Source organism: Accipiter gentilis, chromosome 1 (assembly GCF_929443795.1).
Source record: "Accipiter gentilis chromosome 1, bAccGen1.1, whole genome shotgun sequence".
Lineage (NCBI taxonomy): Eukaryota > Metazoa > Chordata > Aves > Accipitriformes > Accipitridae > Astur > Astur gentilis.
This window is the reverse complement of record NC_064880.1, coordinates 37661111-37730722: the sequence shown is the minus strand read 5'-3', so window position 1 is coordinate 37730722 and position 69612 is coordinate 37661111. Positions and strand designations below refer to the sequence as shown.

The 69612-nt window shown below is 59.0% G+C and overlaps 1 protein-coding gene across 6 annotated transcripts; it reads right to left on the bottom strand.

The window, feature by feature from the left end:
- Positions 1-14954: 14954 nt before the first annotated feature.
- Positions 14955-67312, bottom strand: TNS1 (tensin 1). Of its 6 annotated transcripts, none has more exons than XM_049801056.1 (30): positions 67193-67312; positions 59248-59286; positions 54167-54216; positions 53660-53831; positions 53242-53292; positions 52584-52706; positions 52209-52273; positions 52004-52087; positions 51781-51893; positions 51077-51137; positions 49796-49871; positions 49530-49659; positions 49097-49162; positions 48429-48590; positions 38232-39929; positions 31617-31795; positions 31208-31346; positions 28768-28860; positions 27812-27847; positions 24214-24388; positions 22659-23527; positions 21190-21276; positions 20395-20526; positions 19874-19966; positions 19239-19316; positions 19065-19136; positions 18819-18987; positions 18503-18571; positions 18119-18151; positions 14955-17070 (listed from the first exon to the last, which is right to left on the bottom strand). In XM_049801056.1, the coding sequence occupies exons 1-30, from the start codon at positions 67217-67219 to the stop codon at positions 16926-16928; spliced, it is 5286 nt and encodes a 1761-aa protein (XP_049657013.1). In that variant the 5' UTR covers positions 67220-67312; the 3' UTR covers positions 14955-16925. The 6 variants fall into 6 exon arrangements, with proteins under 6 accessions (XP_049657013.1, XP_049657032.1, XP_049657021.1 ...); XM_049801075.1 differs by having other exon boundaries at positions 31271-31346; XM_049801064.1 differs by lacking the exon at positions 27812-27847.
- Between the last annotated feature and the right edge of the window lie 2300 nt (positions 67313-69612).

The window sequence follows — 69612 nt, the reverse complement described above, 5'->3', positions numbered from 1 at the left end:
TGTCACTTCCACCAAGAGACACATCTTCTGACATGAACAGGGATCTTGTTAGCAGAACAGACCCTGAAAGCCATCCAAAGCTGACAAACCTTTTCCAAACCACTAGCCTCGGCTCAAGATGCAGCATCATGGGATTTCCCTATACCTATATTATGGTGTTGCTCAATTATATGCATTACAGTATTTTTATCTCTCTCTCAGAAGTCCCGCGTGTTGATCACAAGTGATGACAGGAGAGTGGGCAAGGATAACCGTCAACTTGGATCTTGAGTCTACAAGCTTTGGGAAGCAGGCTAGGCAGCCTGGCCTCACAGAGCAAAATACCACCATTTCCAAGGACGTACAAAGTGAAAGATGAAATGAGGCGCTGGGATGAGCTGAGGAATGAAGAAGCCTTGCAACACTGCATTTTGCTTCACTGCTCTGTCTGGGACTAAGGTGGCATGCAGAAACTTGGCCATGTCAGGGACAGGAGCTACAACTAGAAAAGGAGCTGGAGGGTGAAAGCCATGAAGCCTCTCAACACGCAGGACTTAGGCAGCTTCCCTGAGCTCTCTGTTGGACTGCCCACTGCAACTGTAGCTGTCTCATCAAACCAAAGTCTGGTGTATCAGCTGTGATTTGAGATGGATGAGCAGGGCAGAGGAATCTGACAGCTGCCTCAAAGAGTCCTGACAAGTAACATTGGGAAGTACTGTTTCATCCTGCAGCTAACGATGAGATCCATGCTAGAAGAAACTTCTTGCTCCTACCACAGTTCAGGACTACCAGTCCTCTTCCTGAGCATGGATCCTGCACTGGAAATGAAAGAGAGAGAAATTCCAGATTAACCCAGAGAGACTTCCAAGGAATTATGCCATGACATGGAACCAGTCCCCCATATCCCACTCTCAAGATGCTCTTCTACATTCCTGCCTACACATCTGGGAAGGTCAGAAAAATAACAGGAGAAACTAGAGAAAGTTGCAGAGAAAGCACAGTTGTTTTCAGATTCAACCCAAATGTGTAGGGAACTCTGTCCCATGTTTCAAGATGACCAGTGATTTCAAGACATCACTACCGTCTCAATGCCTGGGGTGAACGCTTTCTTCCCCATTACTGCTCTGCAGGTAACAGCAGAGACATATATTCCAAGAAAGCATGGATGTGGGAATTTTACTTCCATTGGTCCAAATCTTTCTCCAGTCAGTCCTGAAATACCCACATCCTTCTGGATCACAGCTGACAGCAACAAATGTCGTCTGCAGGGAAGGAGGCAAAAGAGAAGGAATAATTTGATTTGTCAACTTTGCTGAACTAATCTAAGGCTAATTGCCCCTGTATCTGCCAAGGTCAGAGCTAAACCTCATCACCAGTTTGAAATCTCACTTGCTGGCCATCCCTGGGCAGCTGGAGCCAGCTACAGAACAGGGGCAAGCAGACAGTTGGAAAGACCTCCAAACAGGGCTCGAGGAAAGATCTAGAGTTTTACTGTTGGTTGAACAAAATTAACTGATTTTGCCAGTTGTCAGGCAGCAATCACAGCCCTGATGAATGACAGAATGAACCAAGTTCCTTCTGCAGCCAAATTCCATTGACACCTCCACAGAGCTGGCTTTCACCATCCATCACGACATCTGCTGAGGTCCACAGAAGGGGAGAGGGTGTAGCTCTCTGTCCCACCCTGGGTTATTTTTACAGCTGGGAAAGGAGGTGGTGAACCTGGATGACAAGGTTGGAGGCTTTTCCAAGGCAGCTCACAAAAGCTGTGAAACCAAAGCCAGAGCTTACAAGGTCCCAGATCCCCAGATCAGCAGCTCCAAATGTGTCACTGCCACTGAACCTAGAAGGGCCATGTGCCCCAGAAAAGAATTTCCCTGATTCTGCCCAAGCAGAATTTTTCTGCACACAAATAAAGTCTCCCAGCCAAGTACCGGTCTCCCCCACTGCTGTAGAAATCTGAAACAAATGCTCAGAACTCATAAGCATCTCCAACCCTCCTGGAGGACACAGCATCAGTGGGCACAAGCAGGACATTGGGACAGAAAGACCATCTATAACATGCAAACCTTTTGCCTGCCCAGATACAAGACTTTTTGAAAATACCCAACCAAGCAAAGACCATGGAGCTGTGCTGACTTACATCACATGAAGATGGGTCCCTTGAAAATCAATTCCAGGTGAGCTGTGTGGAGCTGCCCAGAAGTTGCTTGCTAGTTTCTCTCTCTCCCCCCGAGTCGTTGTTGCCAAAACACGTTGAAGCTGAGGATTCACAGGCTATGCAGAATGGTTCCCTCAGGAGGAGCCATTCCACACATGCCTTCCCAATAAGCTATCCCAGCAGAGTTGCAATGTTTAGAAACCAAATTGGTCATCACTGACAATTGTAGAAATGGACAAAAATAGCAGAAAAAAATTTCACAATTTCCTGCACATTTTTTCTGATCGTTCCACAAAAAAATGTTGGGTTATCCAAAAGTGAAGCATGGTTTAAGCAAGCAAAACAACAGTAATCACCTGCTTTGCTAAGTGTTTGCAAATACCATAAACTGCTTTTCTTAGCCAAATGTCATTCCTTTCCACAACCATCACCCCCTTCTCCCAGTTACTCACTATGACTAATGGGAGGGGAAAGAGATTGTTGCCTTTTTTTTCCAATGGATTTTAAGTCAAAAACTTTCATTTTAGTTGGAAAGTGCTCTCCTCGTCTCCTCTTTGCTCCCCAGGATGGCTGACACCATCGTATCTGTGGCATGAAATCCTTTGGCTTTGATCATTTAAACATTCAGCAGTAGAAGACAGCATCTAGCTAAGTCCTCTCTGGCAAACTGGGTGTGGTGGGATAAGACCTCTAAGTTTATAACACTTCTCCAAGGCAGCCAAGGTTCCTCGGCACATCCTTCATCAAATTCTCAATTCTACTAATTGAGCTATCAAAGCCATGTTGGAGGGGAGAATTGTTTATATTTATTTCTTTCTGGGTTGTAGACATTGCCAGTAGAGTCTTCAAAATAAGAAAAGAAAAACCCTCTGACTCGCTGCCCAGAAACTCAATCCCAAAAGCCTCCTCCCAACCTCTGTTTACAAAATTATAAGCTTGCTTTGTCCTAACCATTTTCCTGTTACAATAATATTCTTCATCTTCTATCTGACTTTTTTTTGGTGCATGGAAAATATGATTTCATTGCAAAAGGATTTCTTATGAATCAATACAGCGAAGGGAACACAGAGATGTTTGCAGTAAATCACCCTCGAAGCAGAGACATGTAGAAAATGAGTTACAAGAAAAAGTAGATAATTCCAAGCCATTTCCAGATGGAAGACGGTTATATTTTCCATACACTGTATCTGGTTTTTGTGTCACAAAACACGCCGGTATTTATTTAAAGTATTTTTTCTTGTACCGTAGAGTTATGATTACATGAAATGAGTTTCCAAAAATTACAAAAATTGGCCTGCTTTAGGTAACAAATGGAAGAACTGAGATACTGAGTTCAAACCAGCTAAGGCTCAGCCCCTTTTGAAGTTAAGAGCTGAGTCCAGCAGCAGAAGGCTGACTTCCATCCAGTGAGGTTCCCTCCGCTGCTAGGACGGTCATGACCAGTGCAGAGATCTGATTTTCCAGCACTTTGCAGTTTCTTTCACCCACTTCCCCATAGCTGGCAGGGACAACGCTTGGAGGTAGGCTTGCTTCTCCCCTTCCATAAAGTGAACTCTGTCATCACCATCTCCTCGGAGAAGGTTTGGCAGGACTGAATGCCTGGCGACTTGAGGAAGCTGCTGGATCACTGAGTTCTTCGAAGCACTGGCTGGGGAGCAGCCTGTCTGAGCCACGCATCAAACTGGGTGTTAGGTACCAAGCCATCCTCCTAAAGGAGAGACATCTGAAAGCCATTTAGAGAGCATCTGGATGGAATCAGTTCTGGCTGCTACCCAGGGGACTGAGGCACATCCTCCGAGTGGTTCACTCCTTCAGTGACCTAAAACTTAGACAGGTAAATGAGGGAACTACATCCCCCTTCCAACAATTCCCTGAGACCTGAAAATCTGGTGAAAAATCATCCCATGGGCTCTACATGGAACCGTGGTTCATCAACACTGCGGGTGTGTAGCATTCTGCAAGGCAACTGAAAAACCGATGACTGTAAGAGATACAACCTCAGACATGCAAGCAAACACGCAACCTGTGAGGAAATAAAAGTAAAACCAGACTTCTCTTAAGCTGAGTCTAGCTGTGGGCAGACAGTACAGGAAAGCCTCTGTGCAGACATTTGGGGGTAAAATATTCTAGAAAGGGGAGAGAGTCCCTGAATTTTAAAAACTGGTGAGAAAGATTGTAAGCAAAGCAGCGTGGGTCTGGGCCACCTATCGCATCTCCAAACAGCTTGGAAGGTGGCTGGGTCCTGGCTCAAGAAGCCATTAGCAGTATTGCTGGTGTTTTCTGCCTCAGCGTACTTTAATCTCTGGCTCTCACGGAGCAATGCAGCTGTGTTGGGCCTGTCTCATGTTATTTGGGTAAAGCACCAACAAGAAGAGCTGGGGCCACACGAGCCAGCCAGCCAGGAGGACTGCACGAAAGGTGGTTTCAGGGGCAACAGGTGATGTACCAAAGCTCCTGTCCTTCATTATCCAGTGAATGCAACATTCACAACAAACCTGTCACCTGCTGTTGACAGCTTTGCTGAACTAAAGAAGGACTCCAAATAATACATGCTGTTTAACTGCAACCTGCCTTTTCCAGGTACACCAGGCCAGCCTCTTCCTTTGCTCTATAGATGGACAGAACTGAGCAAAGGAGGAGCTAGATCCACATTAAAGCCCCTGGCTGTTCCCCTGCTATAAATGCCTAATCCTAATTGCATTGATAGACAATGGGACCCAGACCTGGTGGTTATAAGGGTTTCACTTTCAATGAAAGGTCCTCAGGGCATGACCAAGTCCTGAGTTTCTGCAGGTCCCTGAGCAATGGGGGAGTGCAACCAGTGCTGAGACCTCTCTCCATGAGGCTGAGGGTGACTCTCTTCACCTTTCTGAAGGCTGGGGCTGCCTCGAGGCTGCCAGAACTCTGTGTGCACCAGCTGCCTTGAATCCTTGAATCTTTTTTTTTTTTTTTTTTTTTTTTCCAGGAAAAGCTGGCACTCCAGCTATTCCAGCACTCCCCTGCCCTTAAAGACCTGAGTTTTTTCTAGTGTGTCAAGTACACCGATCTATAAGAGGAGCAGCACCAAGCCTGGAAAGCTGGCCCGGGGCCGGGAGAAATATCAATACCAGAGGAAGTGTCTGTCACATACACACACACACACACAAGGCTCCATCAGCCAAGCTGTTTGAAGTCATCTTTGGCCTGCTGCTCCCTTCTCTTGCTTCCAGCGGTCCCATCGGTAGGGACCGGCCGACCTCTAGTGGTGTGAGCCCACAGTGCTAGCATCTTACGTGTGCATGGCTTTCTCCCCTGGGTAATAAAAGGTCCCACATGACTGGAGAAACCAAAAAGGGAGGGAAAGGGTGGGAGAGCATCTGGCGGGGCGGGGGGGGGGGCGCAGAGGGAAGCAGTCACAGGAGCTCATACTACCAGCATTACCTTGGGACTTGCGTTACCAAACCTTTCAGCATCTCCACCAGCGATGTTCCCCAAGGGCTGGTGGCTCCGAGAGGATGTTTGGTCAAAATGAGGTTGAGGGAGAGAGCAGAGATGGGACAGCAGGGCGCTGAATTCGGAGGGGGCTTGTGAGGCCAGGTGGACTGTGGTTAGGGTCTCCGGGTTCATGCCCCATGCTCTGCATGGTCATTTTACTTTCCCTTATGCAGCAGTTTCTGGAGTATCTAAAGAGCGGGTGTCTCCCTATTTCCCAGCAGTATGAAGAGGAGAAAAGCCAGGAATGGGCACCAGAGACCTGACAAAGCTCACAGCCAAGAGTTTTCTGCTTGCTGGAAGGTATTTAGGATCTCCCTCTGAGTGGGGCTGAGGCTGGAGCTGGAGGCCCTTGGGAATGAAGGACAGCCATCACTTGCAACCCAGCAAGCTGAGGCAGAGAGCAGTCTGCCCGAGCAAGGCTGAGGTTTCTCTCACGTGGAAGTGTGAGCTATAAAGATGTGCGAAACCCTATCTCCAGTGCTATCCATATCAAAGAGTTCAAAGGGGGGGGGCTGCTTTAAATAGGACCTTGGCGAAGGTTCCTGCTTCTCCTCACGTCTTACTGAGCAGTACTCTGCCAAAATGTCAGCTTGGCTGCTCCACATGTCCCAGGCATCCCAGGCATGTCCTACAAACCTTTCCGGTGCTCCCAGGGAGATCGCTGCCTCCACAAACAGCCCCTCCTCTCAGCTGAGGAAGGTCCTGGTGGCCCCTGAGCACCACCTCCCCAGCTGAGGAGCAAGAGGAGTCTTTCCTGAAGTGCCAGAAACAAGGGATGGGGACATGCATGAAAAGGTCTCTGAAGACAGTGTTGGACAAATTGTGCTCAGGGGCACCCTTTTTCATTCCCACCCTAAATGAGCGCAAGAGATCCATGGGGAACCAAGGAGCACAAGGCAAGGCTGGTGAGAATGAACTTGACTTTCTAGTATAAGTGGAAGAAGAGATTTCAGCTGAGGTGATCATGGCCATAGGTGTCCAAGGCCCCTGAATGCTCATGAGGAGCCAAAGGCTAGAAAAGCTGTGGTATTCTGGAAACAATTCCATGCACATAAATCATGGAGTCATCTCCCAGAGGTCATCCAAATAGCACAAAAAAACTCTAGAGGTACCAGACAGAGTCCCCTCATGCTGTCCCGGGGTACTGGCTCAATCCAAGCTCTCTGAAAGGGAGAAGACTATATCCTGAGTCACCATAAATGTATTGTCCCACCCCACCCAGGCTTTCCTCCTTGGTTTTGCCCTTCTCAGCCTAGTGCACTTGCAAAATCCCAGCCCAGAGAGGGAGCCCACATGAACAGAAGCCTTTTGAGATTACCCTGAGGCTGGTAGGTGAGTGTTTTCCCCCTGCTCTCCCAGCTGGAGGAACAGGCAAGGGTGGCTCAGCAAAGATACCCAGCAGCACTGGAAAAACTGAGATCTCAGTAAAGCCAAAGGTGTTTGCTAAGCATCTCCTATTAAGACAGTTTGCTCTCACACAAGCCGCCCCACAGACAGCAAAGACAATGAGGTGCTTTAGCAATAATCCGGTCTTCTCCTCGCCTCCCCAGCCCTCTTGAGTGACTGCAGTGCATCCCAGCGGAGCTCAGCTACACCAGAGCCGAGGTCACTGCTGCACTCTGCTTTGATTGAACGCAACCTCCCCTCCCACATGCTGTTTTCATTAGAGCCCAGTTCTTCTGGCAAGGGCGCTGTGCGCAGTCACGAGAAGCTGTTCACTGGTGGCTTGTTTTATCCAGTTGTTGGAGGCTTAAAACAATGAGCTTGCAAATATTTCATTCCTCCCCTGCGCTTTTCCTTTCTTTCTTTCATTCTTTTTCCTTTTTTTTTGAGGAGAGAGGGGGGAGGTACATAGCGTCTAGCACTGGAGCTTGGGGTTAGGAGGGATGAAAGAAAAGAGATCAGAAGGGTATTTCTGTCCTGTTGTGAATACACACGCATGTGAGCATACTTGTACGTGTCTCACACCTGCCCTCTCAGAGGACTCTCCCAGCTGTCTGGCACCATTACAAACTGCACATGTATGTTGTCCTGACTTAGGCAGGAAAGCTCAGAGCAGGACCCCTATCACCACCACCAGAATGATGCCACATGCTAAGACCACACAGCTGTCGCAGTGCCACTAGGACAGAGACACATTTCTCTGTGCCTTCAGTCTGGCAGGCAGAGACGTGGAGAGGAGGAAGCCTGGAGTCCAAAAGGATAAGCCCCATTTTGGGGCCAAACACTCTCTTCCCTGCCAACGACTGGGAATTTCTGCTGGGACCAGTTGCCATCAAGACATATTGATACCCTGAGCCCGAGGTGACATGTGGGGAAGGTTTGGTTTTGACTGGAGATGAACTGCATGTTTGTTTCTGCCAGGCACTGCCTGAGCCCCATGTAGGGATGAGCGATGCAAGCAATGGGACAGTGCAAATTTGGGGTGGCAGGCAAGAGGTAGGAGAGTGTGAATCACCCTGAGACCATCAAGACATGAGGAGCCAGAGGACAGTTCCACTCAGATTATCCCACCAGAAGGACAAGTGGGTACAGCCAGCTGGAGGCCATCGGTGTTTCAGTTTCAGGCAGACACAAGGCAGAGCATGAATGAGGTGGGAAATGAAGAACCACTGAGCATGTTAGAAGAACCTCCTTGCCCTGGGCTGGGGCAAAGAGATGCTGAAAAAGGTGCTTCACATCCCTTCTCTAACTCACTTTGCTTCCTTTCACCTGGCTGTAGCATGCTGGGACAGTCTGGACCCTTACTTGTCACTACATCATGCCTGCCTAAAACTGCTGGCATAAGAGGCATCCAAGGAAGGACAGTGACATGGTGAGCACCAACTGACCAGGGAGAAGAGACCTGGTTAATGCTGCTTTTACTTGCCTGAGCTTTAGAATTAGGCTGCCTGCCTGATTTGCTTGGACTACACGGTCCGATGGGAGCCAAGGCTGCATGGTACTGCCATGAGGGTGGAAAGAGTCACTGGCACTGAAGGCCAGCACAGGGGCATCTTTGGGCTGTGCTCATCTGAAAGACAGGCAGGGTCTCGCAGAGGCTGTGCAGACCATACAAGTCTAGGACTGGGAGTGCTCTGCACCCAGCTCAGGGTGCCCCTACTGCACCCCAGTCCTGCAGCCACCCAGCTCCTTTATCTCAGGGATGTACAAACCAAACTGCATCTGAGCTTGTCCGTCCACCGCAGAGCAGCGGGAGCACAACTCAGAGGTGTGCTGCAGGAGAGCACCCACAGGAGAAGCTGGCTGCATGCAAGGAGACATCGCCTCCTGCCCAGCCTGCTTTGGGCATGCGTCACTCCAAAGCCTCCATCACTTGGAGACACATCCCTGTAGATGGAGCCAGAACCTCACAAGGCAGAAGGACGGCCCAGTCCTACCCATCACCCTTCTCTGAGGGACAGACCAGACCCCCTACAGATCACTCTGCTCTGAAGAGGGACTAGCCCAGCCCCTCTCCTCCCTGCCCTCAAACACCTCCAAGGTTTTGACTCCACTCCCTTCCCAGGTAAACTGTTCCAGAGTGTCACGTTGTCCCTCTTTGTTCAATATTTAACCCAAATCTCTTTCTGTTGCCTTTTCCTGACCACCATGGCCATGGAGAGTCGGTAACTCCTGCACCACAGGCTGCATGTTGATGCCCCTCTCCAAGCAGTAACATCCCCCTGGGATGATAATGAAGACCTTGGAGCCATTTCTGGGATGGCTTTTCTCACCGCCAGCCCTATGATGGACTTCGTCAGGGCCTGGTGGGTTGGATGGCGGCACTCACACACTGTGTCCCCTACAACTGCCTTGATCCCCTCCCACGGAAAGGCTGAGTGTCTGGCCCAGGCAACAGAGAAAGCTCCAAGTGGGCTGCTGGGATGACGGAAGCTGGCTGACCCCTCTCTTTTATCTCTAAAGCTCCTGGTTCGGTGCTGCTCAGCCCCAGTCTGTGTGTCGATAGGAGCCCCAGGCACTTGGGCAAGGGGCCCTTGCCCCTCCACTAATGGGTTGGGGTGTCACCGTTGCATGCAGTGGCCAAGCAGCTCAGGGATGCAGTAAGTCAGCAGCAGCATCCTGGACACTACAGCAGGGTTTGCAGCCTGCAGGGAGGCACTGCCATTCCCACATGCGCAGCCCCCCCAGGCGAGCTCGTGTGTGTGCCCACGTTCATCTGTATGTGGTGTGTTGCACAGGGGTGCATGCGTGTGTGGCAGGCAGCACTCTGCCCAGCACACCCACCTCCCTGGAGAGGAGCATCGCTCAAACCTTCTAGCGTGTTTGAGTGACTTCAACACCCAGAGACTGTTTTTCACTTCAGGTCCCAGTCTATCCTGCCCACAACACTGTGGAGCCTGAATTGGTCTGGGAAAGGGGACACTGGTGTTTGGCAGGCACCATTGTGGCATTCGTCAGGCCCAGCTCCACCTGGACGAGTCCCTCCCTTGTGTGGTGACAGGCTGAAGGCAGGTTCCGACCGGAAGTGAGGACAGGGCTGGGGGGGTTGACAAAGGTGGTTGCAGCAGGACAGGGGACAGGGACACTGCTGAATAGGGTGCAGACGTGACCACAGGTCACCCCAGCCCCAGGGTGGCTTTTGCCCACATCAGGTCTGCTCCACCCTTCCCACCCTGGGTAAGCTGGATGGCTCCTGGCCTTTGCCCAGACATGATGCTTGGGAAAAGCCAGGTTGTGTCACGCTTTCTGCCCTTTGGGCACATTTCTGAGGGGGGGCTAGCACTGCTGAGAAGCCTGGGAAAGAGTAAAAGCAAAGGAAGAAGAAGCTGCCCCATCCCCACCACCATGATCCCAGTTTCGCTCCAGATCTGCGGGTTGTTTCTAGCTAAGTCAACAGAAAATGAGGGGGGGGGCAACAGAACCACCTCCAGGGTTTCTTCCCAGAAGCGCTCTTCCTTGCTGGGGCTCCCCCCTGGACTCAGGCTTTCCAGCTAGCTTTTATCTGCCAACAGCACCCCACAACCCGATAAGCCCATGGGTCCCAGGGCCTGGGCTTTAAATTCTGTTAAATAAAGCTTGCTCCAAGTCTGACCACATTTGCAAGGGAGTCAGCTTAATAATTGCCCTCGGTGCAGGCTTGGTGCCCCAATCCGGGGTTTCCTGACTGTCCGACAGCATGCCCACCCTATTCTTCTGGAGCAGGAGGCAGAGAGGAGTAAGAAACTTTGCTGCCTTTCATAGCCCCACAAGACTCTGGGTGGCCCAGAGTCTCCAGAGCAGGGGCTCAAACTAGAAAAAAATCCTGGTTTGGGAACCTGAAGGTGGGGACTCGATAGGCACAGGGAGATGCAATGGGGGCAAGGTTTCCTGGCATGGTGCTGGTGGGACCTGCCTTTCCTGATGGTCACACCAGGGCCACCAGCCTGGCCCAGAGACAGCAGCAAGCTGCAAAGAGGGAGACCCTGAAAAGCCTGCGTTGTGAGAGCCAGTGAGGGGAAGTGGGTGGCAGATAAGAACATGTCGAGGAAAAACACAAACCAGAAGCTCCCGAGGAATTTTGGAAAGGAAATGGGGAATTAACTGCAGAAAAGGGGCGGGGGTACAGGGGGACGGGGGACGGGGATGGACGGCAGTTTATGGCTTGCAACAAATAGTCTGTCCGTGCCACCTCGCCAGGCACTGGCCACCTCTCCATCCTGCCCGAGGGACACCCAGCAGCGGCCATCCCAGCCGCGCAGGAGCACCAGGAATGGGCAGGCGGCTGGTGCTGGCTCCTGGGGGGTCCATTCCAGCAGGAATCAAGGAAGAAACAAAACCAAGAGAAGCTGGCAAGAAAATACCATTGCCGCTGTGTCAGATAGGGAAAGGAGACTGCAGGTCCTGTCTTGCCGGCAGGTAGACGGGGGACAGCTGAGGCCAAGGCTGACAGACGCGAGGTCCCTCCCGAGGTCCCGTGGTGCAGCCTGGCTCCGGGGCACGTCACTTGGGTGCCCACCCACAGCCCCACATCTATTTCTGGGGGGCCAGAAACCATCCCATCTCCTCCCCGTTCTTTTTTTACCCCCCCTTGCCTTTGCCTCCCAGCACAAGCCCCACAGCATGGGGTCCCCATGCAAGCAGCCCCCTCAATCCGCCCCTCACCCTGCAGCTATTTTAGAGAAAGGCAGGAGGTATTTTTAGTGCTGCCGGCTCCCAGGAGAAGCTCCGAGCCTCTGAGCTGCAGCAGCGCTGGCGCCAGAGAAACTGCCGCTGCTCTGGCTGATATTTCTTGTATAATTAAACTCAATCCATCCCGGGGGCCTGGTCTTGGCCACCAACTCAGCGAGGAGGGGAAGGAGCGGAGCCAGAGAGCCGGGGGCTGAGGGCTCTGACGGATGCTGGGAATTGCTCTGCGAACACTGGAAAAGCCAGGCCTGAGACTTTGGGGAAAGTTTTGCCAGGCACAGGGGAGCAGGATGGCTCCAAAAGTGGCAGGGAGCGGGATTTAATGGGAGCAGAGCCCAAACCACCACCTCAGCAAAGGCAAAAGACCCCATAGCAGCATCATACCATCCCACTCCCCTGCGGGAGATCGACTCAAAGGGGATGTCCGAGGATGGACAGACAGCACCTAAAGGCAACCTGGGAGAAAGCAGCGGGACTTGAAGAGCACCCAGTGCCTGCGGAGCAAGCCGGAGAGATCCCTCCTGGTAAACAAAAGCCCAGGCTGGAGCTGGAGCCATGTCGGAAGTTTGGGGGCTGCCTGGTTAGCGAGCATCTGGTGAACACAAGCTGCGGCTGGAGGCTGACAAGCAGCAGCACAACCCCTCCTTCCCACACCCACCGCCCAGCATCTGTCTGGGGGCCCCAATCTGCCATCGAGGAACAGGGGGAACGACAGCCCGGAGAAAACACAGCACCCGCCGGCTTTTAGGTTTGGGGTTTTTTTCCCTGTGCAAAAAGAACAGAGCATTTATTCCTGCGCTCCCTTAAATTTCAAGATACATTTCCAGCGATCCAGACACCAAGCTGGCATTCCAAGCAACAGTATATTTTATATAACTGATTTTTTTTGTTTTTACCACTTTATAAAGCCATACAATGAACTGCAAAGAATCCGACATCTGTACAATGGGAAGACAACAGCGGAGTCACATTCACACACGGACATGGTGCGACCAAAGTCATCCTTACACACGCGACAACATTATGGGCACAAAGATACAAAATATAACGTATTTTTTTTTCCATCTATATAAATACACAGAAATGGGCGAGTCTAAAAGTTTGAAACTGTTCATTAACACTGATTAGTAAATAAATCTGTAACGTTCCCAAAGTAACAAAGACAACAACAACAACAAAAAAAAAACAACCACACATAACACAGCGGCACAAGATCCGCCAACAGAAACGTCAGGTTGCTTCCTTTTTTTTTTTCCCCCTTTTTAAGGAAAAGAAAAAAAAATTAGTAACCCCAAACCAACCTCGTAATTTGCAAAACAAACGAACAAAATGAAACAAGCCCCTGCGGGCTCCTTTGCTGTCTGATTCTCCTGCCTGCTCCAACGGGAAGGGTTGCCTTTTGTTGATGCTGCTGTCTGGGGTTTTTGGGGCAACTGGTTTCTTTACCTGCCCGACCTGCTGGGTGGGGATTTACTCTGCACTTCGGTTCAGGCGGTTGAGCTCTCTGGAAAATCAATGCCCAGAGGCTGGGTTGGGTTTTTCTCCCTACCTGGTTTGTTTTCCATGTGTGGTTTGACCAGGGGGCAGCCAGCAAATGCTGCATCCAGAGCAACCCCAAACTTTGCTCAATTTATCTGCTTAAACCCATGAGCCCCCCATCTCCACTGACAATGAGGGGCTGGCAAAGACCATGAGATGGGTGCATCCCATCAGCAGATGATGACATGGATCATCCCCCAGAACAGCTCCCGGAGCAGGGCAGAGCCAGAGCCAGCCCCGCTGAACAGGAACCCCACATTTCACACATTGCAGGAGCTACCGTTTGGGACAGGCAGCAATCGACCCCCCTGGGTAGCATTTTCCAACAGACAGCAACTTTGACAGCAAAGGGAGGACAAGTGGGAAAGGGCTTCTCTGAAAAACAAACTGACACAAATAGGGCACATACAATAAATTTACACACGCAAAAAAAAAAAAATATATATATATATGTGGGCAAAAGTGCGTTTTTAAGGATATCTTTGGCAAGAATATATGCAGTTCTTTGTGCAGGAAGGAGGGATGTGTTTGTGTGTGTGTGCGTGAGCGAGAGAGAGATACCATCCGGCTGCTGACAACGGCAGTGTGATTACAACGAAACATATGCTGGGCTTAACTCGCACAAGCTTGAATCTCAAATACCATGACTGCATTTAAAAACCAAAGAAAAAAATACAGTCTTTTTCTGTCCCTTTTGTAAGGAAAAAATATCAACACTAGGTCCCCGCCAGCCCTGGGACCTGGGCGATCCTCAACACTGGCTGACTGTCTCTCCTGGGGACAGATAGGGTAGTTCCACCTAAAAAATGTAACTTAAAAAAGGAGATAAAAGGAAAAAAAAAAAAAAGTGCCTTTAAAGGGAGCCGACAAACACCCGGCTACATCATTCGAAGGTGATTAGCTATGTGTTAAAAAATAACATAATCATCAGACGATTTTGTTAGTGTTAGAGATTTGGATATGGTCTACATCTTCAGCTAGTGGGTTAGTGGGGAAGCCATGAGCAGCTCAGGGCCCGAAGCAGGTGTGATGCTATCGGCAGGTATCTGCTAGGGTTGGCTTCTACTCTACATCTCTGGGGTGCTTAGATCTGCTTTGTTTGTATGGGAAGAAAAAAAGGAATAGGAGTTTCAAGCACCGGTTTCTGAGGCAGCAGATTAAAATAAAATTACATTATTATCATCTCTTTTCTTAGCAGTGAGAAAACCAAGTCTGAAAAATAGAGGCTTTCAAAAATATATCTTTATCTATCTATAAACACAGTGTTTTCTCTAACCGGTGAACGGCAGGGTGAGGAGATTACGTGTGAGATCATCTCTCATCTCGCTTGAATTTCGCAGAAGGAGGGAATCGCTTTTTGGAAACATCAAAAATGAAAAGGTCTCCGCATCCGTGGCCAGGGAGCCGGGGAGGGGGAAATCCCCCCCGGAGCCCCCAGTCTTGCCACCATCTCGCAACCAGCTCCTCGCTACGCATCCTTTCACACTCGCTTCAGTACATCAGTACAGCCTCCGGCCGTGCCAGCCCCCTCCGGGCACCCACGTCGCTCGCTCCCCCACGCACACGCACACACGCACACGCACACCGGTCACACGCACACCGCCCTGACACGGGGGGGGGGCCCCCGCGCCTCTTCCCCCATCCATATTTTTCCTTGCTCTGGATTTTCTTTTAACGTGCAGGTGTTTCCCTGGGGCAGGGGAAGGGGGGGGGGGAGGGGGCAGATATAATGGGGGAGATACGGTGCACAGAAAGCAATATGGCAAAAATAAATATTTTCCGAGTGTAAATTTAACCTTTTTTTCCTCCTTAAAATTTCGTTAGCTTACAGTATTTCGTCAGTGTAGCTCATATATATATTATAGCTATCAAGGCAAGGGCAGTCCAAGGGAGACAAGCTCTCCAGGGGGGCTGCAGTGCTATGTTTCTAATTTTCACCCCCAACAGGCTAACTGGGCCACTTTGCACTGAAAACTTCTCCCAAAAAGCTCTCGGGGGGGGCGGGGGGGATGTTTGCAGCAGAGGGCTCAGCAATGACCCCATGGCTCCAGCCAGACCGTTCCTCCTGCCCCAAACCTGCACATGTGACTGAAGCATCCTCTGCACCCTCCCCAGCACTGCCAGGCTGGGACCTCTGCCTGCTGCCCCCCGACCACGATCCACCCTCCACAGCAGCACAGGGGCCCTTCACGCCTCTCACCCCCTGGCTGGCCCTGCTCACCTCCCAAAGCAAAGGGAAAAGCCGACGGCACTGAAGACACTGGAAAACTACAGTGCATTTGGGGGCATGAGCCTCCAGCCAGCTGGTTTTGGGGGCAGGCACATGCTGAGCAGGGTGGCTCTCAGCGGACCTGTTACCTCCCCACTGAGCCAAAGCTGCCCAGCGACTGCAGGTCCTTTCCTTTTTTATTTTCTTTTTTCTTTAATTTTCTTCCTTCTTTTTCTTTTTTTTTAACGTGGCCTCCAAAATAAAAGGAGAAAAAAGCGCCTGAGTTACTTGTAGTCATTCGCCTTTCGTGCAACTTGAACGTCCATGCAATTCAAAAACCGCTTGCGCGTCTCCAAAGAGCGGGATAGGGGTAGCCACGGGTCCACTGCTTCGCACAGGGAACCCACCTGTGCTAGCATCCGCTATTATTATAATTATTATTATTATTACAATGTTTTTCTTTCTGTTTTGTTTTTTTGTGTTAGGAGAACATGTGACAGGCTGCAGGAGAAAACTGCCAAAGAGGACTAGTGACGGGAGGGAAAAGGAGAAGACGGGAGAGGAGGCCACTTTCTGCATCCTCTGGGGAGGCTCCTGGGGAGCATCTGCCTTCCCCAGGCATGGGGCGGCAGGAGCGCCCCCACACCTCCTTGCAGGCTGGGGAGCCCAAGCACCACCAGGGAGGTGGGGAAATGCCGTCAACCCCCTCTCCAGGTGGACTCACAGCGGCTCACCTGTGACCGGTGCTGGGCTCTAGGTCAGCAACAGAGGTCAGCCCATGACCCAGCTCCCCAGGGACGGGAAGGTTCAGGACCAAACTCCCCTGTGCCCCCAGAAAGTTGCCAGGTGGCCAGCAGGTTTCAGGAGAAGCGTGGGGGCCGGTAAGGACCCTCTGCTGCAGCCAGGCAAAGGAAGGTTTCTGAGGGCAACTCCTCCGGTGTCCCACAGACCCAGCCTACGTCGATACTTCCTACGGGTGGTTTCAAACACACAGCAGATGTTTGCCAATGGAGCTGCTGGGATGGAGCTTCTTCCATGGGTTTTGCCCGTTGTCTCTTTTTTTTCCAGATGGAAAACACCAGTCATGGTCCCGCATTCGGTCCTGAGTGGACATCACCGCTCCGGACCGTGATGTTGAAAGCTGGGAATACGCCTCTCACTGCCGCCTTCACTTTGGTCACCTTCCCTGCGATGGGACATGCATCCTGTCTGGCGTGACTTTGTAGCTCTTTTATGTAGGTGCGTGCTTTTGGTTCCTTTATGTGTGTGTTTGGCTTGTGTTGAGTTTTTAAGGGTTTTGTTGGGGTTTTTTTGTTGTTTGCTGTTTTCCTCCAAAATTCCAACCCTTTCCCCCCGCGATTCACTTCCCTCTCCCACAATGCACTTCCTCGCACTCCTTCTCGGATCAGCTCCAAGTCCTTCTCCAAAATTCAAGAATCACCCGCAAGCGCCAGCTCATCTTTTCTGGCCAGAGCCAAGCATGACCCTGGAGACAAAGTTGACGATGGCTGCAGCTGGCTGGTCCGGGTCCAGCTCGGCAAAGAGGTGGCAGATGTTGTCTGTGGTGCTCCCTTGCTTCCTGGCCACGAAGCCGAAGAGCCTGAGTGGGGAGAAGGCAAGAGGCTCAGTGAGGTTTGCCAGCATTTCTCACCCAAGGAACAGCACCACCCTCTTCCAGCATGGTCTTGTTCACCTTCCCCTCTTTAGCAGCCACCTCGCACAACACAGAGGGAGACATCCCAAACCAACCTGCATGAAGACCCATCTACTCTTCCCATTGCTGCAGTTTCTTTGAAGGCCACCACTGCATTTCCATCATCTCTTGGCCAAACCACCTTGGTTCTGACCATCCCTGCCACCCTCCCCTTGAGCGTCCCCCAGAAGGGACCTTCCAGATGATCACAGCATTGCCTTCATTTGGGTCATGACCCTTGAAACCCCAGAGGTGATGGGCTGGCTATTGGGGTAGACCCTGTATAAGAGGAAGGCCATGTGGGGACACAGGGAGCTGGGTGAGACCATGTGGTTATTTCTGTCTGTCTCTCCCCTGATGAATAAAATGTCCCTTTTTTTTTTAATTATAATGTGCAAACTCAAGTTATAAATACGGGGAACAGAATGTGAGACAGGCCCAGGCCGTGGCATTTCTAATTGGGGAGGGGAAATATCCCAGCAGCTGGGCATCCTAATAAAAACCCCTTCGCTAACATGATGGCTAAAATTAGTGGGAATTGGCCCCTGGAGCTGGGCTCAGGCAGTGTCTCTGTGCTCCCGTGGGTCAGGACAGGGAGGACAGGAGGAAAGGGAAGAGCTGGCTGGTGGCTCACGTGCCATCAGCATAACCCCCAGCTCTGCTCCATGAGCTGGCTCCCACTGACTCCACTGGGAGAGTTTCCAGTAAGGCCAGTTCAGCAAGGGCTGTGCCTGCTCTGACCAGGAATTTGGGGCTGAAAGATGCTTCCTGAGTCTCCAAGACCACAGTCTCATGCTTCAGTGAAACGTTCGCGCAGCGAGGAGCTGAGCCCATCTCACACATGGCCAAGAGGCTGCCCTGCATGGGGCATCTCCCAGCCAATGCTCAAACACAAGCACAAGCCACCCCAACAGCGGCTGGGAGGAATCGGCTGGGAAGCACAGAAAGTACTTACTTGGCTGGGCCGCTGCCATCAGTTTTAGTCCACCTGCAAGGAGAAGAGGAGGTGTGAGGAATGGTGCCTCCTGCACCCCACAGAGAAACAGGGTCATGATGGGGGCCACCACACCAATGCTGGAGGGCCAGCCTGGCTTTGCACAGGCTTGGCTCTATGGAAAAAACCTGATGCACCTTTCTCCTAGCACAAAGATGTTTGGAGACACCAAGAAGTCACCAGGAGAAACTGGTGTTGCCCCACAGTATCCAAGGTGACCTTCCCTCCCTGCCTTCCTCAGGAGCAAGGAGGACAGAGCAAGAAGACCCTGCTCCAAGCAGCCGAGGAGCCTAGGGGAGGGAAAGGGGCAGGGGACATGTGCTCCCCTCAGGTTAGGGCACTCACTTTCGTTCCTGGGGGTCCAGGTCACAGAAGGTGACAGTGTTGAGGGGGTAGTGTCGTCGGAAGAACAATCTGAAACACAAAGCAGGGAGCGTCAGGGCCAGGGAGCCCCCGCCTCTCCCCCATCACAGCCCAGCCCCACCAGCACAGGGAACACTCCCATAGGACTCCCCTAGGATGCTCCAGGAGTCAACGAGAAAGCCCAGCCCCGCCCATGGCCAGGTTCATGCCACACCAGGGACATCCTTCATCAACACCCTCCCTGGATCACAGCCCCATTGGCTGGGGGACCCAGGATTGTGGCCATGAGGGCTCTTACTTCCTCTGGTTGTCGGTTAAGGTGATGCCTTGTGCAGAGACTTTGAAGTGGACAATGGTAGCAGTGGGTGTGGGGTCAGCCACCAGCGTCTCGGCGACAGCCTTTGCGATGGCCTGGGGGCCCGTCAGTGACTCCATCTCCACCGAATTGATGAAGAGGACGTTGCACGCTAGAAAGGGAGACAGCAGGCATGGGATCAACCACTGCTCTGAGCGACATTCACCCTACAACAGCCCGTCTACTCACCCGCACCCTGTTTGAGGAGGTCCGTGGCCGAGTTGGTGGCTGACACAGTGTCTTTCTTTTCCTCCATGGGATCTAGAAGACATGGGATGGTTACTGCTGCTCCCTGCTTAGAAACCTAACCCATCCCCACAGGCTGTGGGGATGGATGCAATCCCTTCTGGTCCTGGCTCTTACCTCGGTCAGGAATGACCAGCTTGCAGGGCAGGGCCAAAGGCATGATGGAGTGCTGGTACACCAGAGCCGAGAGACAGCCTGGGGAGAGAGGGGAGATGGTCAGCGCAGGGCTGAGGACATGGGTTTCCCCAGTGTTAGGTCATTGTTGCTCTGGGAGGATGGGAACAGGCTCTTTGGTGGGTTTCTTCACTGTGGTCCTAACGACACATGTGGCAATTCCTCTCACTGAAACCACCATGCTCACGGAGGGCTCAGGGAGGGGACAGAGGTGCCAGGGCCACCCAAGGAACAACAAATGGGGCAGAGGTCCTCATGCAGCATGTCCAAGCGCATTAGCCATGGGATAAACGGAACAAGGGGAGACCCCGCCCTCCACCCTGTCCAGCAGCATCATTTGTCTTACACGTGTGCAAAAAGGTACATACCTGTGCATATAGGCATATTCATGTGCACTCATGAGTGTGCACGACCCCAGAGGCTCCAAATGCCCACAGGACTCGGTTACGTAGGGACAAGAGGCAGTAACAGAGGCAGGGGCTGTCCCAGATACCTGACAGCTCTGCTCTGATAGTCCAGCAAAGGCAAGGCTCTCCCAACCCAACCCCGCATGTGGGAAGCACACTTGGAGCACTCACCAAAATTGGGCTCGTTGGGGCATCCTTTTAGTTTCACACCCCGCGGGCTGGTCTCAATGAGGAAGTGCCTCACCAGCTCGTTGGTGATGTCTCCTGGGAAGAGATGGGATGTTCTCACACCAGTCACCCTCTTCCTCCCTCTACTCTGCAGTCCCACAGGGAAACCAGTGGTCCAGCTCGAGGGAGGGGTCCCTGCCACTCCACACACCTCCTCAAATCTGGCTCTTCACACAGGGTCAACCTGAAGCCAGGTTCCCCCATGGCATCAGTGGGCTGGGGAGGCTGTGCCCCTTTCACCATGCCAGAGCCCAAGATGCAGATACCCCTGAGCCCTCCACAGCTCAGGGCAGAGGGTGTCTGGTGCTTCCCTGTGCCCTGGGACGAGAGGGCTGGAAGGGAGGGATCCTGCCACATCAGCACATACCCAAGGGCATGACTAGTTCAGCAGACCCGGCTGCCCGCTCGCCCCGGCCAAACGATGGAAAGCATCTCAGCGTGGGATGGAGAAGGGCACACAATACCTTTCTTGTTCTGCTGCATGACCGTGGGAGGCGGAGAAGCTACTTTCATGGCAAGGCCGTAGGCTCCCCGGAAGGAGTGGCTGTCTCGGATGATGAAAGCCCCCGGCTCCCTGTCCTTCAGCAGTGCAATGGCTGCAGGAGAGAACGGCAGACCTCAGAGCCAGCATGGCAAGAGCCAATGTGCCATCCAAAACCAGCAGGTGTGGGTCGGGATGGGGCTCCACGGCCTCGCAGCCAGGCACCACAATGTTACCATCCCCCCGGCACATTTGGATGGGGGTCTCAAGTGGGTCTGCGGCCAGGCAGGGACTCATCTTCCCCCTGCCTCCACTGCCCTGGTGTGGGCATCTCAGACCATTCCCACCCAGACCAGCTCTAGAGCAACCAAGCACTGGAGAGCAGGTAGGGACCAGGGACCAAATGCTGGGACCTTGCCGCTGAAGACACCTTGCCCCTTCCTTGTTCTCCCCTCTTAGTTTAGCTGTGTCTCCAAGACTCCTCTGAGCTCTCTCAACTCAAGACCTGAGTGCTTTGCACCCCAAACTGCATAGATCCACTGCATGCTGTGGGGACTGGTGCTCTTCTACCAAGGGGAAGACCACATCATACAAGCCTGCAGCTGAGCTGAGCTGGGCTTCAACCCTGCTCTGCAACGGTCTGAGTATCCACGATCCACCTTCACTCCTAACCCAGCCCCTAAGGGAAATCCTTGCTAATCCCTGTGATCCCAGATACACCCCAACTCCCAACCATGGCTCACTCAGCCACATCCTTTGCCCTGTGCCATCTACCCACCCTGCTCTCTGGAGATCTCTGGTTTGTACCAGTACTTGGAAGTGTCCTGCACAAATTTGACGTTGGCACGAGTCTCGGGGCTGATATCTGCAAGGAAGGAAGGGAAGAAAAGACAAGAAAAAAAGTTAAAAGATGCTGTATCTAAAACTCCACGAGTTTTTAGCAAATCCAGCTAAAGCATTCATACCTCCACCTTCTTTCAGCCCCAGCACATTGCTTTAACCTTAAGCCAAACCCCCATAACGTGGCAGGTTGATCATCACCTGGAGCTTATGGGACTGCCGGGCATCAAAGCTAAATTCAAGCACGAGGGCCCTCAAAGGGCTGTGCATGAGATGAACCTCTTTGCCACACAGCCAGAGACAAAATGGGAATTCATTGTTTAAAAGGGAGCTGGCCAGGTGAACTGAAAGCTGTCAGAGGAAAGAGATATGTCCACAGGGTGGTGGAGAGATCCTCTGACTTCAGAGGACTTTCACTGCTCTCTAATGTTCAAGATTTGGCTTGTCCATCATAAAAATAAATTCCTTCCCTTATCCTTGCTCTGTGTGGAGGAACTGGACAGGACAACCTACTCTGGGAAAAGTAGCCCCAGCCCAACCCTGCCTTTCTCAGTGCCCATCAGTGGCACAGCCCTGATGGGAGCCGGTCCTCTGGCCATGAAGCTGACACTTTGCTCAGGCAACGTTTCCAACCACCTGCTTTCCAAAAACAACCGAGCAAACAACCCGGAGGGCGGGATAGCATCTCTGCTGGAGACATCTTATCAGCCCTCTGCAATCTGGTCACCTTCAAAGAGGTGGGGGGCTCGCTCCCCTGCCCAGCCAGCTCACTAATTGTTAAAGGTTTTAATTGCTCATGCTTCCCCACTGGGAAAGGTCCCCAGCCACAGCGAGTCACAGGGCCAGGGCAGGTGCCAGTGTGCCCACAAAGGGCTGCCCACTCAGCAGCGAAACCGGCCCGGCAGCCGGAGCCACTGCTGCCCCACGGCTTTATTCCCCGGGTCCTATCGGCCTAATCTTGACGTCACTGAGGTGTCCCGTAACGGGAGCCAGCAAAGGCGCGAAGGCGTTCCAGGCACAGCGGCACCCGGGGCACAGCGCACCATTTGAAATGAGGAGGCAGCGCTGCAGCAGCGTCCCGGTTGGGTAAAGCCTGCCGGGAACAGGGCCGGGAGGTCAGCGCATCCCCACGGCAGAGAAAAGCCACCTCCGGGCACTTTGATCTCCCCGTACACAATTCTGGGCGCTGTTTACGCCAGCGATGCCGGGTCGGTGCTTTTCCTGTTTGGATTTGCCAGAAAGTGCAGGAAATGGCCCAAGCCCCAGCGGTGCCGCTGGTTTGCGGATGGACAGGAGGGGTAAATCAGGACACAGCTGCAACCCTTTGACCGCCAGCCATTGAGGAGGAGGAGGGGAAAGCCCTGGGCAGGGCAGGGGGACGTGGGGACCTCCAAGGGCATCACTTACCTGGCATGGAGAACTTGGAGAAGTCTGGCAGGGTGTGGGAGAAGGCGACGGCACTTCCACCGCTGGGACTGGACATGCCGCTGGAGAGGGGCGAGGATGCCTTGCCGTTGATGGTGGCATAGTTGGGGAGGCTGTTGGAGCGGTCCCCGGCTGACATCCGACGCTTCTCAGGCAGCGCAGGCTGCGGCGTGGGGCTGCCCTGGCGGTAGGCGGCCGAGTCCGGAGAGGAGGAGTGCGGCGTGCTTGTGCCAGGGTAGTACGCCGGTGAGACGGGGAAGGACGGCGTGGAAGGAGGCTGGTAGCCAGAGGAGCTGCTCTGCCGAGACAGCGTCGGGCGCCTCTCCTCCGGGCTGGGGTAGCCGTACAGGGGGCTGCTGGGGGGGACGGCTGCCGTGGCTTGATGCCTGGCCAGGCTGGGGCTCCCCGGCGTGGCCACCAAGTTGCCATGGGCCATCACAGCATGCCTGCCTAGCCCTGGGCTGCCGGGAGTGCCACTTATGCTGGGGTTGACAGCTCTTCGCCCAAAACCGGGGCTGGGTGGTGTGTTGGTAGCCACTGTCCGGTGCAGGGTGCGGGGGCTCCCCGGCAGGACGTGGACCCCCACCACATTGACCTGTGGCTGCGGCCGAGCTTGGGGGTCTGGCTGGAGGCTGGCTCGGCCATCGGGGTAGTCAGGGCTGGCATACGCTGAGACCGGGACCCCACCTTGGACCATTGTAAAGGAAGATGGAGACGAATTTTGGTAGCTGCTGTGAGCAGAGGGCATCTGTGAGCCAACAGGCGACCGGTAAACAGGCTCGGCCGAGGTGTGGGGAGGCGTAACCGTGCCATGGGGGCTGCCCTCCGATGGGTAGCTGTGGAGGGAGGCCCTGAGGAGAGATGAGGAAAAGGAGGATTCAGCTCCACTGCTCATTCCTGCTGCTGGCTGGCACCCTCCTGTGAGTAGTGCACTGGGAAACTGAGGCACAGTGGCAGCAAGCTGCTCAGTTGTTCAGAAGCAACAGTGGGACAGGTCCTGCTAGCTGCATGAAAGCAACTAGAGGCAGCTTTAGTTCCACCATGCATCCCAGCTTCCTCTCAAAATATGACTTTCAGGGAGACACAGCCTTTTTCAGCTCCTCTCCCAGCAAAACGCCCAATTCATTCCTTCCTGCAAGTCTTGTCAGGCTGGGCTGGTGCAGGACACCTCATGGGCAGGGTGGAGAGAGGACAGGGAGTATGGCTCCGTCACACAACAGGGGACCCATGCTCAGCCTAACCCAGGGTTAGGGTTTAACAGATCCCTCCTCCCGCCCCAGGGGCCGGGTTCCTAGCAAGATGCTGCTGAGGTCCAGTGACCACCATCACCAGTGACCGCCAGGTGACCACCAGTGACCCAGCTTTGTGTCCTCAGGGCAGTGAGCCGTGTGGTTGGTTGTGAACCCCCAAATCCTGCATGGGGAGACAGGGGTCCTTGCAAAGGCAATTTCAATGTGGGAGCAAGCCTGTGCACCAGGCAGGGTTTGGGTTTGGCCCCAGCCCCACCAGCCCCCAGGACCTGCACCCACTGCCTTACCCATCCACGCTGTGAATGGGGCTGCTGGTGGAGACGGGGCTGGGGGCAGTGAAGGAGTTGGTGAAGGTGCCATTCCTGGCAGGAACCTCCGGGCCTCCAGGCTGGGTGGTGGGTGGGCTCCCTCCCTTGCCCATCGTGGCCGTGCGGGCCACCGACTCGACGTAGCTCCTGGGCTCTGCAGTAAAAGAGAAGGGGAAATGGATGAGCCCACAGCCCGCATGAAAGGGGGCCATGCCTGTCCCAGCATTCCCATTTCAGCCACTGAAGGTGCTTGAGCTGAGCTCCTCCAGCTGCACATTTGTCCTGTCCCTCTTCCCCCAGGGTCTGTGAAAAAACACGTCTGGGTCATCTGGGTCTTTAGGTTGCTCCCAGGGATGCTGAAGACCCCAGCCAGGGCACAGAGAGGAGGGTCGTGCCCACCCCTTTCCCTGAGGGGACCAGAGCACTCGGACCACGGTCCCTTCCCATGCCACAGCCCCTCCACCCTGCTCTGAGTCAGCGTCCCTCTCTGCCCAGGATGCCACACAGCACACGTTGTGCTCCCTGCTCATCTCCAGCCCCTAAAAATAGAGCTGGTGACTCTGCCCAGCCTGCGATGACTCACGCGGGACTGATGACGATGCCCTGCAGTCCCTGCCCTGCACAGCCCACCTCTGCCAGCCATCTCCAGCAGCAGACCAGAGAGCAGCTCCAGCTATTTCCACTGCAGCATCCAACATTCTCACTCCCAACCCGCCTTGAAACCAGAGCCCACGAGCACGACCAAGAAAAGCAATTTTCCTTTGGAGCCGCCGAGCTGTCCCGTGCCAGGAGCAGCGGGCTGGGCTGGCCGTCACCAGCCACAGCAGCCACCAGACCCAGCCCTCCCTCCTCCCTTCCCCCCCCCCCCCCACCTCCTGCTCCATCCAGGCTGGTCCCCATCCTTACAATAGCCCCCGCAGCCCCCAGCCCCCCCCCAAAAGCCACAATGGAGGAAGGGGCTGCAGCTTCAGACCCACCCCCCCCCCCCCAGCCACGTCACACCTCGGCTGGCACATGCCACTGACTGCGTCCATGCTGGGGCACGACGCCCTAAGTGAGACCCACTGGCGTCAAACTCTATGGGCCGGGCATCCTTGCAGGTCCCTGGCTCCTGGCTGGCCATGCCCAAGGCACCTCCACAGTAGTAATTAGCATGACAAACATCATTATTATTATTATTATTAGTCATAACAGCCGGGCTCTGGCTAAGCCTGCCAGCAAGCTGGGTCGCTCACAGCCAGCAACCCTAATGCACAGCTCCATGTTCCGTGCCGGACCAGGGGGTTGCAAGGAAAAAGACTGTCATGGGTCACCCTGCTTCCCCCACAGCATCTCTGTGCCCCATCTGCTTGCAGACAGGGGAGGAGGAGTCCGTCCCTTGGGCTGATCTCCGTGCCCAGCCCTGCTCAACCACCCCAAGAAAGATCAGAGCCAAAACCTAGGACCTCAACACAGACTGGGTACCAGCATCTGAGGCAGGACATGTGAGACTGAGTGACAGGGATGAGGCATTGCCCAGGAGGACGCCCAGGGCAGCTGCAAGAAACTCATCGCTGCTTAGGTAATTAAATTAATTTCACAGCTACTCACTTTTCCCCCCCAGCTCCCCACCCTAGACTAAAATTATCCAGACAGTACATATGAGTCAGCCTGCAAGAGGTTAAGACCAAAGGGCTGCAAAAATGCCAGCCCCTCCTGCAAAGGTGGGGGCTGAAGCAAGGCAGGAGCCGAGGGGCCTCCGGGAGGGGGGATGGCATATGTGTGCCACAGCGAGGTGTGTGACCACGGGCACATGTTTGAGTCATTTGGTTCAATATTGGGAATAAAGAAGAAAGAAAAAAAAATCTAGGAATTTTCAGGCAGGATTTTTTTAGGCTGAAAAATCCAACCTTGCCTCTTGGTGTTTTCTTGGAAGAGGCTCCAGAGATGGGAAGACAGTGGGAGAATAGAGAGGCTGTGAGTCACCAGGGAGGCGGGCAGTCATTCGGGAATCCTGAATCCGAGCAGGGCTGCGCTCCGGCCAGAAATCTCCCAACGCCGCGACTGCGCTGGGCTGTTTTAAGGCCTCCTCGGAGGTGGCAGCCAAGCCCCGAGCTCCTGTGCTGCCAGAGCATCCCCTGGCCCCAGGCACAGCCTGGCCATGCGGGCTGGGATCTGCTGAGCAGAGCCCAGAGGGGCAGAGATCCTCGTGGGGTGTGCAGCTGGGTGCTGAGGGTGCTAAGCCAAAGTTTTGTCAAGCCAAAACACCAGTCCCTTCTCAGGACTGCAGATTCAACCCCCAAAAACCATCACACTGACTCATATGTACATATCAGAGAGGATGAAGTAGGGCAAGAGGCTGGTGCTGGCCACTCAGCCCAGCCAGTGCAGGGTCACCGGACATCCTTGCTCTGGGTCAACCATCACGCAAGCAGCTGGAGTGCCACAGGAACAGAGAAACAGCGCAGCTTGAGCTTCTGAGGGTTTGGTGGGAAGGAGAGGAGAGGAGATGTTTGGGTCTTTGGAGGCTTAAAGTTGGACAGAAATGGTAAAGCTGGAGGGGTACTTAGGAGTGAAAAGCCTGATTTTATCCCAGGTTTTCTTCTTTTAATGGACCCAAGAAGCCATTGCTGAAAAATCAGCTCTGGAAGCAGAATATTTTCTTCAAGGAAACACTTTCTCCAACATTACACAATGTTCAGGTTTGGGTTATGTGCATTTTGAGGAACTCCCAGGGAGAAACACTGATGGCTCCCGGGGCCACAGGAAGTGTCGCAAACTCACCAAGAAGACACATGCCCTCCCCAAAACCCATCTGGAACGCACAGTTCCCCATCCCAGCCCTGAGGGCCCAAAGTTTCATTAAAGAAGAGAGCAAAACCACCCAACTACCATCAGATAGCAGGCAGCACTCCGGGGCATCACAGCGGCTCCCAAAGCCCCTGTCCCCCCAGGAGACATGCCACCCCAGAGCCCGCAGTACCTCCTCCATCAGCAGAGCCAATCCTGAGCTGACGTCCCAGCTCAGCCCCATCCTCAGCATCCCCAGAGAGGCGAAGTCCAGGGATGGGTGAGGTGGGAGGAATTTGGGCAGCCTCCCTGCCAGCAGAGGATACGCACCGGTTGCCGGCACTGCGCCGCTATCCAGCCGGCTGAGCCGGCAGCATGCTGGTGGCCTCTGCGCCTGCTGACCTTTTGTGCTGCACTTTGGTTTATTTTCACTCCAAACGGCAGTGGCAAAGCCAGAAGGGGCGGGCAGGAGCCCAAAACCGGGGCTGCTGCTCCCAGCCCCCCACCAGGCTCATCTAAACACAGCGTGCCAGCATCCCTGGCATGCCACTGGCAAGGATGCCACGCACCAACAAAGAGGTCTCAACCCCCATGGACAATGACCACCCAACGTGATAGACCTCCAGGTCCAATCTGGACGTCGGGGAATCCAACCACGACACAAGGCTTGATGGTCCCCTCCTCAAAAGGGAGCAGGACAGGCAAGACTCAGGCTCCTACATCCCTGGGGGCCAGTGCAAGGGAAGGCTGCTGGCACAGTGGGTATGAGCGGGAAAGAGAGAGACAGAAAAAGAAAAGCCTTTCTTACCTTCTTCAGAGTCACCGCCCGCCTCCCCTTCTAGCTCTGAGATGGAGGGGCAGGGGAACAATGGGAGCAGAAAGAGGAGGCAGAAGGGAGATGTGAGACAGAAAGAAAGAGAAATCAGAGTTCAGCAGCTTTGTCTTGCTCAGGCAGGGGCAGAGACTGCAAAAGAGAGCCCCACACCTCCCAGACACTGTGCCCCAAACTGGAGCCCTGGCCTCAGACACCCCCAGGGTCCACCTGGGCATCCCAGAGATGATGTCCAAAACCCAGGCGGCTGGTTTTGGGCGGGGCAGAGGGAACCGCCCAGCAGGGAGCCACCATGAAGGGCTGCTCTGAGAAGCCCGGCAAGCACCAAAAAAGCATCAGCTTGTCCTTGAGGGCAGAGCGGGAAGGGCCTCACTGGGTGGCCTCAGCCAAGCTGTGCCCCCCCAGGCTCAGCTGGGTTTTGGGGAAGTTACACTCAGCCCTAAAATGGCCCAGGAAGGGGACCTAGGTACTGGGGAGCAGCGAGGTCTGGCTCGGCAGGCTGCTCTGGGACACATCCCCAGGACAGCTAGGGCTTTGCACCCGGGGATCACTCTCCAGGATAGAGAGGGCTCTGGATACTGTTCCAGCTTGGCTCCCACAGAGCAAACCCTCTCCAGCTGTGCTGGGGGAGAGAAGGGATGGAGGAGGGAAGAATATGGGGCTGTGCAGGAGGCAAGACTCCGGGGTTTTCCAGCCTTCACCACTGAAGACCCTGCTGGGCTGAGCCCCCCAGGGCAGCACCAACATCCCCCCAACCCTCACACAGTCCCATAGTTCCCACAGGAGATGACAAGGACCCCAGGGCCAACTGGCCCAAAAAGGGAGACAGAAGTGCCTTCTGCAGCCAGGGGACCCTTCCAGGGGAATCCTCACAGTTGCACACACACACCCCCCCCCAGAAAACCGCCAGCAGCTCCCATGCCTGCACTCACCTCCCACCGGATGCAACAGGATCTCAGCCGGGTTGTGGGGTTTCAGCCCCAGTGCTGAGAGCGGGGTCTTGGCCAGGCCAGGGGGAGAACGCACTGTCAGCATGGGGGACACAAGAGTGTTAGTGGAGGGGTGGGAAGTGAAGCTTCAGAAAGGCTGGAGCTACCCAGGGGTTCAGAGCCCCCATGACCCATCCCACCCACCGGCTGCAATTGGGGGCTGCCGGGAAGAGGAGATGCCCTCATATGAAGCAACGCCCTGGGGAAGAGCACCGATCCTTCTCTCCATCTGGGAGAGGGCACAGGGTGGGAGGTGCCCAGGAGCAAGCAGCCTGCCCCATCACAGGGCTAGCAGGATGGAGAAAGGTGGCAAATCCCACCAGGACAGGCCCAGACCCCATCTCCCAGCACCATCCCCATAAGGGAATGGTCCCACCATAGGCATGAAGCCTCCTTCATTGCTCCTGTGTGAGCAGCCATCCCCCCAACCCAGCTCTCCTAAACCTTAACCCCACTCTGCTGATCCCCACATTTGCCCGAGCTGGGACCAGGCTGTCCCACAGCAGCTCATCACCCCCGTGAAAAGTGCAGCGGGACTGCCAAAAAACCCCCACCCTCCAGACCAGCTCGACGGGGGTGTGAGCATGTTCCCCGAGGGGTGGCAATGCACACATGAGGTCTGTACCTCTGGGCCTATACGTACATAGCAGGAGGAACTCCGTATGTATGTATGGCTATAGCATGGATGCACTAGCAGTGTGGGGTGACAGGGTTTCATGGGGCAGGGTGGACCTCCCTGAGCTGACTGCACCTCCTCTCCCCTCCTGCCCCGACCCATCTCCCTGATGCTGCATCTCCCCAGGGTCTCATCTCCAGCAAGAGGGACTGGAGGGGCACATCCTTCCATCGGCATTTGAACATCCCCAACTGGTGGCATGAGCACAGGGCCCACGGCGAGGCTGGGAGGCAGTGGGTGGTGGGAGCTCCAGAGGAAAGCCAGACCCTCACCTGGAGGCCAGGTGCCCCCAGCAGCCTGGGGCTGGAGCAGCCGAGCCCCTGGGAAACTGAGAGGGCATCACCTTCCCTGGTGGGTGTTTGATTTCCCCAAATCTGGTCGGGTGCAAGCCACGATGTCAGCTCATGCCTCTGTTGGCTGATGAGCAGCGGGGTCCTCCGGGGCTGGGAATTCCCCCAGGACCACCATCTCCCCATGGAGGGGAATCACTCCTGCATCTCCCCGGTGGGAATTTTAGCAAAGCCTGCAAGCTGCAGCTTCAAACTTCCCAGGCCTCCCCAGCTGGCATTACATAAAAAGCACTGCCTCCAGGCCATGTCCCCGTCACCTCTGCAAGTGACTCATCCCCCAAAAGGAGCCACTGTCCCACTGCCAAGGAGCTGCTGCCCTGGGACCAAGCTCTCCAGGTCCCCTGGAACAACAGGGCTATTTCCGAGCTGCCAAATGCCCCAGGGATGCTCCCACACTCCGGTCACTGCTTCCCATGAGATGGGGCTCAAACGCCAGTGTGTTGCAGGGGAAGAACAGCAAGAGAGCAGAAGGGAACAGCCTTGAGCCCCATGGGCTGAGCTATGGGGGGCAGGCAGCCCCAATGGGACTAGGATGTGGCATCAGAGGTGGCTGTGCCCAGCCTGAGCATGCCCAGCCCTAGGGCATCCCTCAGCATCCAGGCTACAAGTGTTTTGGGGGAGGGCAGGGGGGGCTGCTGTCTTTTTTGATGGGTTTCCCAGTTGACAGGCTGCTCCGTTGCACTGGTCCAGCCTGACTCATGTTGTGCCGACATGAGGCTGCTCATCAGGGTTCATTGCTCAAGCCGATCACATAAACCAGGTCCACACAAACCCACCGCAACTGCACAGTCAGGGTTAGTCAGAAAGGAGGCATGCTGCAACGGAGGAGCAGAGACAAACTGCATGCAAAGGGCTGGCATCTCCCAGCCTTTTCCCCTCCTGCCCTGGAAACAGTGAGCGAGAAGAGGCACAGCATGCAAGGGTCTGCCCCGAGCCCCCTTCCAGTCTTCAGTCCCTCCTGCCTCCCCACCGCTTGCCTGCTACTGCAGCCTCGCTGCCCTTCTTGCCATGCTGGTAGGAAAGATGGGGAGGTGCAGGACCAGGATGGAGTGAAAGGATGCTGTCTCAGACCCTGCTTCTCTCCTTATCCCACCTTGGGAACCCATCCAAGAAACGCCCCAATGAGTGGAGGGTAGGAAAAAGCCAACAGGAGGGTGCCGAGCATGGGATGCTATGGGCAGAGGGATGCTGATGGCAGCATGGAGGGGTGGGATGCAGAGGAGAGAGGAGGATCGAGAGGAGTGATTAATGTGGCGGTGGGTGTCTGGAGCCCGGAGCTGTCTGACCCTTGGCAAATTTCTGGCTTGCCGAGAGCCACCCACTGAGCCCCTCTGCCTCCCGGAGCCGCGGCACTTACAGGGGTTGGAGTAAGGGGTTTGTGGCGAGACAGGGAAGGCTGGGGTGGGGGGAGAAATCTCACCGCCGCTGGAGGGTGGGCTGGTAGGGGAGGCACCCTCTATCTCTTCAAAGGCTTCCTTGTAGCTGTGGAGGTGAGGCTGGGGAGAGCAGGAGAAAGGGTCAGTCCCCTATGATGGGCACAAACCTCCAGGACACCCCGAGGAGGGAGCAGAGGGGGAAAAGGGAAGGTTTTCACCTCCTCCCGGCTAACAGCCACCACCACCACAAAAAGCATCGTTGACCCCCAACCCTCTGTGATGCTGGGGACACTAAAAGTCCCATACCCCCCGCCAAGCCTTCTCACTCCCCGGAGGCATCTGCCCCATCAGCCACCCCCCTACTCCAGCACACCCTCCACCCCAACGCACCTCTTTGGGCCTCCCTCCAGGGTTGGCCGCGATGGTGCTGACCACCTCAGGTGAGAGGACGGTGGGGCTGCGCGGCGAGCTGGGCTCTGGTGAGCTCTTCTCATAGTGGCTGTCACTGGGGGTCCGCTTGCGGGCAGGGACGGCACTCTCCTCCGGGGGCTTCTCCCGGGACTGCACCCCTGAGGGGGCAAGCACAGGGTGGGAGATGGTTGAGGAGCCGCCAGCCAAGATGGGGACCAGCAGGAGATGCTTCGGGGCCAATCTGGGCGGTCTCTCCAGGGCTGTGTGCCACAGAGAGGCTCTGCCCAGTGGAGACAGCAGTTTCAGCACTCACCTGCATCTAACCCCCAGACCAGCATGGCCAGTTTTGAACTGGAGCAGATATATCCTACAATGGTGGCCTGGGGCCAAGCAATAAAGCAAGGCAGGGTTGTGGCTAGTGGCTGGATTGCTGCACTAGCCCTCCCAAGCACCATGAGACTTGGGCTCAGGGACAACAACCCCCAGCAGCGGGTGCGAGGGGCATGAGCATCCTGCGAGCAGCCCAGCCCCGCAGAGCTGGGGAGGACCAGGACCTCCCGACAGCGTCACAGTGCGAAAGGGCTGAATCCCCCAGCACCAGGGCAGCTGCGTTCGGCTGCTTCCCTGCTCACATAGCTGGATGCGGCTTCTACCACAGCAGTGGAAAAAGGCAGACGGAGGAGCACCGGGTTGGGAGGAAGGACCCCAACAGATGGATGGTGCAGGGAACCCCAACAAACCACTGCTGATCTCCTACCCCCAGCATGAAGCCTTCCTAAAAGGGGAGATCGGCATCTCCTTTCCATCTCCCCCTAAAACTTCTTCCCAGACCCCAGTGCCATGAGCCACTGGTGCCCATAGCCTTGGGGGAAGAAGGGAGCAAGCAAGTTACTGCAGGAGAATGGGTTTCTCCAGGCTGTCAGGGTCTGGTAGATCCCACTGGTGAACCCCGTGGGCTGGGATAAAGCCCAGGAATGGGGACAAAGCCAGCACAGGGCAGGGGGGGCATGAGGGGCCGGAATGAGGGATGCGACCCCAACTCTCCCAGCACCCAGTGGAGCCCAAACACACTCTTCACCCCATCTCACCTGACAAAGGGGTTAATTAGGGACGATGGTGGTGGGTTCGGTGCAGCGGAAGCATGCAGAGCATCACGGGTGCAGCACACTGCCCCGCAGCACTCCCACTCCTCCCTGGGACCCACATAACAGTGGGGTGACCCCTGGTTTCAGCCCCACTAGCAGAGGTGACAGCACCATCCCCTCCACCTTTTCCATGGAGCCAGAGAGCACTCACACGCCCCCTGGCCAGCACATTGGGGGAAAAATAAAAAGAGAAAAAGGAGAAAGAAAAAAAAGAGAAAAAGGAAAAAAAAAAAAGAAAAGAAAAAAAAAAAGAGGCCAGCATCACGCTCCAGGAAATGCACTTTTCAAACACCAACTCCTTTCCCACGGGCTGGCGGAGGAAAACCAGTCATCAGCTGCTTCCCCTCGCTCCCCGGGGCTCCGTGCGGGACCCACGCCTCACACCCGCTGACCTCCCCTCTTCACCACTCCGGCACCCTCACCGGAGCTTTCCTGGCCCCGGGGAAAGGGCTGGGAGCGGAGAAAGGGCTGGGAGCGCGGGAGGTGGCCTGGGTGCATTTCTAAATAATCAGCCCAGTGAATGGCAACAACAATAAAATCACGGCTCAGGGGGGAGAGGCGGCCGGGCTGCGAGGCGGGGGACGTGAGCCAACGGGGCTGGCTCCAGCCGCGGAGGCGGCCTGGAAAATTCCACTAAGAGCGGCTTTGAAACACAACTCCCGATCCCTTCTGCAGGTGCTCGCCGGCGTGGGGGATGGCCGTTAAAAAGGCCTGTGGAGGGGACAGGGAATGGAGTGGGTCCCTGGAAAGCTGCCCCGCAGGCATGGGCAGCATCGTATAGGGTCACCCTATATCTTTTGCCCTGCTCTTCACTTTAAGGGAATGAAACCCTGAGTTGTGAGCATAGGGAGAAACAAAATGTTGGTGAAAAATAAAGCAAACTCTTGTATTTTCTTTCTGTCCTTCCACTTTGCGCACTGTGGGGTATCCTGCATGCTGCAAGAGCATCACCAGGAGCACCCCTTGGCCCATCCCAAAGTGAGCTGCAGTGACTGAGTACTGCAGAGAGGTAGTGACTGGCTCCAAGTCATGTATGCCTGCCTTGCTTTGCATTTTCCATTTGGAAGGCACAAAGAGCAGCTCACCCAAGCCCATCTGTCAGTGCACATCACACATCTGCAGTGTAGGACCCCCAGCTTCATCCCCAGGGCTGCATGTCAACCAGCCACAGGGTGCTGGATCTGGCCCATCGGGACACCCAGGAGCTCACTGGGCTTTGGCTGCTCCATTCCCCAGACATGGAAAGCGGCCGGGGCCGCAGGGAGGGGAGGGAGGAGAGGGGAAAAAAGGGACTCATTGTTCGGGAGCAGAGAGTGGGAAACTTCACGGGCCGCCCGGAGCAAAGCCTGGAGGAAACCCAGGCTTTAAGCACGGCTCTCTCGACCCCCTGGGTGATTTATGGGCTGGAAAGTACGCTTGAAAAACAAACTCTCCTTTCCCTCACTCACTGTGCCCCCTCAGCAGACATACAGCCTCCCTTAGCCACGGTACCACCACCAGCACCCCAAGGATGCCCTGCCAGCCTCGGGGCAGGGGGTGGGGTTCCCATCACAAAGGAGGAACAGCAGCCTGCACCCTGCTTCCCACCGTCACCCCCACCACCTCTGGCACTGCCACCCCTTCTGCTGCCCATTTACCTCCCTAACCTGGCAACAACCCTCCCCCAGCAAGGTCCTGCCCTTCAACTCAGCACAGCTCTAGGGCTGGGGAAGCGCAGGAGCACAACAGCCAGGGGAGGAAGAAACGGGAGGGATTTAAACCTAGGTGGTTTTATGGCTGGGGAGTCAGGTTTCTAGGCCAAATCAGGAGGCAGCTGCTTTTTGGGCAAGAGATGCTGGAGCTACTGTCAGGCAAGAGCTGGGCAATACCCCCACAGTAGAGAGGAGAGGGCAAAGCAGCCTCCCATGGCCCCCAGGATGCGGCACCCTGCAGTTAAAGCCAGACCAGGACACACTACGCCCAGGGAAAAGAGATGCAAACTCACTCCCTGCCTGCATGAGGAACAGCAGCAGACGTTGTCCAGTACTGCTCTCTGCCAGAGCCCAACTCACCCTGTCCCACTGGGAACACACCCCCGCCTCCAAGCCTGATCACCGCAAACAGGCACAACAAGATACCTTACTCTGCATCGAGGACTGGGAGGGTTCAACACTCTTTGGTCCTCCTGGGGAGAAACCCAAAGTGCCAGCAGGGAGAGAAAGGTCACCCAGAAAGCTGGTGACTCCCCAGCCCACTCTTTGCCCCCAGCCCCTCTCCATCCCTCTCCTACTGCTCACCCCGCGACAAGTGGGTGCAAACCAAGCGGGTCCCCAGCACCCGTCGCCCAGAGCAAAAGTCACATTGCCTAAAATCCAGCCTCCACAGCCCATATCCCCTGGCAGCAGACCAACCCATGGGGACCCCAGGATGGAGGCAGGTGAGACCCTGCCAGGCTGGGAACTGGCTGAACCTGGGGTCTGTGGAGCTGCACCCCAGCCCTTGCCTCCCCAAGGCATAAGCCACAGCCAGGGCAAAGCTCAGAGGGGCCGGAGCAAGGGTCCAGATCTGGCCCAGCAATGAAACTCCACCAGAGAGCAGTGCCAGGCTTGGATGAGATGCAAAACCAAGTATGGGCAGGGGAGTCTGCACCCAGGGCCAGGCGCTTCCCCATCACCGGAGGAGGTCAAGGGATGCCCTAAGCATTGCCATGCTGAGAAAGAGGATCAAGCCTGCATGGGGAAGGTCTCCCAAGCTTCCCTCCATCCCACATCCGTGCAACACACAGAGCACTCAGCATGCAGGGACAGGGGAGGAAGGAGAGATGAGGGGGAAGGAGTGAGAAGAGAGAAGGGAAAAGGAAGGAAGGATGAGAAGGAAGGAGGGAGGAGAGAGATGGAAGGAGAAGGATGGATGGGGAAGGAAGGAAGACTAGGAAGGAGGGAGGTAGAATGAACAAACCGGAGAAGGAGGAGGACCGTTGCTGGTTCAGAGGAGGACGGGGGGCTTTGGTGCTCTTGTTGAGGTCCCTGAGCTTGGCGTTGTACTCTGCCAGCGTACCAGGACAGGGGGTGCAAGGAGGGTAGGAGGTCACACGGGACAGACACAATCCCCCACAATGGGGAGAGGAAGGGGCAAGACAAGACAAATGTCACGAGATACAATAGGGAGACAGAGAGAGAAAACAAGAGAAATTATTAGATAGGCTCCAACAGATGAGCCTGGGGTCCAAGGAAGCTCAGACCCACCTTGGAGCTGCTTTCCTATCACCTAAATTGCCTGGCTCCAGGCATTGTTTAAACCCACATGGGAAATCAGTGGTGGCTCCCAGCCACACGTGGCCTTGTGCAATGCCATAAATGCCCACCACTGTCCCCTTGGGGATGGCACCGTGCAGGTCCCCTCCATCATGGGATGCCCAGGGCTGGGACAAGAAGAGATGGCCCCAGATGCCTCAATGGGAGATGATGGGGACTTGAACAATGGCAGGACCAGCTCCTCTCTGCAGGGAGGCGCTGGGGACACCAGCGCTGTCCCCTCCATCACCAGCAGGAAGCGGGAACAGGAGTGCTCCCCTGCAGGGCATGGAGGAGGTGTGAGATGCTCCTCATCGCTGTGCTGGGACACACAGGCAATTTATAGCAGCAGGGAATGTAAACAAACCCGTCCATGCCCCACTGTCCCCATCAGCCGTCCCCTCCCGGCGCCAGCTTCAGGACACCTTGTTCCCGCCGGAGGTCAGGCTGCCTGCCCGCGCTGTCCCTGCCTCGGCACAGACGGCCCAGCTCCAGCAGAGACAGGTGGCCGTGGGCTGGGGACCGTCCCTGGGATGCCTCTCTTTCCTGGGAAGCCCAGCGGCTGCTCAGAGATGAGAGTGACCCCAACCCAGCCTTGAGGACCTGACCCCAGGGTTGCAGGGGATGGATTTTTTGGTAGACACTATCAAACATCCATTTCCCACCCACTGCAAATACTGCTCCTCCTCTCCCGAAGGCTCTCCTCTTTTCACCCCATCTTCTCCGCCCCCATGGTTGGGGGGGAGGGTCTGCTCCTTGTAATATTCAGTCCGGACATACAACATGGTTTGGGCATCCATGTGTCCTTGAGTTTGTTTAAACCCTCTGCACAAGCCCTGAGTCCCTCTGTGGATCTGGCTTGGATCACTGAGGTTGGGTTCAGATGGATGCAAACTGCCCTCAACACCTCCACTGCCCACCCCTCCCTGCCACTGGCACCCCTCCTGCCCCCCACCCCAGTGCCGCAATGACTCAGCCCCCACTCCTGGGAGGTTGATGCTGTTGGATTTTTCCAGCCAAGCCTTTTCCCCCTCCCTCTAATGCCGGGTGAGTTTCTGGACTGAGCGCAGAGCTGGAAGGGATGGAGCTGCCAAGCCCCAGCATCACGAGCTGGCCCCCAGCCTGGCCGCAGCCCCGAACCCTTCCCAAATGTTGCTCCACAATTCAACAACTGCAGCCGAAGCAGTAGGGAGGGAGGGCACTGAGCTGCCGCAGGGCCACGGCACCTCCTTCCTGCGGGGCTGGGACCCTCTGCGTCCCCAAAGCCCCAGAGTCAGACCCAGAGCCATGGGAGGGCAAGGAGTCAGAAGACACGGTTTCCCCTCTGTGGCACAGAGCAAAAGCCTTCATCTAGCCACAGCACTGATGCTTGGTGCTGCACCCAGCCAAGCATTGCACCAAACCCCTCTGGCAGGGCTGGGAAATGCCTTCCCAGCCCCTGATCATTGCCCCAAGGCCAGGTCAAGCTTCAAACCACCCAGGGCCAAGCTGGCTGGGCCACCAGGGCAGAAAGGCTGCTGCCAGCCTGCACCCTGGCATCCCTGCTCCGGCCGCACCCCGGCTGCCTGGGGAGGAGGTCCAAGCACCGGGGAGAAGGTCCGAGCACCAAGCCCAGCACACTGCAGGGAAAGCAGGGACTGAAATCAGGGAGGAGCCCAGCTATGTTAAATACAAGGCAAATGCTCTCCTGGGACCTTACACCAGAGCACGCTCCAGGCAAGGAGAGCATCATGTCCAAGGCGGGGTCCAGACAGGACACCCTCAGCCAGAGCTGAAAACATCTTCCCAAATTGGGCTATATTCTCCCTGAAAGGGAGAAATCCCCCCAGGACGCAGGAAGCAGGCCTGCTGCAGGGGACAGACCAGCCCCATACCCCAAAGCGGTGAGGATGGGGGGGCCTGACCCCCTCGGCCACCCCTTCTCCCCACCTCTGAGCGATGCTGCTGCAGACGGCGAGCTGCAAGGGGGGTTCTCGGCAAAGGAGAGTGGCACAGGCCGCCCCCTTGCCCGGCATGCCCCCACGGTGGGTGGCTCAGTCCCAAGCCCGGATCCGGCACGGACGAGGAGTCGCCGCATCTCCCATCCCTGGCTCCACCATGCACGCCACCGCCGCGGGCTCCAGTTTCTCGGGACATGCGGTCTCCCCCGCCCCCCCCAAGGAATCAAAGCATCCTACCTGCCACCCTGTGGGCCACCAGGCCCTCCAGATTCAAGGGCTCTTCTGCTGACCTCGACAGGTCTTCATAGCTCTCCAGTCCCTTGGGGGGCATCTGGGTTTGTGCTGGGACGGTGGGGGAAGGCGGGGAGGAGATGAGGAGCTGCTGAGACCCCACAGGGCTGTAGGAGGTGCTGAGCGGGAGGATGCCCATCGGTGCTCCAGCTGGGGCCTGGCTGTAGCTCTTCGGCTGTGACACCGGTGCCTGCTGGTAACTGTAGGGCAAATAGGTTTCCCGGTACTCATGTACCCCATAGTCCGGCTCCCTGGGAGAACAGGCTTTGCCCCCAGGCTCGGAGACCACAGGGCTCACGGAGGTGCCGAAGGACCTTGGCTGGGCCACCTGTGGAGACGGCCGGGCATAGAGACCAGCGATGGGCTGGGCGGAGAGGGAGGAGAGCAGGGGTCCTGCCGGCTTGTCCTGGCGGGAGGTGGCGGGCACACTCTGTGACTTGTGGACGGTGGGTGCGAGGTCCAGCATGAGGACATCGAGGGCTTCAATGGACTGCTCGATCTCCTGGCGGGAAGGCGCCCGGGGGAATTCAGGCATGCTGTGGCTGTGTGGGGGCACTGGCTGCAGCGGGCTGGGCTGGGGGCTGCAGCTGGAGATGCTGGGGCTGTGGCTCTCCATGCCACCCTCCTGCAGCCGGGAAGGCGGCCGGCTCCCTCCTTGCTGCTGCCAGGAATTCAAGCCCCTCTGCACGGCCTCCCGGCTGCTGGTGCTGCGAGTCGGGGCTTGGGGCAGCGCCGGAGTCGTGTCGTACTTGGCTGTGTCCACCGCCGGGAAGGACCGGGAGCGGTAGGTGCCAGAGGGGTCATAGCCATACAGGTAGGGCTGGGAGCTGGGCAGCGGCTGGGGCTGGAGCCAGCCCGGTGAGTGGGAGCCCGGCGGGCGCTGCGGGTAGCCGGCCAGGTGGTCCTGAGTGGATGCTGAAGGCCGCAAGGAAGGCAGTGGGTCACGGAGGTGGTGGCCCATCAGGGCGTTCTGGTTGTTGTAGGGGTAGCCACCATTGGAGAGCGGCTCACCATCGTACAGCCCCTCCTTCAGTAGCTTCTCAGCCCCATTGCAGCTTGAGGGGCCGTTGGGCAGGGAGGAGAGGCTGCCCACTCGGGGTGCCTCCTGGTAGCCAGCCTCACTAGCAGTGGTGGTGCCATCCAAGGAGGAGAGCGTGCCCAGGCTTCCCACGCTGTGCCCATCCTGGTTGGGCAGCTCGTCATCCAAGATATCTGTCTCCCGCTCCGCCACCAGCGCCGCGGCATTCCCATTGACGTGCACCTGAGCCGGCACCACGTGGCGGCCTGCCATGGCGGGCAGGCGCGCCGGTACAGGGCCGGGCACGTGGTTGTGCATGGGCGGCGCGCTTTCCAAGCCAAAGCCAACAAGGAGACGATCCAGCTCCCGCTTCTCCTCAGGGCTCAGCACCGCCTGGCCACTGGGCGCCCCGGGCACCCCCGGTTCATCGGTCCGGTCGGTCTTGGTGGAGGCGGTGGAGTTGCCCGAGTCACTGCTCACCGAGAGCGTGTGCTCAACGTGGTTGGGTGCTGCCGAGAGCGGGAGGCGAGCGGCGTTGACGGCGCCGGTGCTGCCGTGGAGGGAGTCTTTCTTCTTCACTTTAGCGTAGAGGCTCCCATCCAGGGGCCCTTGCGTGTGCCCAACCTCTGCAAGGGGAGAAATGAACACGAGACCCCAGATCAATTGCTGGCTCTCTGCACGGAGCTAATGGGTCCCATTAGCCGGTGGTTTCGATCTCTTCCGTGCCGCCGGAACGCTTAATGACCAGCATCGCCGTCTCCTCGGCACCCTCCGCAATCCCACGGGCGCCACCATGCAGAGACACTGGAGCCAGACCCCCCCCATCCCCATGCCCCTACGGCCCCCACTCCGCATGCCGTCCTGCCCTGCCCTGCAAGCACTGCCTTCTCCACTGGGTTTCACCAAATATCCCCCCCGTTCCCAGTTCCAGACATTGTTCCTGGCAATTCCCCTCCATGGCTGGCGAGGGCTGGGGCTGCCCACACAGTCGGCCATCGCCACTCCGCAAGGCTTAGCTGGCCCCAAAGGACCACGCGGCACTGGGGAGGCGAACGGGGAGGGTGGGGGAGATGCACCACTGCCATAGGAGGATGGGCGGAGGCAGTCAGGATCTCAGGATCTGGCCTCATAGCTCTGCATGTCTCCAGCTGGATGGATGTACTCAGCCCACGGGTGAAGGACAGATGAACCACAGACCCACCTTCCCTCTCCCTGCCCGCTCTCCTCCCAGATGATGCACGGATCCAGCCAGCCGCCCATCCTTGACATTTTCTTCCCTGGCTACAGACAGGCTCCCACCCTTTCTGTCCTTCCCCTTCCCTCTCTCGGGCCGGGTGGAGCTGCCCCAGACCTATCCTTTCAGCTGGATGCTGCCCCAAAGCTCCCACACAGGCAGCGCCTCTGCCCAACCCCAAACATGCAGCATCTCCTCTCCAGAGAGGCACTGAGCACCCCGGCACTGTGATTCCAGGCTGGTGCAAGCAGCCAGCTCCACTCAACAGCCCCGAAAGGCCAGGGTGCAGCCAGGGCACGGCAGCATCACCACCAGCAACCCTGCACCCCAGCTCAGAGCCCCCCAGCTCCCACCACCCCTGGCAGTCCCAATACCACAACCAGCTGTGCCCTTTAAATCTTTCCAAACGGGGCAGCCAGATTTTGGGGACACAGAGGGACCCAGGCCACCAAGAGAGCAATGGGGACAGCCCCCAAGCTGTGTGTCCCCCCGACCGGAGCATGCACAGCACCGGCTAGGCTGCAGACTCCTGCTTTTCCAGCTCCCCACTGAGGTTTCCTGGAAGGGCCCGCGAGCAGTGTTAAACACTTTCTTTTGGAGGAAAAAATGACTCTTCCCTGGCGGGGGGCCAGGCGGCTGACTCAGGGACGGAAGACGGCCCTAACGCGATAGTGTGAAATCAGAGCGCTCCTATCTGCGAGCAAAACACTTCCGAAAGCCAGCCCTGAGCCGGGACGGCTTAACCAGTCCCACACCACTGCACCCACGCCCCGGGTAGCTCCTGCACCACCAAATCCCCTCGCCATAAAGCAGAGAGGGGCAATAACACCCAGCACAAGTCCTACAAGTCAGGGCCCCCTCCTAGCTGCTGATTTTCCACTCCCAAATCCCTGCAAGCGGCATCCCAAGGAGGCAGCTAAGCCCCAAAGCCCCCCATTGACTTGAAGATGCCCCAGAACCGCACAGCAAGCTCCTCTCTGGGTACTTGGTGTGGGAAAGGATGAGGATGGGGGTCCACAATTTCTCCTTGAGACTCAGAGCTCCTTCATCCAGCTGGTGCAGCCAGGAATCAGCAGCATTTGACTCCGCAACACTTCCCGTACGGGGGAAAAGGGGGAGAGAGGGAGGGAATCCTTTCCCATGGAAGAAGAAAGGAAAAAGCAGTATGTCCAGGGGCAGCGCCAATACCGGAGAGACTAAGACATCGCCTGGAGCTGGGGAAAAGACCCAGCCCTCCTGTGTGATGGCAGCAATGGGTGCTGGCCAGTCCCGGGAAACAGGGCAAGAGCCAGGGTGGGGGCTGGGATAAATAGGGCAGAGGAATAGAAAGGAAAGGGGAATAAATAAATACAAATGAAAGCACGTGGCACCAAGGGAGAAAATAGATGGGAAAGGCTTTAATTAGACTGTGGGCTGGGCACCACCCCACAACTGGGAGAAATGTCTCGAAGCAGGGTCAGGATGGGGCACGACGTGGTTCACAGCAGAGCCAGAAAGCCCCAAGTGCCCTGTCCCACCTTCCCTGGACCCTCTGGCCAGGCAGGGACATGGGGGATCTGGTGGTCCCCACCCCAAGAGTGGTACCAGGGTAGCAAGCAAGGAAGGGGCTGTGACACCTCTGCCATCAGCCGAGAGCCCTCGCCCCACAGCTGCTCTGCCCGACACCTGACTGCCCACCCTGTCCTTGTCCCCACACACCCCTTGGGCTCTGATGCCAAGAGCCAAATCCCGCTATTTCCCCAACACTCCCAGGCCCCGTCCACCACCCCTGGACCACGCTATCACTTATATGACTGTCTATTTTTTGTCACCTGAGAAGTTGGATAAAATCCCCCCCAAAAAGACCAAGGGAAGGGGAGACAGGCTGCCTTAGCTAAAGCAGCCATTCCCAAAGCAGCAGGCTCCCAGGCCCCTGTTTGCTAAGTGTTTGCAGCTCCCAGCAAGGTCAGATTTCGTCCCTGAAGGTCAGGGCAGCTCCAGTCTGGCAGGCTGTGCCATCCCAGCATGGGTTGGGTTTGCCCAGGGCTCAGCCCCCGACACAGCTCTGCTCTGGCTCTATCTGCTCCGGCTGTAGAGAGGCGGCTGGAGGAAGCGCTGAGCCCAGCCTGGTCCTACCCCTGCTGCCAGGCTCGCTGCCCTGGCAGGGCAACAGTCTGCCCTCTCCCTCCCCAGCACCCCGCAGCTATGCCTGGGAGAAAAACTGGTCCAGGGCACATGTGAATATGGGAAGGGGGAGGGGGGTCAGCTCGCATCCCCAAAATCCCAGCCATCCACCTCACGCCCAGCGGGGTGCACCATACAGCATCGTGGACCACCACCGAATCCTGGCTGGGGCTCTGCACCGGTGCAGAGGATAAGGATGGGGCACCACTGTGTCTCCCCTGGTCCTGCCCCCAGCAGCATCCCACCTGCTGCCTCCACTCCCCACCACCCAGAGCCCTGGTCCCAGGGCATCTCTGGAGCATCAGCCAGCAGGGAAGATCCTGGGGTCCCGGGACCCTTAGTAGGAGGAAGGATGCGGACTGAGTCCCATGGGGAAGAGCTCAGCCCCCCAGCTCAGGTTTCATCCCGTACCCAGATATGATGGCAAGAAGTAACCCCAAGCCCTGAGCCGTGGGTCACCACGGCCATGAATTCCCCACCCACCAGCAGCCCTTTCCCCCATCCCATCCAGCTCAAAGAAAAGCAAAGTCAGGACTTACCAAAGGGGACGGGGAAGAAAAGATCCCAGGCGAAGAGAAGGAGCGGGCAGCAAAATCCCTTTCCTTCGCCCCTTCCAGCACCAGAGCCTTCCAGGGGAACCTGGTGCGGTGGCAGCTCGGACGGCGTCCGCGGCCGGCTCCGTGCGTCCGTCCAGGACAGGAGCTGACAGCCCGGAGCTGGCTTTGGTTGGCGTTTGTCCCTTTGGCTTTGCTTTCCCTCTCGCAGAGGGAGCTATTCCCTCCCCAGCGCCGTGTCCCGCGGGGCCAGCGAGAGGGGCACCCCGACGGCAGCGGGGGGCCGGAGGCGCTCAGGTACGGGGTACCCCCGGGACACGGGGTGCCCCCAGGACACGGGGTGCCGGAGGGGAGGATGGAGGAGACGAAGGCGGCAGAGGCAGGAGATGGGCTGGAGGCGAGGAGGTGCGGTCGCGCTCCCCGGACCACACAGGGGCGAGCGGGAGGGGAAGGGGATTGGCGCGGGGAAGGCGGCCGGGGGCCGACCGAGCCGAAGCCCCAGCCCGGGTTAACCCCAGAGACGCGCGGGGAGGGCGAGAGCCACCACGGAGGGAGGACGGCCGGACAGACAGTTCCTAGCTATGAATATTAACTACTTCCTCCGCAGGCAGGGCTGCGCCGCGTTAACTGTTTCCTAGGCATGACAGACGGACGGACCCCGCTGGACAGCCTGTCCACCCCGCTCCGGGTGCTGAGCATCACCCCACTGGGTGACACCCCCACCAGGCTGGAGAGCCCCAGCCCTGCCCGGGCCCTGTGGGCACGTCACACCTGTCCCCCAAAAGCAGTGACACATTCAGGTTGGGGATGTCCTTTCAGGCCACATGTGACGCTGTCACCCAGCCAGGTCTGCAAACCCAAATGTCTTGCTGGACACTCGACTTTCTCCATCTTAAATAAATACGCAGCCAAAGAGGAGTGGAAACCCACTGCGGCTGAGCCACCGACCCCGCCAGCACCAAACCCGACCTGTTCTCACAACCCCCCTTCCCTGCCCCACCAGCACCATGGCATGGCATGGACACGCCAGCACTGGTTTCGGGATGGCACATGCCACCCTGTCCCATGGCAGGAGGCACGGCACGGATCCCGTCCACCCCAGAGCTGCCTGCAACCACGCTACTCCATCCCAGGCAAAATCCGTGCTGGGATGGTGCTGACAATTTGCTGGTCCAGGTAACGGCAAGCCCCCCCATGCCTGGGCCCCTGCTTGAACCCATGCTCAAGCTTCCACTCCTTCATTGATCCAACATACTCAGCAAAATGCAAGGCTCCCTCCACTCTCATCCCCCAAATCATGCATTTCCCACACCCCCGTGGATGACGGCAGGGGATGAGAGCAGCGTTTCCAGACGGCCCCCTGACTCACAGCCCTATTTGCTCCCAGATAGTGGCACACGCCAAGTCAGCATCCTCCCAAAACCTCCAAGGCTTGCTTGCTTCTTTGCCTTTTTATTTTTTGCCCTGGGACAGCCCCAGCCCGATGCACAGGCACTCCAGCAGCCTTTGACTTCAAGGAAGGTCTAAAGGGGGAAGAGAAGGGGCTGAGCTTCCACCAGCCTGTCCCTCTCTCCCTGCATCCCAGCCCTGCCTGGTTCCCAGTCCCAGTGGGACCAAACCCCATCACCCCCCCACATCACAACCCCAAATACCAGGTCAGAGGATAGACCCTGCCCTAGGAGCAGCCACGCTCCAGCCGAAATGTCTAGCCAAGCCCGTAGATGCTCTAGCATTTCTCCCATGGGGGATAACCAGAAGCAAGGGGAAGACACTCCCCGTGGATCCCCATCCAGCCCAGCCAAGTCCCTGCTGCCCCCCAAAACACCCGCCCCGCCAAGCCCTTACCTTGCTGCGGCCAGAGCAGAGAGCAGCAGAGAGGGGCGGGATGGGGAGGGGGAAGCGGATTCCTTCAGCTTTAGTCAGCTGGCAAAGGCGAGAGGAGAGCCAGCAGCTCCCCTCCCCGCCAAGCCCGGCCAGAGGACGGATCCAGCCGCGGGGGGAGAGCAGCAGCCTGCCGGCAGCTCTGGCGATGGATTTAACAGCTCTGGCCTGGCCCATTTGGCTCTCCGCGTCTGCACAGCCTGGCTTGCCCTCCTGGGCAGCCTCAGCCCCAGATAAGTGGGGCAGGATTTGACCCTACTAGGGAAGATGTACCCCACAAGATGCTCACCCTCCTGGGGGACCAACGGATGACAGCGACCCCATCTAGAGGCTTGCTGCCCCACAGAAAGGTGCAGGATCAGCATCCAGCTCAATTTGGTGGCCCCTGGGACCCCCCAACCTTTGCCACGTGGGGTTCGGGCTCTGCTGTGACCTCCCATCCCCAGAGGGGTGGGATGCTCATCCTGCTCCCCACCCCGGCCAGCCCTGTCCTGACTGTAGAGCTGAGCTGCAGGGGAGCCCCGCGCCAGAACCATGACTCAGGTGGGGATTTAGCAAGTCTCCTGCAGATGTTGGATTTGGCCAGGCCCGGGCCACCCCCCTTCCAGCCCCGGTAAAAAGGGGGGGATGGGCAGGGCCAGCCCACGGTGGGGACAGGGATGGTACAGAGGTGGGAGGAGGGGGTGGGGGGTGGATGCTGGGTGCGGCAGAACCAGCCAAGGTGGGTCCATGGGCCGGTCTTTCCAGGGAGCTGCTGGGTCAGGGACGTGCGCCTGGCCCTTCTGCATTGTCTCACACTGCCCCAGGATGGCAGAGCCTGGTGTCCCCCCACTACAGTCACACATCCTGGGGACAACCCCTCCACCAGCTCTGTGCCAGCCCCAGCACCCTGTTCTCCATCAGCATTGATTTTCTCAGCAAAACCAAGCCAGGCCATAGATGTTCCCCAACCAGATTTGCCCACCTGCCTCTGCAGTACCCCAAAAATTTCCCTGCACCAATCCTCCGATCAGCTGCAAACCCAGCAGTGCTGCATCCAGCCTCAGGTCTCCTCCTACCTCCCTGGAGCCAGCCTGGCCCCCCGAGGAGAGCCACCATGGTGCTGGCAAAGCATCCTTCACCCACCCTGGATAAAGGACTTCTGAATCCCAAAAATAGCCAAAGGAAGAAGCACCCTATGACCACCCTTCAGCCTCCAAACACCCTCTCAGCCAACTGACAGCTACGGGGATTGCAGCAGGAACCCGCCACGCAGCCAGCACTGACCCCAAAGCCCCTTTGAGGAGGAGGAAGGCAGGCAGGCAGAGCCGCTTGCCTCCCCCATGCCGCACAGGGACGGATGATGGGCAGTGGCACAGGCCTGTAGGGGTATCCCAGCGCACCCCACTCTCACTAAGGACCACGGGGCAGCCCAAGCCCGTCGGACAGCAGGGACTCTGCCTGGGTAAGGCGGGAGGGTGAGCTTGCTGATGGGGCCAACCTGTGCCATGGGAGTGGTATGCAGAGCAGCCCCTGTCTGCTGGACCCAGCTGGCCAGAGAGCAAGATGTTGGGGTTCAGATCCCCCTCTCATGCCCCCTGCCCTGGGGGAGCTTTGTCAGCCAGCAATCCTGCTGCAATTCAGTTTCCCCCTCCCCAAGTCCCCGCAGATAAGCACAGCGGAGGCAAGGGGAACACCACGACAGGCACCATCCCCAGCCATCCACCTGCCCCTCCAGCTTTGGGGTCCCACAGGATCATCCCACCCTGTCAGGCACCCCCCCATCCCATATGGGTGCCCCTCACTGAGACAAAGCTGCCAGAGAAAAGGCATCCACCTTCACTGAGAGTGGCTGTGGCCGACAGAGACGCGGTGCAGGGGGGACCCACCGTTTGGCAGGCGATCCCGATCCCGTCGGCCTGGGCTGCGGCGCCGGTCTGCAGGGAGCCTTTGCCGAGCAGCAGGGACGGGCAGTGGTAGGGACGAGGAGCAGCGGTTGATCCCAGCCTGGCGTGGGTACTGGTGCCAGCCTCACCCCCCCACTCCACCCCCGGCTGCCACTCGCTCGCGCCTGGTGGTGCCAAAAATGCGGCGTGCAATTCCCTGACCAAATAAGGCGAGAACAACCATAAACAGGGACCCCCCTCGCACAGCTGGGCACCGGGGTCCCCATCCCAGTCTGGGACGGGATGGAGAAGAGGGAAAGTCCTGACAGAGAGGGAGGAAGACGGGAGCCCACCGCTCTCCCTGCCACTGTTCAAGGTGCCCCGTGGGGTGACCGGGGGGAGACCCCCTACAGATGGGCTCGCAGATGGTCTCGCAGCTGCCTGCACTGGCACAGGTCAGAGAGCAGTCTCCTGCCTGTGGCTTCGCCCTCCGGCAGTCCTGGCTCATCCCCAAACTGGGACAGCATTTGCAGATCCAAAGTGCCCTTATTCCCCATCGCCACCCTCCCCACAGGGAGGACAGCCCAGTTGGCGCATGGAGGGACTTCCACAGCCCTGACACCCACCAAGACCCCCAGGAGGGGACAGAGAGAAGCCCTGGGGTACCTCTGCAGCCCTTTGAGGGGCTGGGAGTGCAGCAGCTCTGCCCCAGGGGCCTGAAGCAAACACACATGCACTGAGGCACTTGGCTCTCTGCAGGCAGGAGGGGGCTGCCAGCCAGTCCTGCCAGCTCAGGGCAGGGGCACAGCCATGGTCTGAGCTCACAGCGGGGACACACATCCCCTCCCCTCAGGGCCGGACCCACGGCTATCCAGCTCCCTGCCGCATAGCTGAGCCCACATGTCATGAGTTGCCTGTTTACTTCCCTGTGCCAAGGCAGGTGTCTCTGCCAGCTCCACGCAGCCACCCCAGCTCTGGCCCCATATCCCCACCATGGGCAGAGACCCCCTCACCCAGCCCAGGCACCCAGAGCCCCTACCCTCCCCAGTGAGCCCAGCCGCCCACAGCTCCCACTCAGAGCAGCCGGTGACCTTCAGGGACATCAGGGCCCGCAGCTGTCCCCGCTCCTGGGACGCCTGTCGGACAGGGCCAGGAAAGCTCAGGCATCTGCTCGGCCACAGGTGGCCTCGCCACCGGGACAGGGGCCTACCACCCTTCAACATACAAGTACTGTCTGTTCCTGCCAAGCAGGCGAGGGCAGCCCACTTGCTGCATCCAAATGGGTGCTCAAGGGGCTTTTTCCAGCTCTGAGCAACGGTGCAGCGGCTGCCTGCCCCCAGCTCTGCTGCCCACCAGCATACCCTTCCCTGAGGTGGGACGGATTCCTATGGGGACACTTTCACCACCGACCGCCCCGTGAGCCCTAACCTTTCTCCAGGTGCTTGCCGGGCAGGGGCTGCTCAGCCCAGGTGCCCTCTGTACTGTCCTCACGCTGGATGTTGAAGTTCTCGTAGGAGTCCCACCGGATGAGCGGGTCAGATGTGTTGTAGTCTACGGAAACGCTGGGCCCATTCTCCAGGTGCTCCATGCCTGGAAAGAGGCAGGACGGTCAGTCAGGGTGATGATAGAGCCAGGACGGGTGGGACAGGGGGAGGAGATGGAGAGAAGGTGGGCAGGAATCACAGGGTGAGGCAGGAGAGTCATGTAGGAACAGGGGCACCGAGAGATATGGATGGGCATGGGAGCTGGAGCTTTTGGGATTGCCTAGGGACAGGCAGACGGACTGAGATTGAGCGTGCCTAGGTCTGGACTTTTTGGGCAGGGGGTCCTCTGTTCCCAAGCATCCCCTCCCTCTCTCCGAGGCCAGCAAGTGCTGCAGAGAGCAGTCTCCTGGGGAAGAGAGTGAGAGCAACAGGGCACCCATGGGTGCCCCCAGATCAGCATCGCTGCCTGGACCCCTCATCCCACCCTGGTGACACAGGGACTGCAGCCGGGGCAGGGGGAGGTTGCAAGGGAGTCAGCAAGGAATAGAGCTGGGGAGCAGGAAAGGAGCCAGCATCCAGCTCCAAACCCCTGTGGCAGTGAGCCAGCCGTACCTTGGATCTTCTCAGGGCCGTAGGAGAACACGAACTCCACCTTCCCATACTCAGGGAAGCGGTCATCTGGCAGGGAGAGAGCAGAGCAGAGGGACCATCTCAATCCATCCCTTCAACAGCACCTGGACAACCACCCCAAACATGCCCACAGGCCAGCTCAAGGCCAGAAGCTGGTAGGGGATATCCCAGCACAGGGCAGCACATCTCAGCCCCCACAACAACCCTGAGGCAGCCCCTCCACCTCAGTACTGATTTTGGCAATAAAGGGGATGATGCTGCCACCGGTCCCTGAGAACCCTGCAGTTGGAGCAGGGTGCCCTGCTTCATCAGGGGCAGATTTCGGGTGGGTGCCCAGATGTCCCCGCGACAGGAGCAGCATTAGAGGGGCGGGTGGAGGAGGGAGTTTGGAGTGGGGAGGTGCCGGGGCAGTTACCTCTGAAGGCCTCGTCCAGGTCCTCCTTGCCAAAGACAACATCAAGGTCATGCACGGCGCACGTGTGGAACTGCACGCGGAAAATCACGTCACGGGTCGGGCTGCGAAACTTCTTGTGGTAACATTTCAGCTGTGGAGAGGAGTGGGGATGGGCCATCAGGATGAGCCCTCAGAGCTGGGCAAGGGGGAACCGGGTGTCCTGAGGCACGAGGACCACCCATCCCCTAGCTGTTCCCTGGGTGGGGGGCTAAGCTGAGGCTCCTTACCAAGATATCACCCTTGAGGAGCAAGCCGGGCTCAATGGTGATGCAGATGCCTGTCTGGCTGTCTCCTTGCACGTTGCTGCAGAGAGGGACAGCGGGAAGACATAAGCTGTGGTGCAGAGGCCCCCCAGAGCTCCTAGTGCCACCTCGACCAGCCCCTTCCACCCAAAACCCAGCCAGGAATGGTGCAAAGCACAGAGCTGGCCCTCTCGGTGACAGAGGAGGGTCCCATGCCCCACCCCAAGGGGTACCTGTTCCCAGGGGGAAGAGGACAGGAAGGGGAAACTGAGGCACAGCTCAATAAGGGTCCTAAAAATCCTAGGTGGGAGGGTTTGGCCTGGGTCTGAGTGCTGAGGCTGGGCTATCAGACCCAGGACGCGGAGGGAGAGCTCTCGGGGAAGGCTCCCCTCCTTGCCGCAGTTTCCCGGTCGGAAGCCCTCCCCTCGCCAGGGCGATGAGGGGCTGCCTCCGGGCGGTGGCGTCGGTAGCGGGGGACGAGGGAAGAAGGGAGTTGGATTTCACAGGCAAGATAAACCTGGAGTTTATTACCAGCGTCGCATAAACAGTCTATTAAAAGCTGAAAGGCGAGGCTGGGATGGCAGTAAATCTCAGCTAACGGGGACGCTCGGCTGCAGGGAAGGGAGATCCTCATTCAGGGGGGTTAGATGGGAATAACCCCGAGGTGAGAGGCTGTGCTCCCTCCGGTAAGGCCAGGAGCCAGGGGTCCCAGGCTGGGATGTGGCCCTGGCAGAGCATCTGGGTGGCTGAAGAAACTGGCTCCTGCTTTGCCTTCGTCAGCACCTGCTCCAAGGAGCAGCGTCAGAAAATGGTGTTGGAGTAAATTGTGGGGAGGTTAAAACAGGGGGAAACTCTTTTTTTTGGGGGGGGGGGAAAGAGGGCTTTTAGGACTTATCTGGGCAGGAAGAGCAGCACTTTGGGCAGGGAGAGGAGAAACGCCTCCATCTCCCAGGGAAGTGTCCCCATCTCTGTCCCTACTCCCTGTAGGGACACCCATCCCCAGGCTCTGCACAGCCCCGGGCTCCCTCTGCTGATATGCAGAGTCACTACAGCCCTCCCAGCAGAAGGGCCCAGTATGGCCCAGTATAGCCAGTTACACCTCCAAGGAAAAGGAAGCCCCCTTTTTTCCATTCCCTGGACCCCAAACAGACTAAGCGCAGGGCACTGGACTGCTGGGGACTTGGCCTTGACCCTCTCCATCTCCCCCCACTTGCCAAGCCCCCCATGCTGGGGAGGAGGGAAGCCCCACGGCGAGGAGATAGTTACTAGATCCCCGAGGTGTAGACGGGCTGCATGGCCTGGTAGATTTTCAGAAATGGCCGACAACCTGGAAGACATCAAGGCGGAGAGAGAAGGCACGCTGCTGTTAGCCGGCAGGGCGGAGGGGCCGTGGCAGGGATTAGTCACGGGGGAGAAATCCAAACAGGGAGGGAGCCAATGCAAACAGTCGCTCCCCGCCACGGCTGGCCCACACCAGCCACGGGCAACGTCTGGGATGGGCAGAAAGTGATGCTCCGGATGAGGTGGGAAAGGGCGAAAGCCCCTATAGCCCAGTTTGGGTCCTATAGGACCTGGGGCAAGCACTGGGTTGGGGATGAAGGTGGGATGATGGGGACAGTGGTCTCTGAGAGAGAGACTGCTTCTGGGTACTGGAACCAGGTGTGGTGCTACATCCCAAATCCCAACACCAGTCTGGTGTCATCCTCCAAAAAGCGACCAGAAAAGCCTTGTCACCCCACAGCTCCAGTTAGTGTCCAGCCCCAGGAGCCGGGGGGGTGGGGGGGCACCACCTGAGGGCATCTCTGGGAAAAGGGTAGCACCCTGCTACCGTGAACAGTCACAGAGAGGGAACAGTCCCTGAGAGGGAAAGGGAAATTCAAATTGCCAAGGACATTGTGGAAAATATCCCCCATGGACAGCAAGCCTGGCCAGGCAGTGGGGGGGGGGGGAGAGGCAGGGACGGCACCTACCGCCTTTTGACTCGAAGTTGGGGATGCCGTGCATGATGACATGGTGGAGGAAGAGAGGCTTGTTGTTCATCTTGATGCTGCCAGACAGGAGACCGCTGAAGTAATGGATGTACCTAGAGGGGGACAGTCATCTCAGGGGCAGGACCCGCAACGGAGCACCCGCCTTGGTCCCCCTGCAACCAACCACCCTGGCCACAGGGGCAAAACGCACACCAGGACCCACCTCTTCTGGGACGGCTGTCCCACTGGCACCACCTTGTCCTCATAGAAGCGCTTCATGGCAAACCTGTCCAGAGCCTGGTCAGCGCTGTGGGGACAAAAGGGTAGATGAGGCTGAAGAGAAGCATCAGCACCAGCACCCCGGCGCTGCCGGGATGGAGGTCGGCAGTGGGCCCTAGGGCCACCCCAGGACCTCGTGTTCCTCTCACCTGGCCGAGATGTTGCTGTAGTGCATGTAGGCAGCCACCACCACCCCCAGCCGGCCACGGTTCCCCTGCAAGCGCACAGCAAAGGGGTGTCACAGGGGCAGTGGTGCCTACAAGCTCCCAGGCACGGCCGCCCCGCACGCAGGCACGCACACACCAGTCCCCTACACACATACATGGACCCCCCCACACACCCCAACCCTTATAGACACACGCCAACCACGGCACATGTACGCTGACACCTACACACACCCCAAGCGACAAACCACCACGTTCCCTGCACCCCTTAGCCTGTGAGGCTGCTCAGCCCCAGCCCTGCAGCCCCCCGGCCCCCCAGACCCCCATCACTGTGTGCCCCCGGGACAGGGTCCAGCCCACCTTGTTGTGCAGCACCACCACGTTGTGTGCCGCCGCATTGAGCCAGGTGTCCATGGCTTTGCAAATGCTGCAGATCTTTTCCAGCGCCGGGGTGTGCAGGTCAGGCCACCCAAAATCCAGCACCTGGGGGGGGGGGGGGGGGGGGCGGACGACCACAGCCAGGGGTCACATTCATGCCGGGCTCTGCCCCCTCTGCGGTCCCCAGCCTGCCAGCATGCAAAGCCCAGGGCACGTACCCGGGGCAGGGGGGCACCACCGCCTTGCCCTGCTGTGCCCCTCCCAGCCTTTCCCCCAGCCCTGCACCCCACTGCCCAGACCCATGTCCTGGGGGGGCCATCAGGGTCCCAGATCTCATTCCTCCTCTAGGTCACTCAGCTCAGCTGCCCAGAGCTCCCCCATGTTCACAGGGGTTGGGACAATGCCTCAGAAAGGTCTCCAAGAGGCCCCGACAGCCACGTTTGGGCTGGGGACGGGGTGGGGGTTAAGCCGAGACCCACAGACTCATCGGGAAGTCTCGGTGCTTTCATTCCCCTGCTCCTCCACTAGCTGGGTGGGATAAAAAGCATGGCTGTTCCTCCCCTAAACAGCTTGCAGCAGGGAGCTGGTCCCACAGACAGCCCTGCCCTGAGCCCCTCTGCTCCCCACAGCTGCAACTCACCTTGGGATGAAGTTTGCTGATGTCGTGTCTCCGCTCAGAGAGATTGAAAAGCTTCAGGGAAGAGGAAAGACAGAGTGAGGGGACATCTTCCTCCCTCGCTGCCACCCCCTACCTCTTCCTCACTTCAAAGCCTCCCCAAATCTCCCCACGAGAGGCTTCCCCAAACACATTAACCTGAGTAATGCCTTGTCACAGGGCAACGCAATGGCCAAAAACTCCCAGGGAGTGCAAAAGGGACTGGAAAGCTTCAAGGAAGGAAAAAATCCATTCGTCTTCATGCAAAGACCACCCCCCCTCACCAAAGTCAAGCCCAGCCAGAGGCAAGGAAGCAGCGACCATCCCTGCAGCACCCCATCCCCAGGACCTGAGCACCCCAGCCCCTTCCCCAGCCTGGAGGGGACCCAGCCGTATCTCTCACCACGTAGTTGTTCCCATGCTTGGACTTCAGCATGTGGGCCACCTCACGGAGGTTGCTGCAGAAGCTCTGCTCCTCAGCTGTGCTGGGGTAGGAGACGGCGATGATCCGCTCCGTGATGTACACCAGGTCCAGCTCACAGCTGCTCTCCATGGCTGAGGTCAGGCTCATGCTCCTGGGCAAAGGAGAGGACCGCTGTCAGGACACAGCATGGGGAGGGGACACGGTGACCCTTCCCCACCCTGCATGGCCCCTGGGGTTAAGCGAGACAGGCTGGGAGACATGGGGATGCAGCGGCAGGGCTGCCCACAGCCTAGTCCCTGCTCCCAGCCCTGCTGGGGTGTCTTGGGGACCCCAAGTTGGGGATGGTGGGTCATAAACCCTGTGTCTTTTCCACATGGAGCATCCACGGGAGGACATCTGGAGAAGCAAATCTTTCCCCCCGCTGGTGGGGGGAAAGGCTCAGGCAGGGCAGAGACAGTCACCAGAAGGGGAAACTGAGGCATCTACCTGGAGGTTTTGCGGCGTGACTGCCCGCTCCTGGGGGATTTTGCGGCATCCTAAAGAACGAGAGAGGAAATGCGAGTTATTGCTCTGACTCAGCCTGCAGCCAGCACAGTGGTCCTACTAGAGCTGGGTGTGATGGTGGTGTCAGAGCATCCCACCCCCGCCACCCCGCACTGCGCACCGTAACACTCCCAAAATATCACTATCTCCAAACCCCACCCGCTGAGCATCCTGGTGGCACCAAATGCCCCAATGGCACCATCATCCCCCCACCATGGTGATGAACAAAACCTAGCTCTCGCAACCCCAGTGCAGCTGGGACCAGCTGCCATGGGCATTGTGGGGCTGGTGCCTTGCCACAGGGTCCCAGAGAACATTTGAGGAGGACGCTGAGGGGGGGACGGGGACAGTCTCAGGCATGTCATGAGTCCCTCCAGTCTCAGCCAGGCACAGGTTCCAGGCACACACCTGGCAGGACAGAGTGGCTTTGGCCCTGCCCGGGGCAGGGGCAGGTTCGCTGCCCAAGCAGCAGCGAGGAGCCAGCCAGGCACAACGGTTTGCTTTGGCCCCAGCTCCGCAGAGCCAAACGCCGGGAGGAAATGTTTGAGATCTCAGAGCAGGAAACTTCTATTTATGCATGTTCTCTGGCCTCAAGAATTTCATCTGCAGCCGGTTTGCTCAGTGACTTCGTGACCTCAGCCGAAAAACAAAGCAGGGTTTCCAAAAAAAACCGCTAAGGAAAAACACACTCACACCTCATTAGTTTTAGTATCTCCAGCTAATAAGCAGGAGTCATTTAAAGACTCATCTCCCACAGGCAGCATGTCCCAAGCCCCTGGAAGGATCCAGAAATGAGAGATGCACCCCACAGCCAGCTCCTGGGATGACCTTTTTGTCCCCAGAGCTACAGGACCTGCTGCCACCCTCCTCGGGGCTGCAGCATCCCGCAACTGGCACGCTGGAGGTGACAGGACAAGGTGGGACAGGTTTTCCCAGCACCCTTCGTCCACTGTCTCCCACCCAGCGCGGTCCCAGGGCTGCTCCCACGAGCAGCCGTCATCACCCTCCATCAGCCTCACGTCCCCTTTTCAAGGTCAGGCTGCCCGGCAGAGCGGACCCAGGCTTGGCAGCCCACGGGGCCCGGGGACACCAGTCTCCCTTTCCAGCCAAAACCACTCCAGGAGGCAGCAGCCCTGCCTGAGTGCCCAGGGGTGCTCAGGCAGCAGTGATGAACTCCCCCAGGTTCTCCTCAGGGTGGCCCAAATCACCTGCTCACCCCAGAAACCCCCCAGCATCACAGGGGGCAAAGAAGGAGTTAAAATGCAGCAAAAAGTTAAAACCTTCCCGGGGCAGAGCCAGGGTGCGTGCAGAAGCTTGATCCTGAGCATGGGCTCATCCCCGTGTCACCCAATGGTGACGAGGATGGGATCCCCACTGCAGGCTCTGCTCTGCCCCAAACCTTCATAGCGGGAGACATCTGGGGTCCCCCACCTGCACCCGCCAGCCAGGGGAGCCCCATCAGCCCCTGTCACCCTGCCCAGCGGCAGCAGCCTCCCAACCCGCAGCCTTGCCCAACAGAGGAGCTGACATGGGGCAACCGGGACTCATCCCCCTCTCCCACATGGGGAAACTGAGGCATGGGAGGGTGAGCAAGGCAGGGACGCCAGAGCCCCTCTCCCTCTTCATACCTTGATGGTGGTGGTGAGACCCTTGCTAATCCATTTCCACGGCATGGCGTCTCTGCTCCAGACACCCTCCCGGCCCAGGGGAGCGGGTGCCTGCGGCCAGGGCTCTCCAGCATCCCCCGCCCTGGCAGGAGCCCCTTGGTTCTGCCCCGCTCCCCCCCCCCCGATCTAACCGCAGCCACTCTGCCATCTCTGCTGCCAGCCCCTGCGCGAGGAAAAGTCAGCCCACAATCAGCTGATAGGAGCAAGCACTCATGTTATTAAACACTCCTGCCCATCACCGGGCTGGGAGACCCTGCAAAGGTCTCCCCTGGAGCAGAGATCCCAGCCAAGCCAGTATGTCCCAGCCCAGCCCAGCACAGGACAGGCTGGTCCCAGCCATGTTGGGTTGAAGACCCCCCTGCCAGGTCCATTGAGTGAGCATCTGCCTCCCAGCCCCAGGCTGGCTCGGCATGTCCCCAGGCTTTAGGCAGCATCTGAAAACCGCAGACCCCTTCTGCCTGGGAAGGGTGATGTGAAGCATGAGAAAGGCTGCAGAAATAGCAGGAAACTTCCCCCAAAAGAGAGCAAAGCCATCAAAGGGGGCTCCTGACTGTCCTGCCGGATTTTTCCAGATATGAATGCTCTTTCTCCAGTTCGGAGAGGGTTCAGAAACATAGCCTGGACAACCAAAGAGATGCAGGAAAGACAGCTCCCAGGTGAGGAAGGCTTTAACCGTCTTCCTTGTGGGAACCTCTCTGCCTCCATCCCTCATGTCCCAGCCCCAGCGCACAGGGAGGCCGTCGAGCTTGCTGCGGGCAGGGGGAAGCCATCCGCGTTGATTTTGGCAGGGCGTTTGTCTACACTGTCTTAGCAATTTCATGTCCACAGATTAAATAACATATCCCCGGCTCCGAGACAGGAAAGCCGGCTCTGCAGCAAAAGCCCCAGCCCCCCCCTCCACTGGCCTCCGCCACTGCCTCTGCCACCACCCCTGGGCACCTCACCTGGCCTTTGGCATGGCCATCATCACCTTGGCTAGCAGGGAGGGAGGGCTGGGGGGTGCCAGGGAGGTTGGGGGACCACAGGGGCATCCCAGGCTGAGAGATTTTGGCTGCGGGGAGTGCTTGCGGCAATGGGACGGGCACAAGTGACCCTCCAGGAGGTCTCAAGGCAGAGACCAGCCTCCGCAACTGGTAGCACTTACCGGGGTGTCTACCTGCTTCGTGATGCTCTCCCCTGGGGACGGCTGCAGGCAGGCAGGCAGGAGGAAGGGGAGGGTGAGAAACAGGCAAGCGAGAGAGAAGGAGAGAGAGATTGAGAGACACACACACAGAGCGGGGGCCGGGGTCAAAAGTTCCCCCCTGGTTATTTCTGGCCCTTCCTAGGAAATGCACCACAGTCCCATTTCCTTCCCTGCCCGCCAACATGTCCGCTCTTCCTAAAGGTCGGGAATCCCTCGAAACCCAAGTTTTGAGCAACCCCAGAGCTGGGGCAACGCTCAGTGCCGAGAGCACTGCCATCCTGCCTCCCGGCAGCTGCCCCGCACGCTGGACCGCTGTGATGGATGGAGAGCACTCAGCCAAACCCTGCACCCGCTCCATGGCGGGCACCCGGTGCCCCCCTCCAGCCTCCAGGATCTCATCCAGATCCTGCAGGGTCAGACCCCACAGCCAGGACGTAAACAACGGGGCGAGCCTGGTGCGGTCCCACACCCAGCCTGGCCGCCGGCAGGCCCAGCTCTCTGAGACAGACCTGGCCCTGCGGGGCTGGCGAAGGACCCCAGTGGGAGCAGAGCAGGGGTCCGAGATGCTCAAAAAAGGGACAAATTTGGTGACACACCACTGGAGTCCGCAGAGAGCTTGGAAATGGTGCCAAGAATAGGGATTAACTTCCCGGGGTTGGGGAGAGGGTCCAGACCCCAAATATAGGGAGCAGGGGTACAGATACCTCTGCCTGGGGACAGCTGGTTGGGGTGCGTGGGGGTGGCGCAGCAAAGGGATCCAGCTGGGTGGCTTATGGGGGTCTTGGGACCAGGGGGACAGAGACCAGGCTACTCCGGTCCTGGCAGCGGGGCCAGGGCAAACCCCTTTCGATTTCCTCCTGAAGCCGCAGTAACGGTCCCAGCTCGAAGCTAACATGTTTTTACTGGTGATAAGTGCCCGAGGAGGCTGGCAGGAGTGGGGGGTGTGCAGGCAGAGATTAAACCCAGGGCAGATAACCACTGTGAGGCCCCGGGGCGGGCAGCATGCTCTGCTCCCACCTCATCCCCTCACACGCTTGGGCTCATGTGCTGCCCTCGTGAGCTCGCAGCGGGCCATACCCTAAACCCACTTTTTGGGTGAGACCCCTGCCCAGCTACAGGGTGCCCAGCCCAGGGCCCCGCGTGGGGCACGGCCACCCCAGCACTGCCAGGCTGCTGAGCCCAGACCTGAAACTCTGCCAGGGCCTCCTCTCCCCGGCGCCTGCCCCAGCAAGCCTTGGCACGCGTCCGGAGCAAGAAGGAAGGGCGGCCGCGCCGGCCCCAGGCAATGCCAGCCTCCCCGCTGCCACGTGCCCGCTCTGCCCGCTGCCACAGGCACGGCTGGGCTGGGAATGGGGCAGGGGTCTCCTCCGCCGGCAAGATGCTGCCTGGTGGGCACCACCGTGCCACGCTTTCCAAAATTCTGCCCTGGGCATGGTCCTCCTCCCGGCGCCGTCCCTGTGCACTGTCATCCCTGGAGCACGGCCGTGGCCCGGAGCAGCGTGGCAAGGGAGAGTGGCCGCCCACCCATCACCCCTGCTCCCATCCTCCCCAAGACTGGGTGAACGGAGATGGGACGTCCAGCACTTTTCCCGGTGTCCAGAGAGGACAGGGTGGGAAGGGCTGTGCGTCGCCCTGGCCCCGGCTGCTCATTAAAGGTCCCCAGGAGGGACAAAAGAAACGGGTGACAATAACAAGGGCTGCAAACACACGGCCTTGGGCGCCCCGAGCCAAAGGCACATCTGGTAGAGCCATCTCCGGGCATGCAAGAAACCGCCCCGGCACTGGCCGGGGAGGGGAGGCCCTCGGCGCCGGGGGACCCCAGAGCCCAGGCTGGTCACGTCCCATCTGCCTGTCCCTCCCAGCAACCCCACAAGCCCCTCTTCCCCAAAAGCTCCAACTCCAGGAGTCCCATGAAGGCTGGGCTGCCCCAACTCGTGCTGCTCAGACGTGGGATGCCCTGCAGCCAGCAATGCTGCAGGGCACAGCACCAAAGTGGGGGGGTGCCATTACCGCCAGCACAGGACCCTTGCGATTTTGGGGGCAGGGAACTCACACCTTGAAGCCCCCAGGCAGAGAAAGCCCCATGCCCAGTGCAAAACAGGACGTCCCATCCCACCCAGCGTCCCCACAGCCCTGCCTGCCACCCACGGCTCACGGGGTGGGGGCTCGCTTACCGGTTCATAGTTGACGGCAGGGGAGCAGGGGGTCAAAGCCTGCAAAGAAGCAGAAACAGGGCCAGGATTAGTCCCCGCAGCCCCCAGCCCAGCACGGGGCATGGGAAGTGGCTGAGATGCACCACCCACCCCCCACCCCGAGCAAATCCAGTCCCCACCCAAGGGGGTGACAGGGGCACCCGTGGCCCGTGGCCCATGGCCCTGCCGCCCCAGGCAGGAGCACGGGCAGCATCCCAAGGTCAAGGCTGGGCTCCCTGGTAACGGGAGCAGGCTGGGGACCACGGCGGCAGTGCCATTCGTCCTCGGCCGGGCAGCCCGGGCAGCCCCAGCCCCGGGCGGGCGCAGCAGGGCACGGCATGGCGCGGGGCGGCCGACTGATGCCAAGAGCAGCTCCTGGAACAAACCCCAGCCCAGCCTCGTGAGCACTCCTGCAGCCGCCAGCTGAACAGCCCAGCTATTGTTACCTTAATTACCAGCGGCAATTACTGACAATTAACCTTGGGTTTTGCGTGCACCCCAGTCCGCCGGGAAGCAGCGGCACGCCAGGGTGGGAGAGGCAGCGCCTTGTTTGTCGGTGCCGAGGGCAGCAGGAACAACCGCTCCAGCCCTGCGTGGGCCCAAAGACGCCAGCGGTAGTGGCAGGGTGTGATTTGGGGCACTTCATCCCCTCTGAACCCCTCCGTGTGTCCCCAGGAGGGGTGACCCCCACCCAGCCAACCCCTGCCCCGTCCCAGAATCAAACCAATGCACCAAACACCACTCAGGAGCTGGTACCCCACCATGGCAGCATGGGGACCCCCCGCACTCTGCTCAGCCTCCCCTGCCTGGGGCCATAAAAAGCAGGATTTCCCCCAAGCACCCCACTCAGAGCACCCCGATCCCACCCCATCCCAGTCCCCACAGGGTGATGCACAACGCCTGCCCCCTCCCCAGCCACCAGCCTGTTCCCATCCCGCCTCCCTGTTTTCTTCACGGGTTCCTCCTCCTCCTGCTCCCTTCCCCTGCGCATTATTATTATGATTTTATTCTAATGCAGAAACGCTTCCATAAAAGGCCCCTTTCCCTGCCCCGCGGCGCTGGCCCCGCGCCAGCCTCCCTGGAATGTTCTCCGGCAGCGAGCCGCTGCGGACGGGGCCGACGAGGGCCGTGCCGTACCCCGCACTGTGCCCCGCACACCGCCGCGCTCTTCCCCTGGGGATGCTCAAACAAGACCCCCCAGCCCCCATCAAGCCCCAGCTCCTGAGACCGGTAATGGGGGGAGATGCGCAGCTCCCCCACCATGGGACACGCTGGTCCCACAGACAGGTAGGGTCCGTGCCCACCCCTCCTTCGTTGTCGGCACCAGGAGGTTTGCAGGCTACGAATGCTCCTTCGGCTGGAGAAGGGAGAAAACTGGGGTGTCCGTGGTTGTATTTCCCTGCCCTAGCAGATTCTCTGATGTCTAATGTGGGCCTGTGCTCACCCAACACCACTCCTCCCATCCACCAGAGCCACCGACCCGGGCTGTATGGCACTCTCGCATCCCAGAAAGGCAGTTTTAGGACTGCAGGAACATAACGCTGTGTTCAGCTTCCGTCCCTCTCTCAAGTTTGGCTCAAACATGACCCAGGTTCAAGGAGAAGGGAAAAGACCCAGCCCCAGGCAATGGACCCCTTCCTAGGGAAGGCGAACTGCTGACGCAGGGGTGCAGGAGCATCCCTTCTGCCCCACAGGACCAGTGAGAGCATCACCCCACACAGGATCACACAGACCCCCAGGACCACCACCAACTCCATCCCCAGGGACCCCCACACCCCTCACCCCCATGCAGGGAGGGGTGGGAAAGGCGGGGAGACCTGCACACCCCTGGTCCGGGCTTTGCCTCGCAGCAGCAGACAAGCAGCCTTTCTTCTCCCCCCCACCCCGCTCCGGTGTTTGCATTCCTGCCGCCCGGCCCCCACCGCCGCGACCCCACCGCCCAGCAGCCCTGCCCAGGAATGCGAGGAACGAGGCGCAGCGGGGCTGCCGCCCACCCCACCAGCCCCCCACGGCCTCTGCCCCCCAGGTCACAGCCTCATCCCTCCCAACAGCCACATCCCGCAAGCCGCCACCTTGAGACCCAGGTTTTGCCAAGCAGCCAAATCAGTTTCCCAGCGAATGAGGCCCCACGGCTACGAGTGGTGGGGACTCTCTGATGTCTCGTAAAGGGTTGGGCACAGCCTGCAGCCTTCCCCTGGAGAGCAACAATGGGCTCGCTAGTTCATAGCCAGCTGTCACCATACCTGGAGGAACTTGATACCCTCGAGATGTCTCAGCCCAGAAGTAAACACCTGGCCAGCAAGCCCCCGGGGCAGCCCCTGGCCGCACCACCCCAGGGCAGAGCAGCCCACAGGAGCCCTCCTCCACCAAACCTCACCAGCTGCAGCTCAGGGAACAGCCTCTGCACCCCAGAACCCCACTGGGACTTCAGCACTGGTTCACAAGCACTGAGCGAGGCTGGAGGGATGCGGACATCCATGCCGTACCCGGTGATGAGACAGCGCAGAGCCTTCTCCATGCTGCAACCACTACTCACATCTCCCTCCCTCCCAAATACTTTCTCTCCCTCCTCCTCCTCCCTCAGCAAAATAACCTCTGCAGCCACGGAGATGACCAGGGGCATTGCCAGGTCCTGCTTCAGCTGGAGCATCCCCACGGGTTATAGCCCCAGCATGTGGGATGCCAGCAGGGCGGGGGGGGACAAACCTCCACGGAGGGGCCCTGCAATTCGGGAGCAGGCTGGGTCAGTGTAGTACTGGACACAGGGTGGGCTGGGGGACTGCAGGAGTCCACCCCCCCCGCCGGGCTGCCAGAACGGAGCGAGCGCTGGCCCACAGCCCGCAGCACAGCCCGCCCGGCTGCTGGTGGGCAATGCAGGCCCATCTCTGACGCATATCCCTTCCTTTGGGTGGCGGTTTTTGTTTTTCCCTTCCCCAGGAGCTCCGATAAACATTCCCGAGCCGGCCGATATCCGGGCCGGTGCTGACCCTTGCGATGCCGGGAGCGGCCGCAGCATCAGCCACCCCAGCTCTTGCGCGCACCCCAGCACACCGGAGCCACTTCCCAAAGCCAGGCACCGAGACGCCGGCAAGCCAGCCCAGCTGCTGCGGTCAGAGCCGGAGACATGCTGTCAAAAAGGACCCCCTCGGCATCCCGGACCACCCCACAAAGCAAGCCAGCGTCAGGCAGGCACAGCCCTCCTGGCCCCCCTACCCAGAAGAGATGTGAACCCCAAAACAGGGGAGCAAGCCACCTTACTCCCTTCAGCCCCCAGGAAGGGGGTCCCCTGCCCAAACCACCCTGCAGGCTAGAAATGCTGTTGCCAGAGAGGACGGTGACTCAGTGGCCGGATCGGTGTCCCAAGGGACGATGCTGGGGTGGCACCAACGCCAGCTCAGCGCACGTCACCCCATGGGGAAGCTCATGGGGTCCCACGTCACCCCATGGGGGACCTCTTCCTCCCTAACAATGTCGCCTGAGCTTTGTGCCACTTAGGTCCCAGCTGGGCTGCGCAGCACCTCCCCATGCACCCCACGGCTCTCTGCTCACCCAAGATCCTGCCCCAGGCAAGGGGGGGGTCCCAGGGACAGCCATGGGCCGGAGCAACCTCCCAGCCGGCCCCAGAGCCCTCCTCCTGCTCACCAGCCCCTCCAGCCCTACCGCAGCCACCAAGCCCTGCCAAACTCCCTTAGCCACAGCGTGGGGCAGAGCAGGAGCCCCACTCTGGCACCCCACAGTAGACGGTACTTTAAGAGGACAGGTCGGGGCCACCAAGTTGGGGACATCAGGGAAGGTTTTCCCCTCTCCAGCACCCCTGTTCCCCACTTCCTGGTGGGACCACCCGCAGCATCCTTTCCCCCTGCCAGCCATAAGGGACCATGGGGTCTGGGCTCAGAGGGTGCCCCTCTGACCACCCCCCTGCCCTGCACAGGGGTCAGGTCCCCCCTGCCCACACCACGTGCTGCCTGCTCCTGCCCTCACATTCTCGCAGCTCTGGCAAATCTCCTGTTTATGCAACAAGTCCCCGGCGAGAGGACGGCATGTTTCCATCCGCGCCCGCTCCCCCCTCGCCCCAGCTCCACCCTGCCCGACACAGCCCCGGTGTGTGAGGAACGGAGCGGCCATGTGGAGCTCAGGCCCCCCCTGGCATGGGGGTCCTGGGGAGGGGCCAGCACCCCAGCATCACGCAGCCCCTCTCTGCCCCCACCAGTGCTCAGGGGCTCTGCTGCTTTTGGGGTTTCTCCCTTTGGGTGGGGGTAACCAGCAGCCGTGCTGAAGGGCCGGGGAGCGGCTTGGCCAGCGGCTCAGGGTGAGTCAGGCTGGGCTGATGCCGGGGCACGGAGGTCTCACTGCTCCCAGGCTTCCCTCCAAGCATCCCCGGCCCGCCCCACAGCTGGGCGAGGGACTGTCGCCGTGCCATCCCCTCCATGCCGGGATGCCTGGCAGCACCGGTGTCAGGGCAGAGGCCACCAGGCTGCCCTGCCCCTGAATTGTCCACGAGATGCTGGTGGTACCCAGGGAGGGCACTGCACAACAAAGAGCCGCCACCACCATGCCAGCGACGTCCCGCAAGCTGGGACAGACCCCATCCCCTCTGTCTCCCCCCCCAGTATGTCCCCTGGGAGCCACCCCACGGCCCATCCCCACCAGGAAGGCAGCAGCAGGGCCAGGACAGAGGTCACCCAGTGCGCCCAGCCCTGCAGATCAGGGCTGAGATACCACGAGGGACACCAGCCACTCCACCCTGCAGCGGCCGCAGGGATCGCCACCAGCACCCACGGCACGGCCAGGAGGGTGATGGCCCCCAACCAGCCCACAGCTGGCCAGGCCAGCAGCCCCAGCATGGGGAGACAGCACAGGACGGAGAAGGCGATGCACAGGGAAGCTCCAAGGGGTTGCGATGGAGGCAGCAGCACCAAAATAGCCCTGATTTCAACCCAAATAAGGGCAGGCCCCAGCTCCAGGGCGGTTTGAGCAATCAGCCCCAGGGTTGCCAAGTGCCGACTAGGGGAAGGGGAAGAAGGTAGTGTCCCTGGGCCTGTTTGGGGGGGGGGGGAAAGGGGATTTTTGGTGTCAAGAGGGGGACAGAGGTGCCTCTGCAGGCCCAGGACAGGGGCTGGCCCGTCTCTGCCAGTGGGCGCTGGCTCGGCACAGGGCCGGCTGCAGGCAGGGTCGTGCTGCGCTCCAGTGCCTAAAAAGGCAACATCTGCGGGCAGCGGGTCTGGATCCAGCCCCACAGGCTGTCGCCTGCCTGGCACCGGCCCCACAGCCCCAGCCATGCCCTGCTGCCAGCACCCACCCATGGGTGCTGCCACCCCATAGAGGGGACACCCCTCACTCTGGTCCCGCAGGGACCCCACAACCAGCCTGCCCCAAGGGAGAATGTGGGGAGCCGCCAGCCCCTCATCAGCCCCCTGGATCCAAACCAGCAGCCGGGATTGGCCAGGGAGCAGCTCCCGCACCAGGGTCTGGCAGGGAGCAGTCACACTGGGATTGGCTAGGACGCTGTCTGCTGCAGAGGGCTCCATCAGGATTGGTCAGCGCCTGGATTCTCACCTGAGATTGGTCAGTGTGGATTCTCACACAGGATAGGCCAGCACATGGATTCTTAGACGGGATTAGTCAATGCATAGATTCTCACACGGGATTGGTCAATACATGGATTCTGACACGGGATTGCTCAGAGCACTGATTCTCATGCAGGATTGCTCAGAGCAGTGATTCCAGCACAGGATTGGTCAGTGCACGCATTCTCACATGGGACTGGTCAACAAATGGATTCTGACACGGGATTGGTCAGAGCATGGGTACTCACGTGGGATTGGCCAGCACACGGGCCCATAAGCAGGCGGGCTGGCAGGCTGCTTGTGCCCCACTGTGAAGCTCTCGGTGGGGCCCTGCCCCACAGATCCCCTTCACCATGCTGGCAGAGCACCAGGCAAGCCCTATCCCTAGGCATACAGACCCCAACTACAGGCATTGGGCTGCCCCGTGGCATCAGGGGCACCTGCCAGTGCCTGTGTGGCTGTGACCCACCTTGAGTGGTAGACAAGGTGCCAAAATAAATTCTGGCTGCCCCAGGGGGGTCTGTGCCCCCCAGCACCGAGCCCGGGGAGGTCCCCTTGTTGGGGGAAAGCCCCAAGCAGATGGAGACTGGCGTCAGTGCCATGTCCCTACCCCACGGGATGGAGCTGAGCGTGCTGCAGTGAAACTGAACTGCTGAGCGGCACCCCAAAACCGGCATCCCCCATCTACAGTGTTGGGGAGGTATGGGAACAGGAGGGGGAAGCAGACACTGAGCCGCTCCCCCCTGCCCAGGCACTGTACCGTGGGGCTGCTCTTCTCCCTCTGCCCCAACACCCAGCGGGGCGGCTCTGGTGCTGATCAGGGGCTGCCGGCACCGTGACAGGATGCCCCGGGGATGGGCTGCACGAGGCCAGGCAAGGGACGGTGGCAAAGCAAGCAAGAGGGTGGCCAGGGCAGGGCACAGCTCTGCTCCAGCAGCCCACCCCAACGAGTCAAGGTGCAAATGGACCCCTCAGCTCAGGACCCCAAAAGAGGGGGACACAGAGGGGCACAGCCCCAAGGCACACTGCCCTGCCTGGGGAGGGCAGTAGCCCCCGCAGGGCGGCACCAGCCCTGCCCTTCCTGAAACGGGGGCCAGCGGGATTGCTAACGGAGAGGCTTCGTTGGAGAGGCTTCGTTAGAGAGGGCGCGGGCTGGGGGCTCGTTTTCTCCCGACTCGCTTTCCCCGGGGGTGTCACCCCCAGGGATGGCTTCAGACTCCAGGCAGGACACACACAGCCCTCCCAGTGCCACCACGCTGCAAGGACACGGGGTGCCCGTTTGGGTGCCCTCTAGGTCCCCCAAACTTGTCACGCAGCAGATGTCACCCCAGCACCCTCCAAGAGGACCCGGGGGGTGCAGCCACTGTCAACCCCTGTCCCTGCCAGCTGCCCCCCAGCACCCACACCGGGGTCACCGGTCCCGCACCAGATGCTGACCCCGATGCCGAGCGGGCTCAGGCGTCCCGGGAACGCAGCAGTTCTCCTTTTTTTTCTTGTTTTCCCCTTAAAACCAAGAGGGCTGATGCCTCGCTCGGCCGTTTCCTCTCCCAGGAGCACAGCCCAAAAACATCTGCGCCGGGACCTGCCCTGACGGACTTAACCCTCTGCGGGCCCGGCGGCGCCGAGGGGCCGGGGGTCCCTGCCCGCGGAGGGGGGGCGGGGGGGGCTGGCACCCACCGGGGCTGCCGGGCTCCTCGCCACTCATTAACCCGGGGTTTAACCATTGACGGTCCCGCGGCGGTACCAGGGACGGGGGGGGTTAACCCGTGGGCTGCCAGGGTGTCCCGGCCGAGGGACTGCCCCTCCCGTGTCCCCCACGCCGGGGGTGACAGGCACCCGCCCGGCATCTCCCACCCGGCCGGGGGGTGGGAGCGGGGTGCCGGGGGAGGACCCCGCTTTCCCGCGCAGCCCTTGCTCCCCAGGGACAGGTCCCTACGCACTTCGGAGGGGGCGCAGACCCCAGCGCCTGCGTGTCCCCCTCCGGGGCACCCTGCGGGTCACCGCCCCGGCGAGGCGGGGAGGTGGGCACGGGGGGCACGGCCCCCCCGAGCCGCTCGCAGCTGCCAGCCGGCGGCAAACCGGCCCTCACCCCCTCCCCAAACCCTCCCTGCGAGCATCGCGTTACCCCCTCCAAGCTCCCCCGCACCCCGAGACCCCCTCGGGGACCGACAACTGGGGACGCCCCCCCAACCTGGGGGGGACAGCACCCCCAACCACGCACCACCCCTCCCCGCTCGGATGTCACGCGTGGCCCCCGCCCCCTGAAGAGATGCCACCCCCCGCAGTACCCCCTCCCCGCGGCGGGCAGGGGAGTGGGAGGGGGGGCTGGGGACCCCCGTGCCCTCGCCGCCCGCCCGTACCTGGTTCATGACGCTCCCGAAATCCATCCGGGGTCTCGCCTGCCTACATCCGAAAAGAGACGGCAGAGCAGCCTCACCTGGCCCGGGGGGCGCGGGGGGCGGCCGGGGGCGGCCGGAGGGGTCGCGGGGGGGGGGGTCGCGGGGCAGGCGGGAGCCCGGCGTCGCCCGGGCGGGCAGGCGTGAAGGCAGACTGCAGGCAGAGCCCCCCTCCCTCCCCGGGCCAAGCCTGGAGAAGGAAGGAAGGAAGGAGGGAGGGAGGAGGGAGGGGAGGGAAGGAGGGGGAGAGCCGAAGGATTTCGCTCCCCGCAAGCGGGACCCCGGCGATGGAGGGGCGCAGGGGGGGCCCGCCGGCCCCCCGCTCCCCTCCGCACCCCCGGGGAGGCCGGGGGCTGGGGACCCCGGGGGCGCCGGCCCCGGCCCTGGGGAGGAAGGGGGTCCCGGGCAGCTTTTTCCACCACTCCCCTCCCTCCTCTCGCTCCTTCTCCCTCTTTCTTCTCCTTTTCCCTCTCTCCCCAGCTGCACGGCACGCTCCAAGTCCAGCCCCGCTCCACTCCCCTCGCCTCCCCCAAAAACACCCTTCAAGGCAACCGGGAGCCCAGCTCGGGCAGATGGCCCTGGGCGAGGGGTGCTGGCAGGTGGGCAGACACCCCCCCCCCCCAAAAAAATACCCCCTCACGCTTCCACTGCCTCCCCCTGCAAAGCACCTCGCACCCCGTGCCGAGGGGCTGCGGCGGGGCGCAGCGGGGTCGGGGCCTTATCACCCCGCGTGACGCCACCGGCGTCCCCGTGCCCTTGGCGGTGGGGGGGGTGGCAGGGACGGGGGCGTGAGGCCCTTCTTGGGGCCTTTATCTGCCTGGCACCCTTTGGCACAACTTGGTCCCCCCCTGCTGCGCACAGGACGGGGTGCCCAATCAATGGATCTTGGGTACCCCGCAATCCCGATGTCAGGGGCATGTGAAGATTTACCAGCCCACCCCCCAATTAAAAAGCAAAGCCAAAATGCTGGAAAAGCCCTGGCTGTCCGTCGGCACATGGAGCCACGCCAGTCCCCACTTGCCTGTCCCAAACCCAGGGTGTGCCCAGCATCCCTCTCGCCTTCCTCCCATCTCCCTTCCTCCTCTTCCTCCTCGGGGGCTCTGTGTGGCGATGGATAGAACCCTGCTCTCCCCGGCCACCCCTGGGGCAGCCCAGTCCCGGCCCTGCTGCGCAAGCAAGTGCTCAGTGCTGGGAGACCCGGGAGCAAAGGTGGGAAGCCCCCAGCAGTGCGGGGCAGGGGGGAGCCTGCCTGGTGGTGGCCTGCAGGGCGGCGAGCCGGCCGGGGAGGCGGCAAGCCAGGCACCCGGCCCAGTGCTGTTGACATTTTCTCGCCCAACGCCTCCCCGTTCCTGTTTGCGTTTCCGTCCTTGTGCTGCAGGCTCAGCCAAAAGGCTGGGGCTGGCTCTGCCAGCACGGAGCAGGACCCCAGGGACCCCTCCTGCCTTGCCACCCCCCCCAAAAGTCAACAGGGAGGGGGTGGTGGCGAGGGGCTCTCCCTCTGCCCTCCTCCAAGACTCCTGTAAGATGCAGCACCCCTGGGAGTGCAATCCCACTCCAGCAGATCCTGTCCAGCCCCTCCATGCCTCAGTTTCCCCGACAGCTGGATGATGCCATGGGACCGGAGTACTGAGAGCCACCGGCAGACCCTTCCCACTGCCGACGACAAAGCACCGGAGCCCCGACATCCCCAGGGGGCACCTTTTCACCCTCCTCCTGAGCAAGCACCAGCCCCACTGCCCTCCCCAGCACCCAAGGGCATGGGGCTGGACTCCAACAGCCACCACTCTGAGGACAACCCCCTCCCCCCCCCGGATCCATTGGCACCCCCAAACAAGCCCCCTAGCACCACAGCCCCCAAAAAGCAGGCATCCCAAAAAGAGGGGAGCGCTGCGACTGGGATGAAGGGGAATGAACGTCCTGCACCAGGGGAGCTGGGCACAGACCCTAGCTCAGCTCTGGTACAGACCCCCACATGGACACCCCCAGCCCTGTCTCCTCGGGATGCAGCCACAGGACAGCTCCCAGACCCTGGGAAACACCAGCAGCGGAAGAGCCGGGGCCAGATGGGAAAGTATCAGCGGCTGAGCGGGATGGAAGTGAGTGGGTGAGCAAAGGGCACTGACAGCACATCCCTGTCCCTGGGGAGGTGACGGGAGCTGTCCCCTGGGGAGATGATGTGTCCCCTTCACAGGACACAGCCAGAGAAGTCCTGACAGCATCCCTGAACTCCAGCCACCAAAGTACCTCCCAGATCCATCGGGTCAACATGCTGGTGGGAGCGGGTCTGGCAGTCAGCCAAGTGGCTCCAGTGGCCTCTGCACCCCACAGTGTCCCCCCAGGACCCCCAGAGAAACCACCCCCCACCTGAACCAGCTCCTCCACAA

Excerpts from the sequence above, each read along its gene's own strand:
- TNS1 (XM_049801056.1), bottom strand. The coding sequence starts at position 67,219 with ATGGATTTCGGGAGCGTCATGAACCAG. Across the intron at positions 48,591-49,096 it reads CGGCCCTGAGAAGATCCAAG|GCATGGAGCACCTGGAGAAT; the intron begins GTACGGCTGGCT and ends GCCTCTTTCCAG. Across the intron at positions 18,988-19,064 it reads CCTCCTCAAACAGGGTGCGG|CGTGCAACGTCCTCTTCATC; the intron begins GTGAGTAGACGG and ends CTCCCTTTCTAG.